This window comes from Nelumbo lutea, chromosome 1 (assembly GCF_056320005.1).
Source record: "Nelumbo lutea isolate HS-2025 chromosome 1, American lotus-T2T, whole genome shotgun sequence".
In the NCBI taxonomy this organism is placed as follows: Eukaryota; Viridiplantae; Streptophyta; class Magnoliopsida; order Proteales; family Nelumbonaceae; genus Nelumbo; species Nelumbo lutea.
In genome coordinates this window covers 169,788,442-169,860,530 of record NC_142684.1, presented here as the reverse complement: position 1 = coordinate 169,860,530, position 72,089 = coordinate 169,788,442, and the positions used below count along the sequence as shown (strand labels likewise).

Here is a 72,089-nt window from a genome sequence, read left to right as displayed (position 1 = left end):
TTCATCAACCTACCAGAGACCTTGGGCATGAGTAGGACTTGCTTCAGAGGCTTGTTGGTGAGGGCGATGATGAAAGAATGGTAGGATTCATCTAATGGACGCCAGGAAAGGTGCGGAATGGGTGGGCGAATTTCAAAAAATTTCCTACCTTCTTCCAACTGGGAATTATATTCCCTAAATTTAGAATATATTATTCAAGGATTCTACTTGAACCATAATTAAACCAGATATGAACCAAAAGGAAACAAGAAGGATTATACTTGATCCAGAGAAATAATATCTCCCAAAGTTGGTGTTCATGCCCAAAGAAGAAACCAAGATCCGCTCCTGCTGAAGATGACACAGCTGTGGATGGAACGGAACCAGCAGGGTGCGTCCTATACACTGGATTCTTCACAAGAACCCTCTGGAAACCATGAACACCGAATCCTTTTGTCTTTCTTGCAAGACTGTTGTCAAGAACTTATTTCTTGACTTCCTATTGCTGCAAAGATCCAATCTTCCAACAGGGAGTGGCGGCAGCTGAAGGAGGAAAAGTCCAGGGACGAAGAGGGCAGAACTGTCTCTTCTCTCTGGAGTCTGTGAGATATCTGATCTCAAAATTGCAGGATGTGTTTCTTGCTTACTCAAACCCCTAGTTCAAAATATGATATTTCTTCTAGGGTTTTCTCCTCTTTCTTCTTGATTAAGAAACCTCCCAATATTTTGGGAGTTATCCCAATCCAAATCATTATTTGGATAGGGGTTAATCTTAATCCTATCTGCAGATTAAGTTAGTTAACTCCTGATCTTATCAGGAGGTTACCAGATTCAAATTTAATTTGAATTTGGTCTCTTAGAGTGGATAAGGTTAAAGACCCAATCCTTTTACTAACATTAATCTCGGATTCGCCCCATGAAAATGTGATCATATCAGCCTAGTTCAAAATGGGCTTTTGGCCCATTAAGTGTTCAGTGTTTAACCGGTTTCCAATCTGTTGCCCAGTTGGGCTTCTTTGTATGGCGTGGGACCCAAGCATTGATCTACACACCAGCAACATGGGTTCGGCCCAGCCTTTGTTACAAGGTCCAGTCGAATTCACTAAAAGACTCAGTGACCCCCTTGAGCCCATCACATGGACCCTATGGGCCCAACAGTTACATTAAGTGGTCCCTGGGCCAAGCCATCTTATAAAAACCCAAGGACTATGGGCAGGTGCAAGATTAGCCCATCAGGTATTATCCTAAATGGTCTTACACTTAACCTCTCAGCCCTTAATGATCAAGCATTGCCCGACAAGAGAAGACCTCTCCCTCGACTATAAGGAATAGTGCCACACTCTCTACTCACATGGATCCTGTGAATTAAAACCTTTTGCAAATCTTTTGAAACCATACATATATATATATATATATATATATATATATATATATATATATATATATATATATATTTATATTAATTTTGCAAAACAAAATTCCGACAATTGAAATCAATTGCCGGCAGTTTGGTTTCCACCAGAGAGAGTGCATTCCCGATCATTACCATTTTCCGACAAAGGGGCTGATCCTGTCACTATGATCACTCACTTAGATGAATTCTCAGACTGCCCCAACATGTCCAGGTTTTGACCCCCACTAAGGATCTCACTGATTGACACATCAAAGGTAGCCCGATCTGACACCTAGTGATGTGTCACAATCGATTCTAGGGGTCAGGTGTAACTTTCTAGTTTTTCCCATCTGTCTCCAAGGTCTAGGGCAATACTGGAAATCTAGTCTGGTTCAAGGGTTCAAGCAATCCCATACTGCATGTGCCTTGGGTCTTACCTTGATGGCCGAAACAAGCCATCCCAACACTTGGTGGCACATCAGTATCAGCCTTGGCAGGATAAATCTCCCCAGACTTATCCAATGGCTGTGAACATTTAAAAGTAACACAAGTTTCTATAAGTGTCCAGTTTTAGGGTCTTACACAGAATTATACCAAAGAACATGAATCAAACATGCACTTTAATTTATTTCCACTAAATAACAAAAGTACATCAAATCCGATTGAAGCTAAGGGCATACAAGACTGTCTAACAGATGACAATATGAGCTTGAAAATACGGGCAAAGCTTTCGAGCCAACTTTTCAATCTCTGGATATCTCATCTCTGCTCCCTGCAACACCTTGATAACATAGTAGATAGGTCGTTGGACTCTATCTACCTCTCTTATTAGTACCGAGCTGACCACCTCGTCACTTGCAGAGAGGTACAACTCCAAAACATCACCTCCTCGGGTCGAGTTAAGACCAGGATACTAGCGAGGTACTTCTTGAGATCGTCGAACGTGAGCTGGCAATTTTTGGTCCATTCAAAGCCTTTACTTTTAATTGCCTTAAAGAAAGGCTGGCAACGATCTGTTGATTTGGACATGAAGCGGCTCAGAGCGTCTATGCGGCCATTCAGCCTCTGAACCTCCTTCAATTTTGGGGTGGTCTCATATCTAGGATGGCCTTAATTTTTTCTGGGTTGACCTCAATGCCATGCCGGTTGATGATGTACCCTAGGAATTTTCCTGAGGTGACACCGAAGACATACTTGTTTATAACTAGTTTCATGTTAAACTTATGTAGAATTTCAAAAACAGAATGCAAGTTTAAATCATTTGAAAACTGAGTCATGACGACCATGTCATCTACATAGCATTCTATTTTCTTGCCGATCAATGGCTCAAACAATTTATTCACAAGTCTTTGGAACATTGCCCCTGTATTTTTTAGTCTGAAGGGCATGACCTTGTAGTTGTACAGACCGAGCTCAGTTATGAAGGTTGTCTTTTCTTCATTAGTAGGGTCCATCCTGATCTAGTTTTAGCCCAAATAGGTGTCTAAGAAACCCAGAAACTCATGCCCTGAGGTTGCATCCATCAGATGGTCGATCCTGGGGAGTGGGAAGAAGCCCTTTGGGCAAGCTCGGTTCAGGTCAGTATAATCGACGCACACGCCACTTACCGTTAGCCTATTTTACCAAAATGGGGTTGGCCACCTAGCTCGAGTAATGGACTTCCCTAATAAAGTTGGTTGTGAGAAGCTTCTTGACCTCCTCATCAACTGCTCTCTAGCGCTCTAGGGCTAAGTTGCGTTTCTTCTGTCTAACGAGCCTAACTACAGGATCAGTATTCAGCTTGTGAGTGATGATGCTAGGGTCTATGTCGGGCATCTCTACCATGGACCATGCAAAAACATCTAAACTTTCTAGTAAAAAACTTACTAGTTGGGATCACAAAGGCTCCTCGATTGAAGCGCCGATCTGGAGTGTCCGAGTTGGGTCCTCTACCGAAGTCAGGATGGAGATGGTCTCTTTTATGGGTGCAGCTCGCTCCTCGCACTGCTCCGCAGGTCGCTCCAGCTCGAGGTTGTCTGCCACTTTGGCTTTCCCTTTGTGGGTGGCGACGTAGCACTTGCAAGACTCAAGCAGAATGCCTCGCGCCACCTCAACTCCAAAGTCCATAGGGAACTTCATTGCCAGATAGTAGGTGGAGACCACCGCACGTAGGGCATGAGTGATGGGCTAACCTATTATGGCGTTGTACGAGGAGGGAGTCACGACCACCAAGAAGTCATGGTTGAGCCTCACTATGCTAGGCTAGGTGCCGACCTCCACAGGTATAGTGATGGTGGTGGCTACAAAAGGGGAAAGCCAGAGAAGAAGATGGCGAACTGCTTTTTCTTCTCCAGGGTTTCTGAGATCCTATCTCAAAACTACAGGTGTTCTATGAAAATCCCTAGGGTTCAAATTCTTGTAATTTGAAATTAGGGTAGTTCTCTAGTTGCTTAATGATTAAGAAAAATCTCCTAATCATATCAGAAGTTGCCCTTATCCAAATCTGTATTTGGATTGGGACTTTTCTTAATCTTATCTGTAGATTAGATAAGCTTTTGGGCTCATCTTAATCTCAAATCCACCCCCTGTTAATGACTGATCAAATCAACCTAGTTTGAAATGGGCTTTAGGCCCAATAAGAATCAAGTGCTCAAAAGTCTTTCAAATTGTTGCCTAGTTGGGCTTCTTTGTATGGCATGGTACCCAAGTATTGATTTATACACCAACCACATGGGTTCGGCCCAGCCTCTGTTACAAGGCTTGGCCGAATTCACTAGAGAGCCCAATGAACCCCTTGAGCCCATCACATGGACCCTATGGACCCAATATTTACACTAAGTGGTCTCTGGGCCAAGCTATCTTAGAAAAACCTAGGGACTGTCGACATGTTCAAGATTATCCCATCAGGTATTATCCCAAATGGCCATACACTTAACCTCTCAGCTCATAATGATCAAGCACTGCCCGACAAGAGAGGACCTCTCCCTCGGTTGCAAGGAACAGTGCTGCACTCTCTACTTACATGGATCCCGGGAATTAAAACCATTTGCAAATATTTTGAAACCATACTTAGGTATATATCATATATATAAATTTTGCAAAACAAAATTCCAACGATTGAAATCAACTACTGGCTGTTTGGTTTCCATTAGAGAGAGTGCATCCCCGATCATTACCTTTGTTAGACAAAGGGGCTGATCATGTCACTATGATCACCCACTCAGATGAATTTTCAGACTGTCCCAACATACCCAAGTTTTGACCCCCGCTAAGGATTTCACTGGTTGGCATATCAAAGACAGCCTGATCCGATACCTAGTGTAGAACCATAATCGAGTCTAGGGGTCAGGTGTAACTTTTCAGTTTTGCCCATCAATCTCCAAGGTCCAAGGCAATACTAGAAATCTGGTCCGGTTCAAGGGTTGAAGTAATCCTACACTATATGTGCCTTGGGTCTCACCCTTCGGCTGAGACAAGCCACCCCAATAGTTGGCAGCACACCAATGTCAGCCTTGGTAGGATAAATCTCCCCAGACTTATCCAAAGGCTATGAACATTTAAAACCAACACAAGTCTCATTAAGTGTCCAATTTTAGGGTCTTACACAGAAGTACACCACACAACATGAATCAAACATGTACTTCATTTATTTACATTAAATATCCAAAGTACATTAGAATTGATTGAAGGTAAGGGCGTACAAAAACTGTCAAACAGCTCTCACTTGCACTTAGGTCCAATCTGGTACAAGCCGGAGTCCCATACTTTCCACGTGTTTCTCAAACACCTTCTGTGTGAGTGGCTTAGTTAATGGGTCTGCCACATTATCCACTGATGCTACCTTTTGAATCAAGATGTCCCCTTTGCCAACGATCTCCCGCAGTACATGGTACTTCCTCTCGATGTGCTTTGACTTCGAGCAGGCCCGAGGCTCCTTAGCTCGAGCGATGGCTCCATTGTTGTCACACAACAATGGGATGGGTGATGTACTGGATGGAACCACTCCTAATTCGTGAACGAACTTCTTCATCCACATGACTTCCTTGGCAGTTTCACTTACGGAAATGTACTCTGTTTTGATTGTGGAGTTTGTCGTGGACCCCTGTTTGCTGCTTTTCCTGCAAATAACACATGATCCTATCTTGAAAACATGCCCAGATGTAGACTTTCTATCATCTCGAATCGACTGAAAATCGACATCAGTATACCCCAGAATTTGCAGTGAACTACCATCGAATACTAGACAAAACTCTTTTGTCCTTTGAAGGTATTTAAGTATGTTCTTCACAGCTGTCCAATGCTCCTGCCCTAGGTTGGCCTGGAACTTGCTCACGACACTCACTGCTTGAGCAATGTCAGGGCGAGTGCATAGCATGGCATACATGATGCTCCCTACGGCTGAGGCATAGGGAATGTCTTTCATGCCCTTAATCTCCTCAGAAGTCTTGGGAGACATCTTTTTGGAGAGAGTGACTCCATGCCTGAAAGGAACGTTTCCTTTTTTGGAGTTCTCCATGCTGTACCTTTTGACAATTTTGTCAATGTAAACAGCCTAGGATAATCCAATTATCCGCTTTGACCTATCTCTATAGAGTCGAAGACCCAATATATAGGATGCTTCTTCAAGATCTTTCATGCAGAATTGCTGCGAAAGCCATACTTGATCGAAGTCAACATTCCTACATCATTCCCAATGAGTAGGATATCGTCCGCATACAACACCAAGAAGGTAACATTATCCCCACTGGACTTCTTGTAAACACAGGACTCATCCGGATTCTGCTCAAAGTCAAACATTTGATGGCAGAGTCAAAATGGATGTTCCAACTCCTAGAAGCCTCCTTAAGTCCATATATGGATCTATTAAGTTTACATACCATGTGTTCTTGACCAGCATCGATGAAGTCTTGCGGTTGCTGCATGTAGATATCTTCACTAAGATCTCCATTCAGGAACACAGTTTTGACATCCATTTTCCAAATCTCGTAGTCATGGTATGCTGCTATAGCTAGCAGGATCCTAATGGATTTAAGCATGGCTACGGGCGAAAAGGTTTCCTCATAGTTTTATGCCTTCTTTCTAAGTATACCTTTTTGCCACCAAACGAGCTTTGTAGGTCTCAATCTTGCCATCGGGGTCCATCTTCCTCTTATAGATCCATTTGCAACCAATTGCTTTTACCCCGGAGGGCGTATCTAATAGAGTCCAGGCTCCGTTGGCCTCCATCGAGTCCATCTTAGCTCTCATGGCCTCCACTCACTTTTGGGAATCTATGTCCAATATAGCTTCCACGTAAGTCACGGGATCTTCCTCACTAGTCAAGGCTTCCACCAAGTAACTATCCTGGTCATAGACTGGAGGCCTAGATACCCGGGTGGATCTTCTAGGTTGGTCACTACCTGGAACCTGTGGGACATCTCCCACTGATCCTGAGCTCTCCTCATCAAGAACTATTTCTTGACGATGAGTGTCCAAGATATAATCCATCTCTAAGAACAGGGCATTTCGACTGCAGAATACTTTCTGCTCACTTGGGTCATAGAAAAGATAACCTATTGAATCCTTTGGGTAGTCTACAAATAGGCAACGGCTGGTCTTGGATTCCAACTTGTCCGCACTCGTTCTTTTAACGTGCGCAGGACAACCCCAAATCTTCAAGTGTCTGACACTTGGTTTCTTTTTGGTCCTTAGTTCGTATGGTGTTTTTGGAACCGATTTGGTTGAACCTAATTCAGCATGTAAATTGCGGTCTCTAACGCATATCACCAAAAGGATGTGGACAATTCTGAACGTATGAGAAGTGACCGGATGATGAACTTACAATTTATCTATAATTTTTGAGGACTTTAGCATGGATTTTTATGCCGGTTTTATTAAATTTTGCCTTAATTTAGCTTAATGCTAAGAATAAGTTCAGGGATAATCAATCCAAGAAAAGGAAGAAAAAAAGCAAGAAAAGAATGTTCAAAAAGACCAATTTCAGTCCAGCCCGGTCATGGAAGCAAGAGAGAGCACTTCGGCCCAAAAAGAGCAAGTGAATTCCTTGAGAAAACCCAAGAAAATAAAGCCTAGCTATGAGGAGAATTCGGCCCAGCAAGGAAGGCCCATTTTTAGCCCAAATAACAGCCTAGAGTGTAGCCCACATGAGCTCAAAAGCAAGCTAAGTTGTAGCCCAAATAGCAGCCCAAAGGGAGCTAGGGGCGGCAACTTCTAGGAGTTTCTTGAAGAGAAGGAGGGAGCACTCTAGAAGGTTCATGAGGGGTGTAATACACCCCATTCTAGAGGCTTCAAGAAGGGGCAAGAGCCCCCTTGAAAAACTATATAAGGAGGCCTCTAGGAGGGGAGAAAGTTGTTCAATTGCTTGAGAGGAAGGCTCTCCCACTCTTAGAGGTTCGGCCACCTTGAGAGAAGAGAAGAGAAGAAGGCTAGGCGCAAGGAAGAAGAAGAAGAAGGGCTGAAGGAAGTTCAAGACAAGCAAGCTAGAAGAAGAAGGTGAGTTCGAATTGAGAGTTTGTGATTCAAAGATCTTCTGTAATAAATCATTTGTAGTTTCATTCTCTTTTGATTTGAATTCAGTTTCTTAGTTATATGTTCTTTCTTCTTTCTCCTTGTTTCCATTTTTCCTTGATGTATTTCATCTTGTAAAATTTTAGTTCAGCAATCTAATTCTTTTTGATTCATTCAAATGGTCATGCATTGTATTTGAAGTTTCTTGAATAAGGGTGTGATTGTAGATTAATTCGGCCAACTAACCTTCAAAACTCAGATCTGAATTCTCAGATCTGAGATTGCAAGATCTGAATTGCTTGAAAGAGAATTCAGATCTGCAATTTTCAGATTGGGCGAATTAATCTACAGCTTGGAATTCCTAGAGTGCTTGAGAGAGACTCTAGGAATTCAGATCTACTATTCAAGAACTGAATTGAGTGCAAGGTTAGAGATAACTTGCACAATTCAGTTGGTGATCAATTCAGATTTGAATTGATGCCTTAGAAGTGTTTGAAGAAATGCATGCATGAGGATTAGATTCTTGCTAGAGATAGAAGAACCGTCACTCATGCATAGGATGAACATGCACTTGAGAGAGGCTGTTCATGACCTTGGGGTTTCACCAAACCAAGGCTCAATCATGATTCATTCGAATGATCCAAATTGATAGATTGCTGAATTCTGAGATTGACATTTACTGCTTACTCTTCTAACCTGAATTGAAGGCAATTGGACCAATGATTTAGATAGATTTTAATTTAGGATTTCTTAGCTTTCATTAGAGTTTTGATTTATTTGTTGATCAGATAAGAAATGTTCAATTTGGTATTGGTAATTGTTTCCTAAATCCTCGTGGGAACGATACTTCACTCACTACTTTATTACTTGAACGGCTAGTGCACTTGCTAGTGTCACAATGAGCCACACATCACCGGATCATGTCTAGCAATGTCCTATTCCTCCTCTTTGAAACACCGTTAAGCTGTGGTGTCATAGGAGGAGCCAACTGTGAGATAATCCCATTGGCCTTCAAGTAATCCCTGAATTCGTCAGAGAGATACTCACCACCTCAATCTGATCGAAGGGCTTTAATTTTTCTCCCTAACTATTTCTCGACCTCTTGTCAGAACTCTTTGAACCTTTCAAAGGATTCAGATTTATGTCTCATTAGGTACACATAACCATATCGTGAGAAATCATCGGTAAATGTGATGAAATACACGTGTTGGTTGCAGGTCCTATTATTCAGGGTACCACATACATCACTATGTATATGGTCAAGTGTGCCTGTACATCTTTCTGGCTTACCGTTAAATGGCCGCTTTGTCATCTTGCCTCTAAGGAAAGGCTCACAAGTGGGAAGGTTTTCTACAGTTAGAAAACCCAAAGGACCATCCTTTACTAATCTTGTGATTTGGTCAATACCAATGTGGCCAAGTCGGTAATGCCACCGGCATGTGGGACTGGCTATGTTACGAGTCCTTTTCTTGTGGATTTCGACTGACGTAGTTTCGGTTAGGTTAGTTTCTAGATAAGGAATAGAGACCATTCTCCAGTTCCCCGCATGCGATGAATTTGTTGTTCATTTTGATAGTAATCATATTACTAAAAGAGATAGTATATCCATCCACACACAGTTTAGAAATAGAAATCAAATTTCTTCTTAGATTTTGTACATAAAGACAACCTTTCAGTACAAGAATCCCTTCTCTAAAATTTATTATGGTTCCTATTGCCATAGCTGCAACACTTGTAGAAGTCCCCAAGTAAAGTGTCACCTCTCCTTCACTCAGCCTTCTGCTTACTTTGAACCCTGCAGTGAATTACACGCATGAGTTGAAGCCCTGAAGTCAACATAGTAGGACACAGAAGTTACTAATAAATCAGTTTCCATGACACAAGTTTCGAAAGTACCTTTCTTAGATTCCAGGTAGGTAGGACAATTCCTCTTCTGGTGGCTGGCCTGCTTACAGAAGTGACAGACATCGGATGCCTTGTCTTTCTTTTGTTTCTTAGACTTGGTGGCCTTCTTCTAGGGTTTTCTCTTTGCCTTCCTCTTCTTTCCAGACTTGCCAGCTTCAACAAGCATGGCTATCGGCTCATCATTCCTTATTAATTCCTCAGCTCTTTGCAACATATTGCTGAGCTTTTGGACGCTGACATTCAGCTTGTTCATATTGTAATTCATAATGAACGGGTTGATACACGGAGGCAGAGAGTTGAGAATAGCATTGATCTGTGTGATCAGATCTATCCCGAAACCAAGGGTCTCCAGCTCGTTTATGTAGCCCATCATCCGAAGACAATGGTCATGCACTTGCTGCCCCTTAGTTATCTGCATTGTTATGAACTATTTCAGAACCTTCTGTCGAGTAGAACGGTTCTATTCTTCGTATATAGTCTTCAGACTATCAAATATGTCTTTAGCGAGTTCGATCTGATTGAACTGCCTCTATATCGGATTGTCCAAAGAGGCTATGATATAGCAGCGGGCCAGCTGAGTTTTTATCCTCCCATTCTTGGTATTCTCTCCTTCGGGCCTCAAAAGCCCTATCCCCCGGATGATCCGAAGCAGGACTTTTAGCCACCTTATCCAGTTTTTCTGAAGCCAAGACCAGTATAAGGTTTCTATACCAGTCGGCATAATTGGGTCCCTTAAGCTTGTTATCGTCAACCAACTTAGAAAATTGTTCGTTTGCCATCTTCTGGTAAAACAACAAAATGTTAGTCCACAACCTTAGTTTGATTCATATTACCTACATAGATATGGCTTTTAATCTATGTTCCATTTTCATTTGTTCATCTCTAAAATTTCTCTCCTATCTTAGTGACGAAGATGGAGAAATGTCTCTGGAAATGTGGGAAATCACATAGGGTGCGTGGAGCCAACTGTTTCAGTTGCATAACCCCACCACCTTTCTGCAATGGATCATATCTACTCATCATATGAGTTTCCCTTTGGCCTTTTTCAGACAAGGTTCAAAGCCGTTTTCAGGTAAACCTTTTTGTCCAATGAGTGCTCACCCATCATTTTCAGGCTATGCCAAGGTACCATGAGAGAGTTCCCATTTTCTGGTGAAGCTCCTCCCACATCGGTCTATAACGCCTCTATCATCTTATGAAACACTCTGACAGACCCAACAGCAAATGGATAGCCCAATTTTATGGTGCGTTTCCTCATCACTGAAGGACCCATCATTGCGCTAATGATGGAAGGCCTTTAGAGAGTCCATCATATGGATCTCCCTATCACATGCACTCATATTTGCTGGAGGGAACAAAATATGCCCTAGTTCTAATTTAGGTCAAACCAAAGTAGCTCCCACTGGCTTTCATAGACTCAGATTTCTGGTGGGTCTAAATCGGCTAGGGTTTCCGCATGCTCCCCTTTTCAAGGTTGTGGGGTCCACCATGCAAGGAGGGGTCATCCAATGACCTTAGGGGACACCATGGCAATGATGTGCATTTAGCCATGGTGTGCGCAAGAGCCACTAACGAATCATCACGAGCCAAGTGCTTATGGCCCATGGTCGCAACACATCAAATATCCACACATCACATGATATGGAAGAATTGATCCAATCAATCACTAGTTGTAAAGCCCATTAATCAGCCCAACAAAAACACAATATTAATAATTAATATCATCTAGGTATATGGGTTGAATATCAGTTAGCAGTTCGGCCCATATAGCTTTTTTCACAAAAATGGGCTTTTGTAGTTTTAACTCTTCAAAACTGGGCTTTATAGGTTGGGCCGAATTAATCCCTACAATTGAACATCAGATTTGGGTCTGAAAGTGTGAGAAAACTGGACTGAAAATAGTCCCCTTTCGAACCCTAGATTCGGTCCAAACAGATTTGGTCCAATCTGGTTCGAAATGGTCCGAAACTAATTTTCAATTCAAGAATTAATTTAGAAAAGATTTGAAATTAATATTTCTGATTTTAGACAATCATAAATCAGACATGGACTGTTCGCACCACCTGCAAAATAGAGGTTAGTCACTAGGGTTGCAGTTTCATAAACTGCAAAACGCAGAATGTGATCCCTCCATCTGCAAATCTCCAGCGTCGTTGTCTTCTTCAATCAAGAAAATAAAATAAAATGGAAATCCTATTTCTATTAATAATTACATCCTTGATTGAATCCTATACATTCAGTCTAGAAAAATAAAAAAAAAATTATTTTACAGGCCGAATTGAATAGAAATTACAAAAATTAGAATGCGCAGACAATCTGTGCCAAATCTGCACTTCGATCTCTAGGTACGAACAATCCATTAAATCAAGAAATAAATAAAGAACAATTCTAAATAAATTTCAGATTTAAACAAAATTAATTACAGATCAATCGCCCTCAACAAGAAATAGTTTCTTGAAATAAAACAACAATCTGCGCAATACCCGGATAGAACAACTTCTACCGAATTGCGCAGGTTCAGATCTGATTTCTTGGTTCAAGTTTCGAACCTGGCTCTGATACCACTGAAAGGGATGGTAGAATCTATCTTATGGACACCAAAACTATTGTGGAATGGGTGGGCGAGTTTCAAAATTTTCTACCTACCTTCCAATTGGGAATCGCATTCCTTGATTTTAGAATCAAGATTCAAGTAATCCTACACTGCATGTGCCTTGGGTCTCACCCTGGCGGTTGAGACAAGCCACCCCAACAGTTGGCAGCACACCAGTGTCAGCCTTGGTAAGATAAATCTCCCTAGACTTATCCAATAGCTGTGAACATTTAAAACCAACACAAGTCTCATTAAGTGTCCAGCTTTAGGGTCTTACACAGAAGTATACAACACAACATGAATCAAACATGTACTTCATTTATTTACATTAAATATCAAAATTTCATTAGAATTGATTGAAGCCAAGGGCATACAAAAACTATCCAACATAGTGGACCCCGCGCATGTCATCCCCCGTGAAGAAAATTGGGTCTTCTGCCTTTGGCCTCTTTGGGGGGTTCTGGTCTTCCCTTTCGACCTCGTGAGCTGATGTCTGAGTTGCAGCCGAGGTGCAACCCGCGACAATTGATCCTCCGATGATCACATGGATAGTCCCCCGAACTGGTCTCTCTTCTGGGGGCTGCCTCTGTAGCTGCTCTGCTTGCCTGTTGGATTCGGGAGCATCTCTACTTTGCTCCCCCTACCAACCTGCTTTATTATAATTATCCTGTACAAAGTTTCTTAAGTGCCTGCGATGGATGAGCTCCTCTATCTCGTCGCGGAGGTTTTTACTACTCTCGGTACTATGACTGTGATCTTTATGGAAGATACATTACACATTTTTATTGCTTACTTTAGGGTCCCCTTTCAACCGGGGTGGCCACTTCACGGATGGGGTGTCCTTGATCGCCTTAAGGATCTTGGCCCGCTTCGCGTTCAAGTGCGTGTAGTCTGTCCTCTCTACTGGTGGAGCTCGGAAGGGCTAACCTGGCCTTGCCCCCCGAGCTAGGTCTTTCTTCTTCTTATTGTCCCCCTGGGTTAGGGGCTCGATTTCTCTTTTTCTTTTTTCAGGGATCTGCTCACCCTTTTGGTTGATTTCCTCCTCTGTCCCTATAAACTGGTTCGCTTGAGGAACTCGGTTATCGTCTTGGGACGATTAGCAACCACGTGGCACTTGAAGTCTTTGTGCGTGATGCCTCTCTTGGCCACGGTGAGCCAAACTATGGGGTCCAGGTTGGGTATTTGTAAACAAGCATCGTTGAACCACTTGATGTAACTTTGGATAGATTCTCCTTCCCTCTGGACTATTCCAAGGAGGCTCTCCTGGGTCCTCGGGCACCATTTTCTGGTGACGAAATGAGAAGTGAAGACTTGCACGAACTGTGCCCAACTTGTTATTGATCTGGGTGCTAATTTCTGGTACCATGTATGGGCCACTCCTTTGAAAGTGGTGGAGAAAGCCACACACGTGCAGGACTCACTGGCCCTTGCTAGGTGCATCTGTGATTGGAATACATCAACATGATCATTCGGGTCGAACGACCTGTCATATTTGTCCAAGGGAGGCAGTTTGAAGTCCTTGGGCATTGGGACGACCAAGAGTTCTAGAGATAGAGGGGATGGTACAAAGAGGAGCAAAATGGCTTTTATTTCACCCAAGCTTACCTCTTCCTTGCCCTTGAGCTCGGGCAGGCTGTGTGTTGCAATTCGGTGAGCTCGGTGACGTCTCTGCTGCTTTTTTGCGGGCTCCGCATTTGTGCTGCTAGCCTTGGTATTGTTAGGCACAGTTTTCGCAGGGAGGGGGACAAACTGTTGGTGATGGCTGCGGACAGAGGGGTCTTGCCTGGAGTCTGCGGTCAATACCTCAAACCGGTTCTCCACAAGCGAGGCCACAAACTCAAAAAGCTGAGGTAATGCAGGCCTGGTAGGCTAGGACCCTTCCGACCTGATTGCGAGCGGCGAGGCAGGGGTGACTAGTCTTTCCTTCCTTCTGTGGGACGAGACTTGACTCTTAAGAGGATTTTGGGTCTGAGAGGTCTCACCCCAGCAAGAAGGACGCTCGTTCTGACGGTGAGACGGACTTGTTGCGCGGCCGGATGTCGAGAAGGAAGGGGCTACTGGATCTGAGGCAGCGAGGGGAACTGCTGCTGATAGTGATGCTGAGAGACTTGGTACAACACTTGTTGCTGATATAGTTGGAACTGCTGGACATGTTGCATCTTAGCTTGCATGGTTCACATGCATTGCACCAGGTCTTCAAGCTAGTTTTGGGCTGTCACGAGGGGAACATGGGAGGGTTCGGTGAAGGAATCGTGAAAGGGAGTGGAGCATTCACGGGTGCCATTGTCTGAGGCACATTCAGAATGGGAACTCCATCCGTGGAGAGTGGGATGGTGAACTGTCCAATACATACCATTGGGACCTAGAGTTGCTCTCCGGCGGTGTTCATTTCTGCATTGCGTGCTGCATTGCTGGAAGAAGTCATAAGAACTAAAGTCTGCAAAGTTTTGGTGGAAGGCTTTTTGAAGCATTCCCATAGATAGAGCCAAATGATGTAGCGCGATCTGGTCACTCCTAGCCAAATGACTCTCTACTACAGCCGTTATTCATCAGACTGATTTGATTGGCACAAGTATCTGTCACAGGGTATGGTCCTGTCACTTGAGAAATGTTATGTAGAGCTGGCATGTACGCTGCCTGACGTGAGATGTGGGCGCAGTCCTCTAGACTGGCAGGTGCTGCGTCGCTGGACAAGAGACGTGGGAGCAAACTGAAAAGCACGATCTTGTCGGATAAGACATTACCCGAAGGCTACGGGTTACTCAATAGCGATCTCCTTTGTAGTGAGCTCCCTTGTAATGAACTCCTTCGTAGCGAGCTCCAATAGCGAGCTGTCTTGCAGCAAGCTGTTCTGTAGCAGGCTGTAGCGAGATGTTCTGTCGGGGTTTCAATGAGCTCATTACACCGAGTTGTTACTCGGCTGTCATTCCGAGCTGTCACTTACATCGAGTCATATCCACGTGTCCCTTAGTTAGGAGGTCGGGTCAAATCACCCTCCATTAGTAACCAACCTCCTTTCTTGGAAGTCTGGAAGCTGATAGCAAAAGCAACCCAATCCACAATCACCTACCCATTGTAGTCTTATTTGACGCTAGGTATATAATATAGGGAAAAGTTAAATTTTATTACCCTGAACTTTTGGGGTACTTTCAAGTTTGTACCTGAATTTTAAAATGTGTCAATACAGTATCTAAATTTTCAAAAAGTGTTAAGTTGTTCCCTATAAAAACTATCATTCAAAAGAAGACACTATTGTTGTTCCCTATCAAAATTATCATTCAAAAGAAGACAATATTCATTGCCTTCTACCTTAAGAAACCGGTTGAGGTGTTTGAGATTCTAGACTAGTTATTTCGAAACTAAACCAGTTGAAGTCATTGTTTTCTACCTTTAGATCTGAAACACATTCTTATCTAGTTATTTCTTTGCTTTCAGTTATTGTTTCCCTCTATTATTTCATGTTTTTTCTCTCTTTTTCTTTGAAAATAACTGGTTTAGTCTCAAGGTAGAAGACAATGATCAGTGTCTTCTTTTGAAGGGTAGTTTTGATATTTTCAATAGATAATTGATGACCGGTTAACGGTAGGGACCAATTTGACACCTTTTGAAAGTTTAGGTACTGCAATGACACATTTGAAAGTTCATATACTAACTTGACACTACCCCCAAAGTTCAGGATACTAAAATGGAGTTTTCTCTAGCTTGCATTCTTTATTTTAAGGACTTGTATCCTTTTGCTCCTATGAACACTGAGTTTTTAATAGCAAAAAAGAGAAAAATCCTTGAAATAAGGAACGCCAAATGCAGCCTTAATATTGCTTACCGTAGAATTGCCAATGGATAGTCAGTTCTGGTTCTATGATTTACTATTTGTGTCTTCATTAATAATTTGATTGAGACTGATCTTTATTGTTTAGAATCTGTTAAGATTCAAACTAATTATGTAATTAATGATATATAAAAAGTCTCATGGTTTTCTTATAAATTTTGTTATATTTTATGTCTAAAAGTAAATTTGATAAGCACTCTCTTTCTCTCTCTCTCTCTCTCAACCTCTCTCTCTCTCTCTCTCTCTATCTATCTATCTATGCAAGACTATCCACGTTACCATGCCAATCCTTGCTCCAAACCTATTGGATCATAATTCGATCTAAGATCTGATCCTATTTAGTCGAATTTGGATCACCCTTGGTTGGATCTTCATATTAGATCTTATGATCCAATAAAAAATTGGATCAGATTCGGATCAAATCCCTATTTGATCCAAGAAGATGCGATCCAATATGCTATATATTTATAAATATAAATATATAATGCATATATATCTTAATTATTTATTTATAAATATATTATTTATATTGTTTTTTATAAATTTGTTATATTATTTATTTTTTATAAAAAGCATGTATATATGATGAAAATAATTAAAAAATACTTTTAATAATTTATTAATTTTTAAAGAAAACAAGTCGTATCAAATCAGATTTGAAGATCCAACAGGATTCAAATTTAGGTCGAGTCTTATTTGATCTGATCATATCTTTGAATCAGATCAGATCCGACATGAACAGTGTCAGATTAGATTCGAATATACCTTGATTTGAATTCGATCCAATACGTTTGCATCCATACCCAAACCCCCTTTCTAATTTCCTTTTTTTGAATTTTATATTTTTTAATTTCATATAATTTCCCATTAAACCTATAAGAAAATAACATAGGCTTAACTATTTATAACAACCACAAAAGAAAGAGGGATTTTCTTTTCTAATGTTTAGCCAAGTGGCATCACTTCCCCCACTTTCTCTCAAATTGTCTCTAACTCTTATTTATCTCTTGAATTATCTCTAACTCCTATTTATATCTTCAATTATCTATAATTTAGTAGATAAGTTCTCTCCTAAACTATCTCTAATTTCTATTCACTTTTTATCCACATCTATCTAAATAAAGTTTCAATTAAGAATTTTCACAATTATTTAAATATTATAAAAAAATTATATAACTTTAAAATATTTATTCAAAACATAAAATAAATTATAATAGTTTTGATAATATTCTTATTATTAATAATTCTATATTTTTACAAATTTCATCATGAAATTATGTAGTAACAATATAAATCATAATTTTACAAATTATTCAATTTAAATTTGAATCAAATAATAAAAATTTAATATTAAAAAATAAAATAAAAGAAAATATTTCAATATTTCAATAAATAAATATCTTAAGTAAATATTTAAAAATAGCTAAACAATTATATAACAAAATATTTAATATTATGTAATAACATTAAAAAAATAAAAGATAATTTTTAATAATTATTGGAGATTAAACTACTATTGTTTAACTTTTTCAGTTTAATATATTATACTTATTGTATTTTGTTATAGTTTATTGATTAATGTTTATTAGAAATTAAAATATTATTTGAGATTACACTATTTATTGATTAATTTAATATATTTTTTAGTATTTATTGTATTTTAATTATCAGTATATTTTCAACAGTTGTGCATTTTTGCTATAAATTTTCAATTATTATTGGAGATTAAACTATTGTTATTTATTAGAGATTAGATTATTAATTTAGCTAAAATTATGAGTGTTCATGGGTTGGTTCGATTTGGTTGTAGGCTGTTTGGCCAACCAAATTAACATGGTAAGGTTGGGGAGTTGGTCACTCAAAATCAACTATCTGTTAGTGAAAACCGGCTAACTTGGGTTGTATCATTTTGGGTCAAATTTCGTTTTGGTCGGTTGGTTCAAAAGATTTAAGTTTAAAAAATTACAATGGCATTATAAAAAAATAAAAATTAAATTTATGATATAAAATATTTTAAACTAAGAAATATCATAATTTCCCACTTTCCTATATTAAAAGATATATATTAAAAATATAATATATATTTATATATATATGGTCAGGTTGTTTGATTTTGGTCAATTTACAAATGGGCAAAGTGGAACTGGTCCAACCTCGTTAGGTTGGGGAATTGTTGAACCAAAGCTGATTGGAAATACTAGAAAACCGATCAACTCAAGTCGAGTTGGTTGGGTTGGTTAGTTTCATCAGTTTGATGAACAACACTAGCTGAAATTAATTATTTTTATTTTTTTTATTGTATAAATATTATTTAAAGTAGTATATAAAATATAAGGTAAAATCTATGATGTGGGAAAGATATGGTATTAGAAGAGTTTTGACCAATCAAAATCAACTCGTGAATTTTGGTAAATAACACTTGATTGGCTACCATGTTTATGATACTAGTTGATTGGTCAAAAAATTTTCAGATACCATATCTGTATCATATTATAGTCAAACCCAAAATATAATTATTAATTATTTAAAAGGTTAAAAATATAAAACAATTGTATACTCTTATGTGTTTCTATTGTTTAGCTTTCGCTTAACAAATCCTGTGCACTGCATGGGTGCCCACTAGTATATATATATATATATATATATATATCAAGAGAGAGAGAGAGAGAGAAGAGAGCTTTCTCCTAGCCCATATACTGCCTCTTGTTCACCCGAAATTCAAAGGTACTTTGAACCTTAGATTTTGAACTTGTCTCCTCCATTTTAAAGTGGAAGTTGTTGCAACAAGAAACATTCCCTAGCTCAAGAACCCATTTAAACTTCATTTTATCCCATACTATTTTTCGAAAATCTTTTGACAAGGTATATACGAAAGGTAATCATTTTTTAGTTTTTTTGGGTTGCTTGAGGTTCTGAAATGTTGGAGAACCATCGTTTTCAATTTCTTCTTGACTAAGAATAGAGGCAGTGAGGCGTGGGTCTTAGGGAAATCAGTACCTAAGACCTAATAACATCACCTCAAAATTGGTCTTAGGAGAAGTTGAAAGCATGTTCCTCCAGATTTAAGAAATTCATGCAACCATTTTTATTTTTCTCCGAAAGAAATTAAGCCTGAACAACTCCCGTATTGGGCTGCTATAGCAGTTTGGATAGAGGGGTTCCTAATACCTTCCCTTTCCCAATCCTTGGGATCTAAAATCTCTCAGTTGTGTGTCTTTTCCATGGAGGACAAAGTCACTATCAAAGACTTAAATCAAGTTTTTCAAACCTGAAAATGAAGACTCATTTCCTCTAAAAAATGGGTGGTGACTCCATCTTTTGAACCGATTATGAGCTTCCCGGAACTCACACATATCTTCTTAAGCTATCTTTTCTATTTGTCAATGAGCCAATAACATGGTCCTCTCTTGGATTTTGAATGCCATTCACAAGATCTAGCACCCAACATATTCTATGCAAACACAATGGTGGTTGTTTAGAAGTTACCTCAAGGAATGCTATTCCTTCATTAATGTGCCACGTATTTATCACTTGCAGCACTCTATTATGATGTTCTATCAGAATAACCTATCGGTTGCCTCCTACCCTCAAGGGATATTGGGATGAATTGCTCACTTATTCCCCACTTCCCTCTTGTTCACATGCCATAGCCACGGAGATCACCACTTAACACCAGAACCAACAACTCATAGAATTGCTCACTTATTCCCCACTTCCCTCTTGTTCACATGCCATAGCCACGGAGATCACCACTTAACACCAGAACCAACAACTCATGCAATTTCATGTGGATCTACATGAGACTTATTTGAGTGTCAAATTCCAGATCTTGATCTTAGATCCCTTGCCCACCATAGGAAAAGCATAATCACTAGTGTTACAGGATGAATCCCATTGTCTTATTCAAACATAAACTACCATCTCTCTCGACAAATGCCGCCATAGCATCCAAGTTAGCTAACCCATTGGATCAAGAAATGTTGGAGTTCACATCAACCCCCCACAACGTCCGACAGGACATCCTAGTCATGTATTGGGAACATCTCTCAATGATAAGTACAAAAAATAATGAGACATCATCAGGAGATGTTCCCAATACATAATTGGAATGTGCTATGGGATGTTGTGGGGTGCCCCCTTGTGGGGGGCTGATGTGAACTCCAAATGGTGCTGCAGGCAATAGAGCACCTAACTCCAAACACAATTGCTCATATTGCAATATCATCAACCATACAAGAGAAGTTCGTTACAAATTGAATGTGTACCCTCCACATCTCATGACTAGGTGATAAACATAAGGGAAGCAGTGAACAGTGACAACCTAAGGAAGATTTACTAGAATCATACCAAAATATCATCACTCCACCACCACTTACTATGGATCAGCACAACCAACTTATCAATATTTTTCATGAGGTAAAAAGTGGCTTGTCTATTGCAAATTTGGCAAGTATGGTTTCTCGCCACATAGCCTTCGTGTATGCATCCCATTGGGTGTAAATGGGTCCTTGCCATAGCTATAACTAAGGATTGATTCATATTTCAACTGGGACATCAACAACACTTTCTTGCATGATGATTTAGATGAGGAGGCCTATATGCAAATTCCTCTAGGTTTTGCCAGACAGGGGGGAGTAGCATGTCTTCCATCTTTGCATTTCAATTTATGGCCTTAAACAAGCTTTAAGAAAACTAGTTCACTAAATTTGTTAATGCCTTAATCCATTATGATTTCACTTAGTTCAAAGCTGATTGCACAGTTCTAAATATAATTCAGATTTATAAATATTTAATTTCAGATCAATTGCAAAAAATCTGTGAACAAATTTCTCAGAAAACACTAATCTACGCAAATTGGGTAGAACACCTTCTGTGCATTTGCGTAGTTTCTGATCTGGTTAATTTTGGTTCAATATTTGAACCTGGCTCTGGTACCATTGAAGGGATGAGAGATCCATCATATGGGTGGCTGAACCCTGCAGGAAGGTTGGGCGAAATTTCAAAAATTTATCTTTTTCCCATGTGAGAATCACATTCCCTATTTTAGAAAACTGCTTTTCAAGGATCAATCTTGATCCCAAACCAGACCAGATCTGAAACCAAAAGGGAGTGGAGGGATATACCTGATACGAAGTGGTAATAACCTCTAGTGATGGTGTTCACACACAAGGAAAGATCCAAAGACTGCTTCCACCGAAAATGACATAGTATAGGATGAAGCATAATCAACAGTATGGTTTTTCAGCAAGAATTTGATGGAGGGCTAGTGAGCACCATTTGAAATTACCTTTTTTGCCAAAAGGTAATATCAGGAACTCTTCTTGATCGCTCCCACAGGTGGAGATCGAACTGGTATGGCGGCAAGAGCAGGAGAGAAGGAGACAATACAGTCAAAATCTTCTTGATCGCTCCCTCTTTATGTACCCATTATAAAAATATTTTATTTACATAAATATATATATATATATATATATATATATATATATATATATAAATACAATTCAAAATTCACATGGAATCAAAGAAATACAACACTACTCCAGGTTTGATCATGGCGTCAATTGTTACCCGACATGATAGCATCACCAAAACCTCTTCCTTTGTCGATGATATCAATAGCCCATTTTCCTTCATCACTTGGATGGTGTTTGGTATCGATGTAGCTTTTAGAGCAACAATGTCAATTCAGCATCATAGTTGTGTTTCATAAAAATACCAAAAAAAGCTATTTGGTTGAGCCATTTTTCAGATAAACAACTTTCTTTAAAATCATGAGAGTTGTTTATAAAAAAAAGCCAAATATGGAATTTTTTATTTTCAAGACCGTTTTTACTATTTGGTTTTATATGGTGCTTAATGGCGTTAAGGTGTAAAAAATCGTACAAAACGTTTAAAGCAAATTTTGTCTTATTTTCAAGACAAAATTGTACAAAATGTTCATTTTATGAATGCCATCTATACCAAACAACTGCTTATGCACTAACCTTGTCACATCCCTCTTGACTAGCTAGAACTACATGACTAAGTCACGAGCATGGCTCTTTCAGCCAAAAAATGAGCTAGGATTCATCGATGGCATAATCGCAAACCCATATTGTTAGCACCCAATTTTTGCTTGGTCCCTTCACCCTACCTCTTTGTACCCACCTCTTAGACCCAAAAACTAAAAAACACAACTAGATCAACTTGAGACTTGCAAAAACCTGAAATGCCCTCATTTGACACAATCCATAGGACAAATAACAACCTTGAGATCAACATCAACGTCGATCAAACACCACCCCTGGACATGGAAAACTATAACTTAGTTACACATCAATTTTTATGACTAAACTCTAAAGATTCATTATTCATTACGCCAACTCCCTACCTAACGGCCCGAATCTATTTGATATTCAAACTCCAACTTCTCAAAATCAAATCCAACATGCCTATAACCTCAATATCACTAGGAAGCAATCAACTAGTGAATACTACCACAAATCTATGATGATTAACCGCAAAAACGAAAAGATCCCATTCTAATGGCCCAGAATGATTAACAAGATTGACCATATCTTTCTCAGATCAGAACCATTCACTTGACTCCTCACCCTAATCCTTGCTTACATACCAAATTGTAGCTCAAAATTCACTTGTTTGACCCACCATCAAGCTTAGGTCTTATTTCAGTAAATTTCATTAATTAAAGCCTACCATTCGTCATCCCAACTTCACATGACCAATCAAACCTCATCACTATGTTCAGAGACCCAAAAAACCTCCCCATGTCAAATTTCACTACCAAACACCTCCATTTGACCATTAAAAAAGTAAGGTTCCATTTCGGGCCCTCTCGTTGATTATAAAACCATAAGCTAATACATTGATCTGAACTAAATCAATCAATCTATACCTTTGATCAAAATCCATCACTTCCATTAGATTCAGGACATTCATAAGTTCCCATCCACCAAATTGCATCCCAAAATTTCCCTGTTTAACCCTTTATCAAACAAAGATTCTTTATTAACAAATCTTGCTTGTCTGAACATGTTGCCATAGATCTCAATTATCCCAAGCCCATTTGATCAATCAGACATCGTAACTATCTCAATTATCCTAATTCACCCATTTGACCGTTAAACAAGAAAGATACTATTTCGATGCATCATATTAAATTGCCACATCATCTGTCCCAACCTGAAGCCTCAAAAGGGTGATGGATAATTTCAGACTCATTAGAACACCTAGACCAATGAATTTGAGACTAATAGGCTTAAGAAGCTCAAAATAACAAATAAACCTTACTTAAAGCTAAAAAAAAGAGAACCACATTTAAAAGTTGATCAAATTTATATTTTCTGCCACTGATAGCCCCGAATACGAGACTGCCATGATAGGCATGCCCTAAGCTCTCATTGGACGCACAAAACCCATGAAAACCACCCCCAAATCAAAGAAAATGTTTCACCAAATAAGAAAGCTTGAAGAATCTTTGACTATTTATGTAAAAAACCTCTGTTCAATCCTAGGCATTGTGGCTGAGCGAATTTAGACCTGTCCTTCCTCCCTTTTTCTATAAATTCTAATCGAATTTGAAACCATGTAGGGGGAAACTGAAGATTAAAAGAGAAATGAAGGGGGATTGAAGAGAAAAAACCTGAGGGAGGTCTCTAGAGAGAGAAAGAGAGAGAGAGAAGGGAGCTTTTTCCTAGCCTATATACTGCCTCTTGTTCATCCGAAATTCAGAGTTACTTTGAACCTTAGATTCCGAACTCGTCTCCTCTATTTTCAAGTGGAAGTTGTTGTAACAAGAAGCATTCCCTAACTCAAGAACCCATTTGAACTTCATTTTATCTCATACTAGCTGTCGAAAAACTTTTGACAAGGTACATACGAAAGGTAAGTCATTTTTTAGTTTTTTTTTTCTGGGTTGCCTGAGGTTCTGAAATGTTGGAGAACCATTGTTTTCAATTTCTTCTTTATTGACAATAGAGGTAGAGAGGCGTGGGTCTTAGGGAAATCAATACCTAAGACCTAATAACATCACCTTAAAATCGGTCTTAGGAGAAGTTGAAAGCATGTTCCTCCAGATTTAAAAAATTTTTGCAACCATTTTTATTTTTCTCCGAAAGAAATTGAGCCTGGACAACTCCCGTATTAGGCTACTATAGCAGCTTGGATAGAGGGGTTCCTAATACATTCCCTTTCCCAATCCTTGGGATCCAAAATCTCTCGGTTGTGTCTTTTCCATGGAGGACAGAGTCACTATTAAAGACTGAAATCAAGCTTTTCAAACTTGAAAATGAGGACTCATTTCCTCTAAAATATGGGTGATGACTCCATCTTTTGAACCGATTATGAACTTCCTAGAGCTCACACATATCTTCTTAAACTATCTTTCCTACTTGTCAATGACCAATAACATGGTCCTTTCTTGGATTTTGAATGCCATTCACAAGGATCTAGAACCCAACATATTGTATGCAAACACAATGATGGTTGTTTAGAAGTACCTCAAGGAATGCTATTCCTTCAGTAATGTGCCACGTATTTATGATGTTGTAGCAGAATAACCTATTGGTTGCCTCCTACCCTCAAGGGATATTGGGATGAGTTGCTCACTTATTCCCCACTTCCCTCTTGTTCACGTGCCGTAGCCACGGAGATCACCACTTAACACCAGAACCAACAACTCATATGCAATTTCTTGTGGATCTACATGTGACTTATTTGAGTGTCATATTCCAGATCTTGATCTTAGATCCTTTTCCCACCATAGGAAAAGCATAGTCACTAGTGTTACAGGGTGAAGCCCATTGTCTTATTCAAACATAAACTACCATTTCCCTCGACAAATGCAGCCTTAGTATCCAAGTTAGCTTCTACAACAAAAGTGGAACCCATTGGATCAACAAATGTTGGAGTTCACATCAACCCCCACAACGTCCCACAAGACATCCTAGTCATGTATTGGGAACATCTCCCAATGATAAGTACAAAAAATAATGAGACATCATCAGGAGATGTTCCCATTACAGGATTGGGATGTGCTGTGGGATGTTGTGGGGCACCCCCTTGTGGGGGGCTGATGTGAACTCCAAATGGTGCTACAGGCAATAGAGCACCTAACTCCAAACACAAATGTTCATATTGCAATATCATCAACTCATGAACCATACAAGAGAAGTTTGTTACAAATTGAATGTGTACCCTCCACATCTCATGACTGGGTGACAAACATAAGGGAAGCAGTGAACAGTGACAACCTAAGGAACACTTACTAGAATCCTACCAAAATATTATCAATCCACCACCACTTACTATGGATCAGCACAACCAATTTATCAATATTTTTCATGAGGTAAAAAGTGGCTTGTCTATTGCAAATTTGGCAAGTATGGTTTCTCGCCACATAGCCTTCGTGTATGCATCCCATTGGGTGTAAATGGGTGTATAAACCAGTGTCTCCTTGCCATAGCTATAACTAAGGATTGGTTTGTATTTCAACTAGACATCAACAACAGTTTCTTGCATGATGATTTAGATGAGGAGGTCTATATGCAAATTCCTGGGAGCAGCGTGTCTTCCATCTTTGCAATTCAATTTATGGCCTTAAACAAGCTTTAAGTTCACTAATTTTGTTACTGCTTTAATCCATTATGGTTTCACTTAGTTCAAAGTTGATTGCATATTATTCACCAAATGCTTTGGCTCTTCCTTCACTATCGACTTCGTCTATGTGGAGGACATTGTAGTTGTTGGAAATGATCCAGCTCACATTACTAGCTTCAAATCCACCTTGCATTCATGGTTTCATCTCAAAGAATTGGGGCCATTGAAATTCTTTCTTCTTATGCCAATGAAAAACGTTTTATATTTTCTCTTAGATGCCTCTCTCATTGAATGCAAGCTTGCTTCCTTCCTTCCTTATGGAACAATGCAACCAATTAGACAGGACCAAGGACCCTTCATGACCGAGCCCTCCATGTATCACCGCCTCATGGGTCATTCGAATACTTAATCATCACCAGGCCGACAAAGTCTATGTTGTCAGTCATCTTAGTCAATTTCTCAATGCACCTCGTAAAGCCCATTGGCAAGTAGCCTTGCGCATCCTACACTATGTGAAAGCCACTACAGGCGCCACAACATCCTTCTCTATGCTCATAGACTCACATTCCACTCACCTTGAATACTTATAGCGAGAGTTATTTAGAGGTGTTAAGTGGGCCGTGCAAGGCCGACATGGCACAGTTTGTGGGTGGTCCGTGCAAAGTGCGGGTTATGCTGTGCTAGCCTGCAGGCTGTCACGGGTCGTGCATTGGACGAAAGCTATTTATTTAAAAAAAATTGACAAAAAACTTAAAATTTTAATTTTATATGAATTTTGTGTATAAAATTGCTTATATATACAATAATTAAATAAATTAGTATAATAAAATTAAAAAAAATATTTATTTTATTAATATATAATATACTATATTTTATTATATAATATTATATAAAATGTATATAAATATATATTATATATATGGGTCATGCCGGCCTATGGACCTAAAACCCCAGGCCAAGCACGACTCGCATGATTGTGCTGGGCCTGACACAACCCGCAGACTATCGTGCTAGGTCGGTCCAAATTTGTGCTGCGCTATGTCGGGCAGGGTGCGCATGGCCCGATTTACACCTCTAGAGTTATTGGGTTAATTGCTTTCTTCATTGCCAATTATTGTGTTTTTCTTGACAATAGTCTGATCTCTTGGAAGTAAAAAATAAAAAATAGAATATTGTCTCTCACTCTTCTATTGAAATTGAATATCGTTCCATGGGTAGTTTAGTGGTGGCCTACCTACTTTAGGACTTGGGTTCAAACATCTGATGCGCATCTCTTTTGTGATAACAAGGTCACACTCTGTATTGCCAACAATCTGGTCTTCCACGAGTGAACTAAACTTATAAAAATTGATTGCCATTTTGCCTACGAGAAGGTTCACTTTGGCCTCATCAAGCCTTCTTACATTTCCATTGACATTCAAATTGCAGATGTCTTTACCAAGGTAATTGGAATCACCAGGAAGTTGGTGCATACCATTTATTCGCATTCCCCAACTTTAGAGGGAGTATTAACATATATCATAAGGCTCATGCATATGATGTATATCCACATAACTGCCACTCTGAGTAGACTGTTCATGGGCCAGGTAGCCCAATGGGTTGGCTCGTCCCAACCTGCTATTAAGTCGGGCTTGGTCATAATTTTAGGGCCACGAGTTTGGGCTCGGGCCTAAAGCACTGGGATCGAATTATTTTTGGGCCAGGCTCGGGCTTTCTAAAAAAACCTGGGCTGAGCCTGAGCCTAACTTGATACAATACATTAAATAATAAAAAATATATTTTATTTAATAAAAAAAATATATATATATATAATATTTTCTTTGATTTTCTCTTATTTTCCAAGTAATAGTGAGATGTTTGTTATTTTTGAGTTTTGAGAGTTTTTAATATAAATAAAACACTTTTTTATTGAATAAAAAAGAAAAAAAATTATGTTTTCAAATTTCTAACTAGGCTCGGGCTCGGGCCTGGGCTTCAGGTTTTATATGATGGCTGGGCTCGTGTTCAAGACTTAGGCCCGATGGTTGGGTTGGGCTCGGGCTCAGGCATGAGTGTATTTTGTCGATACATATACAAAACCCAGCCCGAACTTGGCCTGGCCCAGCCCATGAACATGTCTAACCCCGAGCCATATAAAACTCTCTCTCTCTCTCTCTCTCTCTCTCTCTCCCACGCTGTTATATACTTAGTGTAATCGTAAATATTTTAGGGCAAATTGCTGAAACCTCCCTAAAGTTTATGACCATTGATGAAGCATCCCTTGAAGTTTGGTAATTGCGATCACCTCCCCTGAACTTTTAACATAGTTGCAAATAAATCCCTTTTCATAGAATCTTCTAAAAGCATGAAAATGTCCAAAATACCTATATAGTTATTTTTGACTAAAATGTTGGTTTTCCAATTTTTTTCTTCATATGAATGGCTAGTCCAAAAGCCCCTCCAATCTATTTTTCTAAAATTGTTTTATTTTTCTAAATTTATCTTCATATCAATCGTTCAAAGTTAAAACTACAAATTTAAATTCTCACTTTTTTTTGTTGTTTATAAATTTTATATTATTGTTTCTGAGAAAACCAGCTTCAATAAAAATTGTATGGACATTTTAGACATTTTTGTACATCTTGTTAGAGAATTCTAAAGAGGTATAATTACATTAGATAGTTCAGGGGAGGTGATTGCCAAGCGCTTTCAGCTGAGATCAGCAACTTCTGGGGAGGTTTCAGCTAAGGTCGAATTTCACACTTTTTTCAATATTGGGTGTGGTTGTTGCGGCAATGCCCATGGGACTAGGCGCAATACACCATAGGGTGCACCGGGTAAACCTGTCTTTCCCCGGTTTGAACCCAATTCTTTCACCAAATTTTGAATGGCTTCGAGCCGACGAGCCCAAAGCCCGGCTGATGATAAAAGGTAGATGAGGCAGGTTTACTTCTGCATACAAATCGGATTTGATGATCAAAGACCGTACTCACAACTCTTTTGTAGGGTTGTCCTTTCTAGTCGTGTATTGGAAATATCTCTTTAAAAAATATATAAATATAAAAGATATTGCACGGCTGTAAATGGCTATGAAGAACGTTCTGTAAATAGTCTAAAAGACCAAATCCGATCTCTCGATCATAGGAGAGATGAATTGCATTCTGCCTCTTATGTTAGTCTTTGTAAACCAATCTAGATCGTTAAAATTTAAAAGCAGGGAGATCCAAATTGAAGATCAATACAAATGAAATTGGTAATGATAATTTCATTCATTGTAACTTTAATTAACTGCATAATGAAATTGAATACAAATGCCACATCTAAAGCTTCTTCTGTTACGTAATCTCACAATCATTCATACACTTCTTCTATGGTTTCTTTTTTCTACAAAGCATCAAGCAGCAAGCCAGCCTCATCAATAAATCAGCGGCAGGCCAAAGCCAAAGCCCAAAAAAAAAAGAATAAAAAGAAAAAGCCCAAAACTCAAGATCTAAATAAGGGCCCCACCCTTCACATATTCGGTGAAGACCAGTGCCACCAGGCCCAACATGGCGAACCTCCCGTTCCAGAGCTCTGCGTCGGACGTCATCAAACCCTTCGATTTCGACTGCACGTCGACTCCCTTGAACAACGGGATCAACGACGCAAGAGACAACACGGCCGTGGTCCCCAAGAACCATGTAAGCCCTCCGTTCGCCAATTGTGCCGCCACGTCGTCACCATTGGCCAGCTCCACTGCCATCGCAGCTACAAACCCGATCATCGCAAGCCTGCCGTTGATCCTCTCGGGTGCGGGCCCACTGAACGCCAGCACGTCTGTAAATTTGGTGCTGACCTGTAGTATGTATTAGCACAAACACGAAACAACCAGATCAAGATTAAAGCATGCGTCAGTCGGACGATGAAGCTAACTTCCAAACTCACGCGCATGGGCAATCATAGAAACTCACCTTCGGTGAAGCAGAAGGGAAGGTGGGCTGGGATGGTGACGGGGGAGCATTCACCGGCGATGACTTCTGCTCTTTCCGGCTTTCCTGCTACACCGACAAATAAACCAAAGATGTTAGGTGTTAGTGCTGGTGAACTAAAAGAAACGAAACCAGGGCCAAAGATTTAGCATATCTCTCAGCGACAAACGAGATGCCGGACTTATTACCTCAGCCATGCAGCGAACTTGCAGAGTGCACCCATTCTTTTGTTGGCGTGGGAAGTATGTAGAGGGGAAGACCATGCTTGATGGCCTGCATCTGTGACCGAGGCGCCCCACGGCCACGGGGTTCACCAAGATGGATTGCATGGATACTGAGCTCGCCATCTGAACGATGATCTCTTTGAGGAGGTTTGAATGAAAGCTAAATCGTCAGCACAAGAGTGAGAAACCGAGCGTTACGACTATCAGCTACGGCTAGCTTTCAAGTTTCAACCTGCTCGAGTAACAACCATGCACTTCGTCTTGCGAGAATATGGGAGAGGAAATGTTTATATAGAATCCGGGAGCAGCACGAATGGTGGAAGATAGAGTTCCACGTCACCGATCTGGGCCTTCCCATTTATTTGATGTATCGTGGATGGCTTTGGCTTCGCATGAAGTAAGTAGGTGACGTGGGTTCCACATATACCAGGAACCTCTATAGAAGATTCTGGAGAGTGGAGGGTCTCGAGGCCAAGAAAGTTCGAGGTTTTACGATTGTGCTTGCGTTGCGTTGGACCGTTGGGTAGATCGACCTTTTCCGGTAACATGTCATAAGTTCATAGAACGCCACGTAGTTGTAAAGATTTGTGATGGAGAGCTAAGTCGTAGAGCTTAGCCCAACTGCTAATTTCTCAGCCCAAGAAAACCATGTGTATTTTTAAGATCCAAGCTGGCACATACCTAGATGTTAGATGTGTAAATTGGGCCGTGTCAAGATACGGTACGATCGTGTGAACCGTGGGGTTATAAGTTCATGGGCAAGGATGGCACGGCATGGCCCACGGGCCAGTAATGGGCCGAGCACAACCCGCCCGACAAACTAGCCATCAGAGGATCCCAACGGTTAGAGATGTAGCGTAATCTGGCGATTCTCACGTGTCTGATGATTCGGACGCCGATTTGAATGCTTGCTTTGTCAGTAGCTGAGCTATACTAGGCCGAGCTAAGGTTGGTTGAGCTGAATGGTTCCACAAAAGTGGTAGAGTTAGAGTACCCGGGTTGTTTTTACTCAGGGTGGGCACTCTGATACTTAAGTCAGGGAATTGTGCTTGAGAGTTATTTAAGAGATAAAGAGAATGCGAGAGTTTGGGCGCGCCTACATTCTCAAGTGAAAATGAGTGCTTTATATAGACATTAGTGACCTGAGACCTATTGCAACGGAACTTAGGTTCTCACAAAGCCGTTTCCTTGAAGTGGGGAGAGTAATGGTGTCTATTACGTAATTTGCACAAGGGCTGAGGTCCGTCAAATTAACTCTGATGCATGCGATGCAGTAGGCCTGCCTAATGGTCGACTCATTAGTACTCTAGAGATCTAGGACTGGTAATGGATCTATGTGACAAGTCAACAAGCTCGCCTTGTAGGTTGCTGAAGGTACTTCTCGTAGCTCAGTCGGTCTCTGAAGTAGGTCGCTATTTGCTGAGACCTATTAGCCCACCTTGGCCGTGGTTTTCGAGGTCGGCTTGGGCGAGGTGTTACAGGCCAACCTGCCGAGGTGATCTACTTACTTAGCACTGAGGTGTCACTTAAAAGCCACATGTCGTGATGTAATTCAGAGGACCAAATTACCCCTCATCAATTGCCTCCCTCACTCCTAAGCCATCGTCAGCTCGGTGAAGGGAGTAGATCTCAATACAGTAATTGGTTTGATTGGTTCATAAGTCGCTCGACTCTCTCACCTGACCCGATTCGCGATAAGGCGAGACGACAGTAGAACTCAAATTTCAAATGGGTGCTCAATGGATGCACAAGATTTAATATTCAATTAGCCCGTGCACGGCAACGTCTTCTCGACCACTGATTTGCTGGTAGCGCACCTCAGCCGTTGATTTTTCTTCCTAGTGGACTATAAATATGGGGTCCCCACTAAGGTCCCAGTTGCTAAGTTTCCCATGGGAGAGGGGGAGGAGTTCACCCCATGACGAGGAGGGTTTTCAGGCCAAGACTTCATCGTCTTAATCGAAGGCTGAGGTGGGTGCCAAGAGGAGGAGTCTCCCTTTGGTCCTACTGAGCTATCTGGAGAGTGAATGATCGAGCTGTATACCCTTTACCAAATCCCCAATGAGTTTGAATGTATCCAACCTGACCCCAACCATCTTCCCTGGAGTCACGGCCGAGACGAGGTCAGTGTCTTCGAAGAGGCGTTGGTCGCTGGTCTTCATTTTCCTTTACATCCTTTCATCCCTCAGTACTTTCTCATTATGGTGTCTCTTTAGGTTAGCTTCATCCCAATGCTAACCGAACTTTAGTAGGTTTGATTTCTTTAAGCCATCACCTCAACTATCCGTTGGATTTAGATATCTTTGTCGACCTGTGTATTATGAAGAAGGTCTCCAATGTGCCCTATTGCTTTTATCTTCCTTTTTACAAAGGTCACAACTTTTTAGATGGCTTTCCCTCGAAAGTCCAAGATAGGATGAATAGATATTTCTTCCTCCTTCATAGTACCAGTTGGAACATGGACACCATATGGCAGAGAGACTGCCGAAAATTCGATGTAGAGTTCGACGACGAGTTGTGATGTGAGTTCCAATGCCTTATGCACCGGAACTTTAACGTAGAAAATTTTTTGGCCGAGAATATGCTTATCCGGGCTGACTTGAGCCATATAGGTAGGTCAACCAACTTGCCTTTTGTACTTTGCTTTTCCTATTTATCCTTTAGCTTGGTTAATCTTTTTCCCGTTTTTTCAAATGTGGCGAGTATGGAATCACTTTTGGTGGAACCCAAGAAGAAGGCCTCAAGGAAAATATGAGGGTTGGTCGCTCATCGATGGAGGGCACCTCGGCCAGTGCCGAGGTGAGGTCATCGTCGTTTGCTCCACTTGTCATTGACCTAGAGGAGGGTGGCGACCCTATGAGTACCGACCAAGACTCTATGGGCCCTACTGCCTTTCAACCTCAGGTCAGCCAAGAGGAACGTGCTGCCATCCCTTGTACCTCCGGCATACCCCACTTTTTCCCGAACATTGATGTTTCTATACTCAACCGCCTTAACAACCTGTAAGTGGCCCTCCAGATGGGAAGAGGCATGCTGCTTTCGAAAGACGTGCGTTATTACTAGGGCTTGGACCCAACTGATGTTGGAGCTCAGATGACTCATTGTATCCTTTAGGTTTATCTTCCAGCCTTTTGAAGCTTTTATGTTTTTGTTATGTAGTTCTTGTGCTGATTATGATTTTCTTCTTTTGGTAGCCGAACACCATGGGGAATGTACTGCTGGATCAGGTCGCCTCAGGTTAGAGAGAGAGGCCTGAGTTGCAGTCTAGCGTCGATGCTCTGTAGTTTTAGATGCAAGGAATCCAGCTTAATGCCAAGGAAGACTATCGGCGATTTATCCAGTTGAGTGGGAAGATATAGTGCGAGTTTGATGAGGCCCGGGAGACCATTTCTGCCCCGGAGTGCCAACTAGAAGAGAGGCAGGCAAAGTATACAGAAGATATCTGCCGAGCAGAACTGGTAGCCAATGAACTTTCCATGACTCCCTTGAATATGCCTAGGAAAAAGTGGAGAACGTAGTCCCCGTAATGAGAAGGGGATTTAAGCTTTGTCGCCTCTACTTAAAGACTCTACATCTTGATTTTGACTTCAGCACTTTCTCTGTCAACGGCATGTCGAATGAGCTTGTTCTGCAGGTCGATAGGGAACCCTTGACTCCTGATGAAGATGAAGAGGTAGTTAGTGCAAAAGAAGGCGAGGAGATTGACGATGTCAATGATGAGCTGTGAGGCGGTGATGAAGGAAAGGTTAGCCTTGATGTTGGTTGTTTCCTTCTGTTGTTTCCAAGAGCATGTGTGCTCCTATAAGTTGATGTTTCTTGGGCCTGTGCATCCATATTATCAAACTTTTGTTATTGGATGATTTTCCTCTTTCTTTTCTCTCTTCTTTCTCTTCTTTTCTTTTAGTACTTCGACTACATACTTAATGCAATTCGCTTTGTTACTATACATGTATGATTTCTCTACTGATGAAAATTTTATATCTTAGACTTTGGCCGAGCTGCTAGTAAGTTGTCCAGCGTGCCTTAGTGTTAAAAAGCGATTTAGCATCACTTAGGCTTCTTTTAGCCAAGCTGCCGGGAGGTCAGCCTAGGTGCCTTAGTACTAAAAGCGATTTGGCATCCCTTATGTTTCTTTTATCCAAGCTGCTGGGAGGTCGGCCTGGGTGCCTTAGTGTTAAAAGCGATTTGGCATTCCAAATCTGCATACGATACTCCTTGGAAAGACGTTCTGAGCAGTAATGGTTACTAGCAGCTTGGTCTCTACCCACTTCATGAAATAGTCAACTGCTAGAACAAGGAATCTTCTCTACCCGGTTACAGGTGGGAAGGGGCCTAGTATGTCAATTCCCTATTGTGCAAACGGCCATGCACAAGTAAAATATTTCAGGTCGACGTATAGGACGTTGGCGTGTCGCTGACATTTATCGTGCTTGTGCACTAGTTGAATTGTGCTCATTTTCACTATAGGTCAGTAGTACCCTTGTCACAAGGCCTTTTGGGTGAGTGCCTTGCCCCCTAAGTGTCCTCCACAGAGTCTTTTATGAATTTTTCACAATACTTGGTCTACTTCAGCTCGGCGCAAGCAACGTAGGTAGGAGAGCATGAATGATCTTCTACATAGTTGCTTGCCCATGATTATGTATCAAGTTGCTTGTTGCTCTACCCTTTGTGTTGCGTTATGTTCCTTCGGAAGGGTCCCATGGCGTAGATAGTCAACGAGTGGATCCATCCAGCTCAATTCTGCTGTCATCATTGGGACGACCTCTTCTGTCACCTTTTTTATAGTCAGTGCGGTAGGTCTTCTACGTAAACTATCCCTATAGAGTCAATTGCACCAGCCAACATAGAGAGTGCATCGACAATAGTGCTTTTTTATCTCGGGATCTGTTGGATGTGCCAAGAGTGGAAGCTGGGCAGGAATTCCCTTACTTTGGCCAAGTAGGTCGACATGATGGGCTCCTGATCCTTATACTGTCAATTCACTAGGTTGACTACAAGTTGTAAGTCGCCGCACACTACAAGATGTATAGCCCCGACTTGTGACAGCCCGGTTATTAGTGCCTCATACTCGGCTTCATTGTTTTAAGCTCAGAATAAGAACCGGAGGACGTATTCCAACTTTATTTCACTAGGTCCATAAAGGATCAACCCAACCCCACACTAGTCGAGGCCTCCGAAGTGGTTGTTAACTTGACAACTTCAGAGGTCGGCGAGTTGAAGGTACACTTGGCAACAAGGCGATGCCTAGGCGATTTTTATAAGTCACCTTGCCCAACGCCCTAGTGTTTTTGTATTAAGCGCTCACCCATATATATGTTATATTATTTTTTTTGAATGTGCATATATCATTTTATTGGTTTGTTTTATCTTATTAGAATACACCCTATCGTATGTTATCATTTTTTTGTTAAAGTAATTCTCTTTTACATTAAAACTATGAAAGTTTCATTGGATTTGAGACTTTAAGTTTTGAACCGAGAGTTGAGAAGAGAAAATGATTACTGAGAAGTTTCCATTCTTCAGTCCAAGTAGCCCAAGACCTCTAGGTACGTTTTTTTCCTTGTTATTCTTCTTCTTCTTCTTGAAATATTTTTGGGATGAAACAAGGGCTCCGCCTCCTCCTCCTTCCTAAAATCAGGTACTCCTTCTTTCTTACTTTTAACAGTCTTCTTCTATTTTTTTAAGCCTGAAACAAGGTCTCCACCCCCTTAAACATAACCCACATCGTCCTCTTGGACAACTTATGTTGGGAACAAAACAAGGGCTCCGCCCCCTTATTTTTCACTATTTTCTTATCTATAATCCCCCATTTTTGTTGGCCTGGATGCTAGCTATGGCATTTTATGTTTTATTCGAATGCTTTTATTGCTAAAGTAGCTTAAGAGGGGTACAATATATTTTATACTTTCAAATTCCATCGCCTAGGCGTTGCCTAGATGCCCACCTAGTCGGCTGGGAAACTGAGCATCTTGTGGTCACCTAGGCGCCTTGGTAACTATGCTCGGCAATGAAATTTGCCAGGACTTGTGCCTTAGTTACTAGTCGCTACTCGTATCGGATATCATATTCACCGAGTTTGATCGCCCACTTCGTAAGTTTTCCTAAGACCTTAGGCTTCTGAATGATTTCCCTAAGAGGACGATCGGTCAAGATCACGATGGTGAGTGTGGAAATAGGGCCTTAACTTTCGAACTACTAACACTAAAGCAAAGACCAATCAATGTCCGGGTATCTAGTCTCGACAGCATGCAGTACTTTATTTATATAATAAACTGGTCATTGTACTTTTTCTACTTCTCTAATTAGGACTGAGCTGACTACCTCGACACTCACAGAGAGGTAGAGCTTGAGCTCATCCTCAGTCTTAGGTTCGGTCAATAAATGTGGCGAACTTAAATACATTTTTAGCTCGTTGAAGGTGAGTTGAGCGAGCAAAGCGAGCTCACCTCCGATTCGACAAGACCCTCCCTTTCAACTAATGTTATGCATCTTTACTCTTTTTAATATAAAAGAATTTTATTAAAAATAAAGAAAAAATGAGATCCCCCCTTCCTCTTTATCCTCCTCCTAGTCCCCCTCCTCTTAAGGAGGTTTATGCCTCCTTGTGTTTAGGGGGGCTTACGCCTCCTACGTCCTAAACTACGCCTCACACCTCTAGGTAGTAGAATGCCTTGCATCACGTCTTCACGTTTTAAAACATTGGTTACAACTTATAACAAGAAAAACCACTAAAGTGAAGCTTTAGTTACTTGAGCCAAGTTTTTTATACTGCAGCAATTTCTTACCTAATTTCACATTTTGTTTGAAGAAAGGTAAATAAGAAGCTTCATCAACATCATGAATTAAAACGTGGTTTGCAGTTATGTGATAATTTTAACTGTATAAAGCCAATCTTTTAGAAACCTGAGGTGTTGAACCTTCAAACCTACCTTAACTTAACACAACCTTCATCCAATACACTTAACCCAAACCCTAAACTAACCTATTTGAACACAAACTCCTTTATTGATGCCCATTTTCAAACTAGGACTTTTGTTTCTCATCACACTTCATACTTTCTCAATTCCATTGATTGCAGTATCACCATCACTTCTTTTGTTATGCCTTACTTTATTATCAAGACCTTAACCCTAGTAAAACCTAATTTTAAATCACACATTTACTAAATTCATACAATGTCCAACCCCATTTGGATAAGTTGGATTAAAGTTGATCCCAACCTATAGAGAAAACACATAGCACAATTTCCAGAAAAAAAAAATCTTGTCCTGCCCCTTTCCATTAACCAATCAGAAAAGAATGTTAGCCTAGTGCTCAAAATATAAAGAATCACCTTACTTGAATTATACAAAACGAGCAAAGACATTTACCTTTCCTACCAGGACTTCATTGGCATTGGCTCCATAAACATCAGCTGTGTCAAAAAATGTGATTCCTTTACTAAAAGCATCCTTGATTATTGAAATACCAATCTCCTCAGAGACAGGAGCATTGTAGATTCCAGTTAGGCCCATACAGCCAAACCCCAAATTTGAGATCTATAAAAGAAAAATTAATTAGAAAAAAAACATTTATTAAATACTTTGCATAGTGAGCAGGATAATTTCAAATCCCTCCCCCACAATACAAACGGAGCACAACAATCATTCCCCAAGAAATATTTGTATTAGAAAGTAAAATGCCCATGGTGGCAACTCTAAGGCCCGTTCATTTACCGGTAAATAAGTTTGGGAAAATTGATCAATGGGTATCTTTTTCCCATTGACCAACTTTACAATGTTCTTTTAGCATTTACTAATGGGCCCTACGGTAAAGTAAACTCCACTTACCTAAGTAAAACTTACCCATCTCTTAGGTAGGTAAGTAACTTTCCCACCTAGGGGGAATTTTATAAAGCATAATGGGACAACTTTTCCCATTTTTATATTAGCTTTCTATGGATAAAAATGTCATTTTGTTACTTACCTAAAAATCCTGAAAATCAATAGAACATGGGCAAGTGCACTTACCTCGCTTAACAAATCCTCTGCACCGCACGGGTCCCCACTAGCATCTCTCTCTCTCTCTCCCCTTCCCACCACTCCTATTAAGCAAACTCATCACTCTCTATCTCCATTTTCTAATTAGCTCAATATATTTTACCTAAAATCTCTCTCTCTACAACTCATGTTTCGCACTCTCTCTACCCAAATAACCGCTCTCCTTAATTATCTCAACTCATCTCTCTCTCTCTCTCTCTCTCTCTCTCTCTCTCTTCATTCTTATCCTATTGACACATCTCCTTAATAAAAACATTACTGAAATCTCTCTCCTTAATAAAAACATTACTAAAATCTCTATTTATCCTCACTCTCCTAAAACCCCTCCACACTCCTAATTTATTATTCTTAAGACAAGTCCGGATTTCCTGCACTTCCCGACTTGCACATTTTCCTACACATCCTATCATAGTGTGCCAGGTCAGCCTCATACTATTAAATTCTTACACATGCGAACTGATTAACAAATGCTGTGAGAACTTCCATTTCTTTTCTTTTTATTTTTTAAATACTAAAAACATTAAAACAGAAAAAAAAAAAGAAAAAACCTTTTCTCCTTCACTAATGGTTATACTAATGGTTATGAGGATGATTTCTCTAATCTCTCTTTCTACAATGGAGGAGAAACAAAGTAAAATCTGTTTCTAATATGCAACAAAAGGCAAACAACAAAATTTGTTGTTTATTTACATCATTACATGTTTCCTTTCTTCATTTACCTCTACAACAGGAGAAGCAATGAGATCACCGATATATTTCTGTGCATAATACTTTGAAGGGTGTCTCCTCTAGTGGAAACAAAATCTAGCCTGAACTTTCTAAACAACCACAACAGAGAGCCTCTCATCATGTGATTTTACTTTACGCTTGGTTTGGGTTTCGTCAGGGCTTCTATATTCGGCCAAGACTCTCTCTCTCTCTCTCTCTCTCTCACTCACTCACTCACTCACTATTCGATCCATTTAACTAAAGTGATGTGGTTTATTGGATCGTATGATTTTGTTTTCATTAATCCAACCCAGATATGACCCGTTTACATTAAATGGTATATTACCCATTGTTTTAATAATTTTATTTTACTAAAATAAATTAATTATTTTCGTGAATAATTAAAAATTCCCAAACAACATTACTATTTAATAATTAATAATTTTCATTTTAGTAATATTTTTGGGATCAATTACTAATATTGTCAACAATTTACTAATAGTTTACCAAAATTAATTAACTCTTTTCAGAATTAATTGAAAAATACCAAAATTCACTTAAAATTTATTATTTATATCCATGATTTATTAAAAGTTTCCAAAATTTAATACCAAAATATATTACTATTTTTTTGAAACTAATATTATTAATATATTATTAAATTCATGATTAATTAATTGGTGATATATTACCAACAAATTAATTATTTTTTTAATATTAAAAATTAAAAATTAGTAATTAATAATTGTTTCACGAATAATTAAATTGATTATGAAATTAACTATTATTACTGTTAATAATAGTAATATTTTTATAAAGTAAGAATTATAAAATTTATTAATTCATAATTAAGAATTATTAACTATAATTAGAAATTTATGGGAAAATTCCTAATTAATGCCATGAACTTTAGGGGTTGTGCCAAGTCAGTCCCCGAATTTCAAAGTGTGTCTATGCAATAACTCAAACTTTCAGAATGTGTCTAATAGGTCCCTTTTATTAACAGTCCGTCAGTTATTTGCATCATGTGATAACATGTGCCACTTGAAATTTTTAAAATATCAAAACTAACCTTGAAAGAAGACATTGTTCATTGTCTTCTACCTTGAGACCAAAGAGCTACACCATTGCTACGATGGTGCCGAAAACTAGCCAAGTTCCAGGAATGGCTAAAACCACAATTGCTATGGTTTCTTGTATATTCTTTAATTTTTTTTTTAATTTTATGTAGCTGATGAAAATTTCCTGTATAATCTAAAATCGATCTTGGATTGTTGCTGCAACCTTTCTATCTAAGCTAGGATGCAGGGTGGAATGACAATGTAGTTTATTGGAATCAAGATTTAAATGGAAGGAGTTTTGTTTAAATTGGTTTATGTGGAAGTGGAAGATAAAGAAAATTAGATGACAAATGATGGGTAGTTCTGGCATTTCCAAAATTAACTAATGGACTATTAATGGCAAGGACCTATTAAACACATTTTGAAAGTTCAAGTATTGCATAGATACATTTTGAAGTTTGGGGACTAACTTGACATGACCCCTAAAGTTCAGGTTACTAATAAGGAATTTTCCCTAAAATTTATTAATATTTTTTAACTATTAATTACAAAACTTAAAAATAATTATTTATTTTTTTGAATAATTAAAAAATACCATAAAATCTTAATATTCTTAATAATTAATATTACTATTAGTAACTATAAATTAAAATTAGTGCTATTAATTACTAACGGGACCTTACGATGCATGAGATTTGTTAAAAGAATTTGAGGCAAAAGGAGCTAGGGGTGTACCTTGGGTTGGGTGGACCTAACTCGAGCCCGATCCAGTTCAACTCAAGCTTCTACACAAGTTGGGCTTGAGTTTTTGAACTTCAAGCTGGGTTTAGGCCAAAAAACTTAAGCTAACCTAAAATCAGGTTGGGTTTGGGTTAAGGCCTCGGGTAGTTTAATCTTGACCTAACCCAATTGGAGACTGTTCCAACATTTTATGATTTATACCTAGAAATTAGGCTATAAAGCTCAATACACCCAAGATCAACTCGAGCCCAAGATGTCAGGTTAAGCTTAGGTTGGGCCTAAGTTAGTAAACTCGGACCTGGGTTAGAAAATAAATTATCAATAATTATTGTCATTCTATTTTTGTTATATATTAGTAAATTATCAGTAATTATTGATAATTTCTAGTAATTTTTCTCTTACCAACCTAGGCCTAACCCGAGCTTTAACCCAACATCTTGAGATGGGCTTGGGATTGGACATGTCAAGCTTTGTTCTAGGTAGAATATATTGATAATATGTAGACATGTATATCAAAAAATGTTGGGCAGCCTCAAATTGGTCAAATTGGGCTCGAGCTACCCAAGGCCCCAACCTAAGTCCAACCAGAGTTTTTTTGGCTTAAGCCCAACTTGAAGTTGAAAACTCAAGCCCAACCTATGCAAAATCTTTGGCTGAGTTGGGTTGGGCTCAAGATAGTTCTACTCAAGCTACGCCCCTATCTCCTTTTGCCTCAAGTTCTTTTAATAAAGTCTGTGCACCGTATGGGTCCCCACTAGTAAAATAATATAAAGATAGTTTGGGGTTTTTTAAATGGTTTAATGTAATATTCCATGAAATTAACTTACAAAATGCCAACAACAGGGCAAAGTTTTGTAAACTAGAAGTTCATGGGATTCTTTGCCACAAAACAAAGTTTGGGGCTAAGTGCCACTGTCCCTTAAGCTTAGTTTGGGAAGAATATAAACACATGTATATACAAGGTTTATAAATACAGTTAGGTTTTTCACTTTACATATTTATATTTACACTAGCTAATTCCGTGCAGTTGGAATAAGGAATGGATGATGATGATGATGATGATGATATTTTTTATTTACACTCCTTCCAAATTGAGACTTAAGCACAAGACTTAAACCTATGACTTTTTGCTAAACTAACACTATAGGTGTAAATGGATTGAATTCAAGTCAAATAAGGTAATATCTGAATTAGAATATGATTAGAAATTTTGATATTTGAATTCGATTCGATACTCGATGGATATTGAAAATTAATATTCGAATTCTATTAAATATTCGGATATTCAATTCAATTAAAATTCAACCAATTAATTATTTTAGGTAATTAATAAATATATAAATATATAAATTGTTTACATAATTTATTTATTGTATATATAAATTATAAAAAACATTCAAATATTATATATATATATATATATATATATATATATATATATATATATATATATATATATTGTATAAAAGTTAAATAATCAGTCGAATTCAGATATTTATCGAATCGAGTTAGGTCGTATCCAAGTTCGAATCCGATTAGCTAATCGGTATGAATAGGATATCCAAATTCAACCAATTACAATATTCGAATTATCTGCATTCGGTTTGATTATGTAGAATCTCAATTTTGAAATCAGATTTTTGAATACCGTTGACACCCCTAACTAACACTATTCAAACTTTCTTTTTATTAACATATATCGTGAGGCTCATGCATATGGTGTATATCCATGTAATCACTACCATGAGGCTCATGCATATCCCATGCAAACCAACTAAGTTTGGTTACTTGCTTGTTTAGAACCTTCTCTCTCTCTCTCATCTCCCTCTTTATGTACCCATTATAAAAATATTGTATTAACATATATATAAATATATATATATATATATATATATATATATATATATATATATATATATATATATAATACATTTCATAATTCACATGGTATCAAAGAAAGATAACACTACTCCAGGTTTGATCATGGCGTCAATTGTTACCCCACATGATAGCATCACCAAAACCTCTTCCTTAGTCGATGATATCAAGAGCCCATATTTCCTTCATCACTTGGATGGTGTTTTGTATCGACATAGCTTTTTAGAGCTACAATGTCAATTCAGCATCATAGTTGTGTTTAATAAAAAAACAAAAAAAAGTTATATGGTTGAGCCATTTATCAAACAAACGGCTTTCTTGAAAATCATGAGAGTTGTTTATAAAAAAAAAGCCAAATATGACATTTTTTATTTTCAAGACTGTTTTTTACTGTTTGGTTTATATGGTGCTTAATGGCGTTAAGGTGTAAAAAATCGTACAAAATGTTTAAAGCAGATTTTGTCTCATTTTCAAGACAAAATTGTACAAAATGTTCATTTTATAAATGCCATCTATACCAAACAACCGCTTATGTACTAACCTTGTCACATCCCTCTTGACCATATATTTCTCAGATAAGAACCATTCACTTGACTCCTCACCCTAATCCATGCTTACCTACCAAATTGTAGCTCAAAATTCACCTGTTTGATCCACCATCAAGCTTAGATCCTATTTCAACAACTCATTAATTAAATTCTACCATTCATCATGCCAACTTCACATGACCAATCAAACATCACCACTATGTTTAGAGACTCAGAAATCCCCACCATGTCAAATTTCACTACCAAACACCTCCATTGGACCATTGAAAAAATCAGATTCCATTTCGGGCCCTCTCGTTGATTAGAAAACCATAAGCTAAGACATCGATTTGATCTAAATCAATCAATCTATACCTCTGATCATGGATCCATCACTTCCATTAGATTCAAGATGTTCATAAGTTCCAACCCACCAAATTTCATACCAAAATTTCCCTATTTAACCCTTTTATAAAAAAAATTATTTTAACAAATCTTGCTTGTCTGAACATGTCATTCATAAATCTCAATTATCCCAAACCCATTTGATCAATCAAGCATCATAACTATGTTCAGAGACCCAAAAAACCCTATCACATCAAATTTTACATAATTCACCCATTTGACCATTAAACTAGAAAGATACTATTCTGACGCATTATATTAAATTGCCACATCATCTGTTCCAACCTGAATCCTCAAAAGGGTGATAGATAATTTCAGACCCATTAGAACACCTAGACCAATGAATTTGAGACTAATAGGCTTAAAAAACTCAAAATACCAAATAAACCCCACTTAAAGCTAAAAAAAAAGAGAACCACATTTAAAAGTTGATCAAATTTACATTTTCTTCCACTGACAACCCAAATACGAGACTGCCATGATAAGCATGTATTAAGCTCCCACTGGAAGCACAAAACCCATGAAAGTCACCCCCGAATCAAAGAAAATGTTTCACCAAATAGGAAAGCTTGACTGTACATCTTTTTCTTTGAAGAATTTTTGACTATTTATGTGAAAAACCTCTATTTAATCCTAAGCATTGTAGCTGAGCGAATTCAAACTTATCCTTCCTCCCTTTCTCTATAAATACTAATCTAATTCAAAACCAAGTGGGGGGAGACCAGAGAGAAAAAGAGAAAGGAAGGGGGATTGAAGAGAGAAAACTTGAGGGAGGTCCCTAGAGAGAAAAAGAGAGAGAAAAGAGAGCTTTGTCCTATCCCATATACTGCTTATTGTTCACCTGAAATTCAGAGGTACTTTGAACCTTAGATTTCAAACTCATTTCCTCCATTTTCAAGTGGAAGTTGTTGCAACAAGAAGCATTCCCTAGCTCAATAACCCATTTGAACTTCATTTTATCTCATACTAACTGTCGAAAAACTTTTGACAATGTATATATGAAAGGTAAGTCATTTTTTAGTTTTTTTTCTAGGTTGCCTGAGGTTTTAAAATGTTGGAGAACCATCATTTTCAATTTCTTTTTGATTGAGAATAGAATCAAACAGACGTGGATTTTAGGGAAACCAGTACCTAAGACTTGATAATATCACATCAAAATCAGTCTTAGGAGAAGTTGAAACCATGCTTTTCCAGATTTAAGAAATTCCTAGAACCATTTTTATTTTTCACCAACAGTTTGAATAGAGTGGTTCCTAATACATTCCCTTTCCCAATCCTTTGAAATCCAAAATCTCTCATTGAAGACACAATAACTAAAGACTTAAATCAAGCTAACCTGAAAATGAGAACTCATTTCCTCTCGGGTGTGGGCCCACTGAACGCCAGCACGTCTGTAAATTTGGTGCTGACCTGCAGTTATGTATTAGCACCAAACACGAAACAAGCAAATCAAGATTAAAGCATGCGTCAGTCAGACGATGAAGCTAACTTCCAAACTCACGCGCATGGGCAATCATAGAAACTCACCTTTGGTGAAGCAGAAGGGGTGGTGACGGGGGAGCACTCACCGGCGATGACTTCTGCTCTTTCTGGCTTTCCTGGTACACCGACAAATAAACCAAAGATGTTAGGTGTTGGTGTTGGTGAACTAAAAGAAACGAAACCAGGGCCAAAGATTTAGCATATCTCTCAGCGACAAACGAGATGCCGGACTTATTACCTCAGCCATGCAGCGAACTTGCAGAGTGCAGCCATTCTTTTGTTGGCGTGGGAAGTATGTAGAAGGGAAGACCATGCTTGATGGCCTGCCTCTGTGACCGAGGCGCCCCACGGCCACGGGGTTCACCAAGATGGATTGCATGGATACTTAGCTCGCCATCTGAACGATGATCTCTTTGAGGAGATTTGAATGAAAGCTAAATCATCAGCACAAGAGCGAGAAACCGAGCATTACGACTATCAGCTACAGCTAGCCTTCAAGTTTCAACTTGCTCGAGTAACCAACCATGTACTTCATCTTATGGAAGAGGAAATGTTTATATAGAATCCGGGAGCAGCACGAATGGTGGAAGATAGAGTTCCACGTCACCGATCTGGGCCTTCCCATTTATTTGATGTAACGTGGATGGCTTTGGCTTCGCATGAAGTAAGTAGGTGATGTGGTCTCCACATATACCCGGAACCTCGAAGATTCTAGAGAGTGGGGGTATAGAGGCCAAGAAAGTTCGAGGTTTTACGATTGTGCTTGCATTGCGTTGGACCGTTGGGAAGGTCGACCATTTCCGGTCACATGTCATAAGTTCATAGAACGCCACATAATTGTAAAGATCTCTGATGGAGAGCTAAGTCGTAGAGCTTAGCCCAACTGCTAATTTCTCAGCCCAAGAAAGCCATGTGTTTTTTTATGATCTAAGCTAGCACGTACCTAGATGTCTAGATGTTAGATGTGTAAATTGGGCCGTGTAAGGTATGACACGATCGAGTGAACCGTAGTGTTTCAAGTTCATGGGCTAGGATGGCACGGCATGGCCCATGGGTCTATAATGGGCCAAGCACAACCCACCTGATGAACTAGCATGTAATGGGCCTAATTAAGTCTCTTAATTAACCATCAATCCCTTGATTCAAAAGTGGAAAATTAGGGTTGACAATTAGCCTCCATCAAACCACAGATTCAGTCCTACCAGTTTGAACCAATCTGATTCGAATGAGTCTAGGGTTTGATTTTTAATTAAAGAAATAATTCAAGAAAATGATATGAAATTAATTACTGATTAAAAAACAAGAAAGAATCAGTCATAGGGTTGTTCGCACACCTGCATCCTATAAAACAAATGTCAGAACCTAGTTTGCATTTTCACAAACTACAAATCTCAGATAGTGATTTATGTATCTACGAAATCTCCTTCTGCACTGCCATCTTCGATCAAGAAAATAAAATAAATAGAAAACCCTAGTTTTTCTATTAATATTACATTTGATCGAATCCTATACATTTAGTTTAGAAAAAATATATATATATATATTTACAGACCAGAATGTAAAAAGAAAAACTACAAATCGCAGGTTCACTGCGCCAATCAAGATTTCGATATCCAATTGTACGAACAACCCATAAATAAAGAAAATAATAAAGAACAGTTCTAAATATAATCCAAATTTATAAAAATTAATTTCAGATCATTCACCATTCAACTCGGACCTCATTTCCCAAAAAAACCCTAATCTGTGCAAATCGGGTAGAACGCCTTCTGCCCACTTGTGCAGGTTCAGATCTGATTTAAATTAGTTCAAGATTTGAACCATGACTCTGATACCACTGAAGGGATGAGAGATCCATCATATGGATGGACAAACCTTGTAGGAAGGTAGGGCGAAATTTCAAACATTTCTCTCTCTCCCATCTGGGAATCATATTCCTTATTTTAGAAAAATTGCATTTTCAATGATCAATCTTAAACCAAGAACCAAACCAGATCTAAACCAAAACTGTAGGAGAGGGATATACCTGATACGAAGATGCAATATCTCCCAACGAAGGTGTTCATGCCCAAAGAAAGACTCCAAAGACTGTTCCCACCGATATCAAGACACCTCTTGATCGCTCCTACAAAGGAAAGAGATCGAACTAGTAGTATGACGGCAACTGGAGGAAACGAAGGGAGAAGATGCCACAGTCACACTATTGCTGTCTTCTCTTCTAGGTGCTCTGAGATCTGATCTCTGAGAGGCTTGGGATGTTGAGGATGATCTGAATGGTTTGCCCCCTCCCCTTTTATAGGCTTAAAGAGAGCTCATAATCTCATTAGGAGTTTCCTAATCCAAATCTGTATTTGGATTACGATTTCTCTTTAAGAGATAAGGATAAGTCCTTATCTTATCTGCAGATTAGATCAGCTTTCTCCTAATCTCATTAGGAGGTTTCTAGATCTGAATTCAGATCTGGACTCTCTGAGTGGATAGGGTAAAACCCTATCCTATCTACTGATTTAATCCTAGATCCGTCCCCTTATTTAACTAGTCAAACTAGGCCAGTTCGAAATGGGCTTTAGGCCCAATAAGTCTAAGTGTTCAAATTGCTTCCAACCTGCTACCCAGTTGGGCTTCTTTGTATGGCGTGGGACCCAAACATTGATCTACACATCAGCCACATGGGTTCAGTCAGCCTCTATTACAAGGCCTAGCTGAATTCACTAAAAAGACACTGAACGCAAGATTAGAACACTTACACTAAGTGGTTCCTGGGCCAAACCACCTTATAAAAACTCAGGGACTGTGGCTAGACGCAAGATTAGCCCATCAGGTATTACCCTCAATGGTTTTATACTTAACCTCTCTGTCCATAATGATCAAACACTGCCCGACAAAAGAGGACTGTGGCTATACTCTCTGCTCACATGGATCCTGGGAATTAAAACCTTTTGCAAAACATTTTGAAACCATATATATATATTTATATCCGTATATAAAATATATTTTGCAAAACAAATTTCAACGATTGAAATCATTTGTCGACAGTCTTGGTTTCCATCAGAGAGAGAGTGTTTCTCAGACACTTTCTATGTGAGTGGCTTAGTCAATGGGTCTACTACATTCTCCGCTGGCGCTACCTTTTGAATCAGGACGTCCCTCTACCAACAATCTCCAGCAGTACGTGGTACTTCCTCTCGATGTGCTATGACTTTGAGTGCGCTCGAGGCTCCTTAGCCTGAGCGATAGTTCCATTGTTGTCATACAACAACGGGATGGGTGATGTGTTGGACAGAACTACTCCCGATTTGTGAATTAACTTTTTCATCCACACGGCTTCCTTGGCAGCTTCACTTGTGGCTATGTATTTGGCTTTGGTTGTGGAATCTACCGTGGACCCTTATTTGCTCCTTTTCCAGTAAACAGCACACGATCCTATCGTGAAAACATACCTAGATGTAGACTTTCTATCATCTGGACCTGACTAGAAATCGGCATCAATATACCCTAGATCTGTAGTGAGCTACCATCGAATACCAGAAAAAATTATTTTGTCCTTCGAAGGTACTTAAGTATATTTTTCACAGCGGTCTAGTGCTCCTGCCCCGGGTTGGCCTGTAATCTGCTTACCACACTCACTGCCTGAGCAATGTTAGGATGAGTGCACAACATGGCATACATGGTTCTCCCTATGACTGAGGCAAAGGGAACGTTCTTCATGCCCTCAATCTCCTCAGAAGTCTTGGGAGACATCTTCCATGAGAGAGTGACTCCGTGCCTGAAAGGAACATTTCCCTTCTTGGAGTTCTCCATGCTGTATCTCTTGACAATTTTGTCGATGTAAGCAGATTGTGATAATCCTAGTATTCGCTTTGATCTATCTCTATAGAGTCAAAGATCTAGTATATAGGAGGCTTCTCCAAGATCTTTCATGGAGAATTGTTGTGGAAGCCATACTTTCATCGTAGTTAACATTCCTACATCATTCCCAATGAATAGAATGTCGTCTACATACAGAACAAAAAACGTAACCTTATCCCCACTGGACTTCCTATAAACACAGGGCTCATTTGGATTCTGCTCAAAGTCAAACTTTTTGACAGTAAAGTCAAATCGGATGTTCCAACTCCTAGAAGTTTGCTTAAGTCCATATATGGATCTATTTAATTTACGTACCATGTATTCCTGACCTACAGCTGTGAAACCTTGCGGTTGCTGCACATAGATATCTTCAGTAAGATCTTCATTCAGGAACGCAATTTTGACATCCATTTGCCAAATCTCGTAGTCATGGTATGTTGTTATAGGTAGCAAGATCCAAATGGATTTAAGAATGGCCACGGGTGAAAATGTTTCCTTAAAATCGATGCCCTCTTTCTGAGTATACATTTTCGTCACCAGACGAGCTTTGTAGGGGCCCTTCTTCCTCTTATATATCCATTTGCAACCAATTGCTTTTACCCCGGGGGGCGGATCTACTAGAGTCCAGACTCCATTGGCCTCCATTGAGTCCATCTCAGCTCTCATGGCATCTACCCACTTCAAAGAATCCATGTCCAACATAAATTCCGCATAAGTCATGGGATCCTCTTCACTAGTTATAGCTTCCACCAGGTAACTATCCTAATCATAGCCAAAACGGACCGGTGGCTTGGATACCCGGGTAGATCTTCTAGGTTGGTCAATACCTGGAACCTATGAGACCCCTCCCACTGCTCCTGAGCTCTTATCATCAAGAACTATTTCCTGACAATGGGTGTCCAAGATGTAATTATTTTCCATGAACTGTGCATTTTGACTATAGAACACCTTCTACTCACTTGGGTCATAGAATAGGTAACCCATAGAGCCTTTGGGGTAGCCTACGAATAGGCAACGACTGATCTTGGATTCCAATTTGTCTGCACTGGTTCTTTTAACGTGCGCTGGACAACCCCAAATCTTCAAGTGTTTGACACTTGGTTTCTTTTCGGTCCAAAATTGATATGGAGTATTCGGAACCGATTTGGTTGGAACCCGATTTAGCACATATATCGCAGTCTCTAATGCATATTCCCAAAAGGATGTGGGTAACTCTGAGTGTACGAAAGTGACTGGACCATATCCAATAAGGTCCTATTCCTCCTCTCTGAAACACCGTTAAGCTGTGGTGAAGCAGGAGGAGCTAACTGTGATACTATCCTGTTGACCTTCAAGTAGTCCCTAAATTCGTCAGAGAGATACTCGCCACTTCGATTCGATCGAATGATCTTAATTTCTCTTCCTAACTGTTTCTCGACCTTTTGTCTGAACTCTTTGAACTTTTCAAAGGATTCTGACTTGTGTCTCATTAGGTACACGTAACCATACCGAGAATAATCATCGGTAAATATAATGAAATACACTTGTTGGTTACGAGTCCTAACACTCAGGGGACCACATACATCAGTATGTATTAGGTCAAGCGTGCCTATACATCTTTTAGGCTTACCGCTAAATGGTCGTTTTGTCATCTTACCCTGAAGGCAAGGTCACAAGTGGGAAGATCTTCTACAGTTAGAAAATCCAAAGGACCATCATTTACCAACCTTGTGATACGATCAATGCTGATATGGCCAAGTTAGTAAAGCCATAGGCATGTGGGATTAACTATATCTCAGATTCTTTTCTTGGGGATATCAGCCGACGTAGTTTCGGTTATGTTAGTTTCTAGATAAGGATGTAGAACATAGAGACCATTCTCCAGTTCCCCATATGCGATGAATTTATTGTTTATTTTGATAGTAATTGTATTACTAAAGAAGACAGAATATCCATCCGCACACAGTTTTGAGACAGAAATCAAAATTCTTCTTAAATTCTGTACAAAAAGACAATCTTTAAGTACAATAGATCTTTCTCTAAAAATAAATTCTACGGTTCCTATGGTCGTAGCTGCAACACTTGTAGAAGTCCCCAAGTAAAACGTTACTTCTCCTTCACTCGACCTTCTGCTTATCTTGAACCCCTGCAATGAGTTACACACATGAGTTGAAGCCTTGAAGTCAATACACCAGGACGCAGAAGCTACTAACAAATTGGTTTCTATGACATAAGATTCAAAATTACCTTTCTTGGATTCCAGGTATTGAGGACAGTTCCTCTTCCACTGGCCGGTCTGTTTGCAGAAGTGACATGCATCAGATGCCCTGTCCTTCTTCTGCTTTTTGGACTTGGTGGCTTTCTTTTGGGGTTTCTTCTTTGCCTTCATCTTTTTTTTTTTTTTGCCTGTCTTGCTAGCTCCAACAAGCATGGCAATAGGCTCATCCTTTTTAATCAGTTTCTCGGTCCTCTGCAACATATTGTTGAGTTCCTGAACGCTGACATTTAGCTTATTCATGTTGTAATTCATGATGAACGGATTAAAGGAAGGAGGCAAAGAATTCATGATGGCATCTATTTGGGTTGCGCGATCCAGCCTGGATCCAAGATCCTCAAAGCTCATTGATGTAGCCCATCATCCGAAGACAATGGTCATGAACTTGTTGCCCCTTGGACATCTGTGTGGTCATGAACTGCTTTAAGACCTTTTGCCGAGTGGAACGGTTATGCTCTTCGTACATTGTCTTTTAGATTATCCAATATGTCATTGGCAAGTTCGATCTGATCAAATTGCCTCTGTATTGGATTGTCTAAGGAGGCACTGATATCGCACCAGGCCAAGGATTTTTTCTCCTCCCAATCTTGATAGTCCCTCCTACGGGCCTCAAAAGTCCTATCACCTGGACGTTCTGGGGCAGGGTTTTTATTCACCTTGTCTAAATTCTCAAAAGTCAGGACCAACATAAGGTTACGGTACCAGTCAACATAGTTTGGGCCCTTAACCTTGTTGTCGTCAAGAAACTTTGCAAATTATTCGTTTGCCATTTTCTGATAAAAGAGCAAACATCAGTCCACAACCTAATTTGATTCATGTTATCTACATAGATATGGCTTTTAATCTATGTTCCATTCCCATTTATTCATCTATGAGATTTTCCTCCTATCTCAATGACGGAAACTGCAAATTGTCTCTAGAAATGTGGGAAATCACATAGGTTCATGGAGCCAACTGTTTCAGCTACATAACCCCACCACTTTTCTGTGAAGGATCATATCCACTCATCATATGAGCTTTCCCTTTGGCCTCTGTCAGACAAGGTTCAAAGCCATTTTAGCTTAAAACTTTCTCTCCAATGAGTGCTCACCCATCATATTCGTGAACGCCAAGGTTCCGTGAGAGTCTCCCATTTTCTGGTGAGGTCCTCCCACATCGGTCTATGACGCCCCTATCATCTTATGAAACACTCCGACAGATCCAACAGCAAATGGATAGCCTAATTTTATGGTGCATTTCCTCATTACTGAAGGACCCATCTTCATGCTAATGATGGAAGGCCTTTAGAGAGTTCATCATATGAATTTCCCTATCACATGCACTCATGTTTCAGGAGGGAACAAAAGTTACGCCCTAATTTAATTTGGGTCAAACCAGAGTGGCTCCCACTACCTTTCATAAAGCCAGATTTCTGGTGGGCCCTAAACAGCTAGGGTTCCACACGTATCATTTTTAGGGGTGTGGAACCCACCACTGAGGGAGATCATCCAATGATCTTTAGGGACACCATGGCAATGATGTGCATTCAGCCATGGTGTGTGCAAGAGCCACTGTTGTATCTGCATGAGCCAAGTACTTATGGCCCATGTACGTAGCACATCACACATTCATACATCTCATGCAAGGATAGAATTGATCCAATTAATTAATATCTGTAAAGTCCATTTTAATCCACAATATTACCAATTAATATTATCTAGGTATATGGGCCGATTAGGGTTAGGCAGTTCGACCCATATAGCTTTCCTACAGATTGTGGGCTTTTGCAGTTTTAACACCTTAAAACTGGGCCTTACAGGTGTGGGCCGAATTAAGTCTCTTAATTAACCATCAATCCCTTGACCCAAAAGTGGGAAGTTAGGGTTGACAATTAGCCTCCATCGAACCATAGATTTGGTCCAACCAGTTTGAACAAATTTGGTTCGACAGATAGCGATTTATGTATCTGCGAAATCTCCTTTTACACCGCCATCATCGATCAAGAATATAAAATAAATAGAAAACCCTAGTTTTTCTATTAATATTACATCTGATCGAATCCTATACATTCAGTCTTGAAAATAAAAAAAAAATTATTTACAAACCAGAATGTAAAAAGAAAAAGTGCAAATCGCAGGTTCACTGCGCCAATCAAGATTTCGATCTTCATTTGTACGAACAGCCCATAAATCAAGAAAATAATAAAGAATAGTTCTAAATATAATCTAGATTCATAAAAATTAATTTTAGATCATTCGCCCTTTAACTGGGATCTGATTTCCCAAAAAAACCCTAATCTGCGCAAATCGGGTAGAATGCCTTCTACCCATTTGTGCAGGTTCAGATCTAATTTAATTTGGTTCAAGATTTGAACCATGGCCCTGATACCACTGAAGGGATGAGAGATCCATCATATGGATGGCCAAACCCTACAGGAAGGTAGGGCGAAATTTCAAAAATTTCTCTCTCTCCCATCTGGGAATCACATTCCCTGTTTTAGAAAAACTGCATTTTAAAGGATCAATCTTGAACCAAGAACTGAACCAGATCTGGACCAAAACTATAGGAGAGGGATATACCTGATACGAAGATGGAATATTTCCCAACGAAGGTGTTCACGCCCAAAGAAAGACTCCAAAGACTGCTCCCACTGAAGATGACACAGTGAATGGTGGAGCAGAATTAGCAAGATCCGTCCAATGAACCAAATTCTTCAGCAAGAATTCAATGGAGGCAGTGAGCACGACTTCTGATCAGCCATTCTCCAAAGACTGATATCAAGACACCTCTTGATCGCTCCTACAAAGGAAGAAGATCGAACTGGCAGCATGGCGGCAACTAGAGGAAACATAGGGAGAAGATGGCCCTGTCACACTGTTGTTGTCTTCTCTCTGGGTGCTGTGAAATCTGATCTCTGAGAGGCTTGGGATGCTGAGGATGATCTGAATGGTTCACCCCCTCCTCCTTTTATAGGCTTAAAGAGAGATCCTAATATCATTAGGTGTTTCCTAATCCAAATCTGTATTTGGATTAGGAGTTCTCTTTAAGAGATAAGGATAAATCCTTATCTTTTTTGCAGATTAGATCAGCTCTCTCCTAATCTCATTAGGAGGTTTCCAAATCTGAATTCAGATCTGGACTCTCTGAGTGGATAGGGTAAGACCTTATCCTATCTACTGATTTAATCCCAAATCCGCCCCTTATTTAACTAGTCAAACTTGGCCAGTTCGAAATGGGCTTGAGGCCCAATAAGTCTAAGTGCTCAAATTGCTTCCAACCTGTTGCCTAGTTGGGCTTCTTTGTATGGCGTGGGATTCAAACATTGATCTACACATCAGTCATATGGGTTCAACCTAGCCTCTATTACAAGGCATAACCGAATTCACTAAAAAGATAGTGAACCCCCTAAAGCCCATCACATGGACTTTTAATGGGCCCAACACTTACACTAAGTGGTCTTTGGGCCTAGCCACTTTATAAAAACCCAGGGACTGTGGGTAGACACAAGATTAGCCCATCAGGTATTACCCTCAATGGTCTTACACTTAACCTCCCAGCCCATAATGATCAAACACTTCCCGACAAAAGAGGACCTCTCCTTCGGCTGCAAGGAACAGTGCTGCACTCTCTGCTCACATGGATCCCGGGAATTAAAACCTTTTGCAAAACATTTTGAAACCATAATATATATATATATATATATATATATATATATATATATATATATATATATATATCCGTATATAAAATATATTTTGCAAAACAAATTTCAACAATTGAAATCGGCTGCCGGCAGTCTTGGTTTCCATCAGAGAGAGTGTATCCCCGATCATTACCTTTTTTTGACAAAGGGGTTGATTCTGTCACTTTGATTACCCACTCAGATGAATTCTCGGACTGTCCCAACATACCCAGGTTTTGACCCCCGCTAAGGATCTCACGGATTGGCATATCAAAAACAACCCAATCCGACACCTAGTGCAGTATCATAATCGAGTCTAGGGGTCCGGTGTAACTTTCTAGTTTTGCCCACTAATCTCCAAGGTGCAGGGAAATACTGGAAATCTGGTCCGGTTCAGGGTTTTAAGTAAATCTACACTGCATGTACCTCGAGTTTTGCCCACATCAGTGTCAACCTCAGTAGGATAAATCTCCCTAGACTTATCCAGCGACTGTGAACATTCTAAACTAACACGAGTCTCATAAGTGTCCAGTTTAAGGGTATTGCACATAAACAAACCACTATAACATGAATCAAATATGTACTTTATTTATTTACAATAAATGTCATAATGTACATCAATCTGATTGGAGCTAAGGGCACACACTGTCTAACAGCTCCCACTTGCACTTAGGTCCAATCTGGTATAAGTCGGAGTCTCAGACTTTCCACGTGTTTCTCAAACACTTTCTGTGTGAGTGGCTTACTCAATGGGTCTGGTACATTCTACCTTCTGAATCAAGACGTCCCCTCTACCAACAATCTCCAACAGTACGTGGTACTTCCTCTCGATGTGCTTTGACTTTGAGTGGGTTAATGGCTTCTTAGCCTGAGCGATAGCTCCATTGTTGTTACACAACAACGGGATGGGTGATGCACTGGACAGAACTACTCCCAATTCGTGAATGAACTTTTTCATCCATATGGCTTCCTTGGCAATTTCACTTGCGGCTATGTATTCGGCTTCGGTTGTGGAATCTACCGTGGACCCCTATTTGCTGCTTTTCCAGCAAATAGCACACGATCCTATCGTGAAAACATACCCAGATGTAGTGAGCTACTATCGTATGCCAGACAAAATTCTTTTGTCCTTCGAAGGTACTTAAGTATATTTTTCACAGTAGTCCAATGCTCCTACCCTGGGTTGGCCTGGAATCTGTTTACCACACTCACTGCCTGAGCAATGTCAGGATGAGTGCACAATATGGCATACATGATGCTCCCTATGACTGAGGCATAGGGAACGTCCTTCATGCCCTCAATCTCCTCAGAAGTCTTGGGAGACATCTTCTATGAGAGAGTGACTCCGTGCCTGAAAGGAACATTTCCCTTCTTGGAGTTCTCCATGCTATATCTCTTGACAACTTCGATCTATCTCTATAGAATCGAAGATCCAGTATATAGGAGGCTTCTCCGAGATCTTTCATAGAGAATTGTTGTGAAAGCCATACTTTCACCATAGTCAACATTCCTACACCATTCCCAATGAGTAGAATGTCGTCTACATACAGAACTAGAAGTCAAAGCACATCGTGATCCCAAGGGTACTGACCTAGTGGAAGACTGAAGACCAAGTTATCAAGAAAACGACAGTGAGACGCTAAGTACAACAACCTATCTGAAGACAGTTTGGAAGGCCCGAAGTCATCAGGCTTCCGACCTCGAGAAGAAGTCGGGGCCCCTAACCTGGAGGACGGACCCTCTTCCTGGGCTTCGGTCTCCCCGAACCGAGATGGCCCTACTTCGGGGTTAGAGGTTCTCTTTGTAGACCGGTGAGGGGAGGCACCCTGCCGTGGGTTGATTTCCCCTGCAAGAACAATGGCGCCCTCCACCTCGCTAACACTATCTACAAGTCTATCTATGCTAGAACTCGACATAATTGGAAAACAGGGAAAAAGCTAAAGAAGGGAGACTCACCGAAAACAAGGAACAAAGTGGGAAGCAGAAAGAAAACCGAGTTGGAAGACTCTGACGCGACCTTGGGAGAGCTCAATCATAGAATTTGTGGCAAAGAATGAGTTGCGAACCCTCCTATTTATAGCCGCTATGTCCGAGAACTAACGATCGAGATTGAAGCGATTCTACGGCTCCTAGGAAATCTGGTTGTGCGACTCCCGAGGGTAAATTCGGTTTAGCGTGTTTTTTGACATCTGCGGAGTTTATAATTCGTGTGATGTTCGCGCGTAAACCAGATGCGGCTTGCGTTTTCCTGGTTGAGCTGGGTGGCCGAACAAGTCTGACCCGTGAGTCATCTGACTAGCTGCCCGATCTTCGAACCAAATCCACTTGGCTCATCATGAACTCCCTGCACCAGGTTAGGGCCCCTGGCTCGGGGAGTGGGGGGCAATTCATGTAGGGTGATTTGGTCCGACCTAATAATAGAGGGACACGTGGACACGACCTAACTGACAGAACGACAACTCATCCCGACATACCCAAGTCTGCGATGGACCGAGCTCGGATACCCGAACCACCTCATGGCAGGCCCACCTCGGAAGCGAATCCACCTCGAGACAAGTTCACTTCGGGAAATGATTGCATCAAGGTCGCTTCGGTTACCAGGCACCTCAGCGTTTGTAATAGGTCGGACCCACTGGGCATTAGTTCGGGTGATATTGACTGACATCCACATGATAACCCCGAACATCTCGTCACCGGATTCCACATTTCACGGGATCACACCTCGTAACAACTGGCCTTATCTCCTCTGACCAATTCGGACGACAACGATATGCTTTATCGGCTGGCGATGTCATCTCCTATTAATTTGGTAACGGGCTTCATCATGACAAGAATCCTGAAACCATTCCGAAAAACCCACGAGGACTCCAGTATATAAAGACCCCAACCCTTTGGGGGCAAAGGTATGCGTAATCACTACTCACTAGCTCTCTAGCTTTCTTAGTTACCTCCAACTTGCAAGTTACTAACTTAAGCATCGGAGCGACCTCGTTGGATAAGCACCCCCAGGTTCTCTGATTCTCTCTGTGTAGATCCACCACGTCCGTTGTCTACTGGAAGCCGAGTCATATCCAGCTTGGAGCAGCCAGATTGCGTCGCATCAAAAGGGGATCGAAGAAAAGCCTAATTCATTAGTTTAACAAAGATGACAACATGATTCATAGTGCGACTACTGCCGGAAAAAAGCAAATAACGGTAATGGAATTTTTTTCTTTGTTATGGATAATAACGATAATGGAGAGGTTGGGTGATGCTCATGATGTATACGGGGCACTTGTGATTAGCCTTTCAAAATCTTAGTTTCCACTTGAACAGGGTAAGGTAGTAGATGGTGAATACCGAACAACAACAATTTCTAGTGGCTCAATTCGCCACATTTAAGCTCAATTTGTAAGGAATATAAATACGAGGGTAAAATATAAAAACCTCTTTTAAAGTTTTTGATAATTATAAAAACCTCCCTTATAGTTTAGCTTTAGCAAAAACCTTCCTCCTATTTTTTAAAAAATCAACAAAAAGTTTCATCCCGTTAACGATCAAGACAGAAAACGTTAAACTGATGATAATGTTTTTTCAAAATACAGACGTCACTACATAGTGACCATGGGTCTGGGGTACTATTTCCATACCTTAGTGGCCGTAGATATCAGCTCAAAGATTTCCAATTTCTTCTCACAAAATTGGTCCACACACAGCCATGCATTGGGAGAAAATATACAAGTACGAGGACCATGGGTCTGGGGTACTATTTCCATACCTTAGTGGCCGTAGATATCAGCTCAAAGATTTCCAATTTCTTCTCACAAAATTGGTCCTCACACAGCCATGCATTGGGAGAAAATATACAAGTACGAGGTGTTCCCGATGTGTAGCAGAAGGGCTGTAAGATGGATATAGAGATGTTCTCGATCAATATGCGGCTGCAATGGCTGTGAGGACCAATTTTATAAGAAACAAATCCAAACAATAAGTTGGAAAACTGGCAGGCCAGTTCCACTCTAGATAGGCAACTCTTCAATCTTCATATGTTTATGTCAGATTTTCCCTTGTTAACCGCAGTGTGGTATTGCCGTAACCTGCATTGCAGGAAGAGGAGAAACAAAAGAGTTGAATACTAGGTTCTGATGAGATACGATCGGAATTCCCAATGTTCGGTAAGCTCTTCTCTATCGTTCACCCCAAGACGGAGGATCTCTATTCAGAGAACTTGGATCAAAGACGCCTAACTATGGCTGGAAACCACCCGAGGACCGAGTTCTATGGAGAGTTTTTGAGCCTGGCGAAGGCGGTTTGGCTGTTGCACTTGCTGGCTTTCGCACTCAAGCCGGTGCCGGAGGAACAGAGTTTCACCTCAGTACATGGAGAGTGTCGGTCGTCAACAGTCTGTTTTTTCTTCAGCTGGCAAAAGCTCTTCAGATTGGGCAAAGAGTATTTTAGTAAAAATAGGTATACAATAACTCATATAGGGGTAAAATAGGTATTTTAAAAAAATTATCATCAGTTTAACATTTTCCAACTTGATCATTGACGGAAGGAAGCATTTTGTCGATTTTTTTGAAAATAGAAAAAAGGGTTTTGTTAGGGAGGTTTTTATGATTATTAGAAACTTCAGATGAGGTTTTTGTATTTTACCCTAAATACAAATACGTAGAGTGTAAAGCCTTACATTTTATATTATTTTTTGTATACATTTATACTGTACATATTTGTCTGAATACTTCCCAACGTAAGAAATCAAGAATACAATCTTATCAAGTAATTAAATCTGGCTTTGTCATGTTGATTCTCATAAATCATGTGTTGCGTTGACTGATGCAAACGTAAGTGTATATATTATTGGCTAAGTTGGAAGAAGTGCAAATAGAAATATGTACAATGCAAATACAATACAAAATACAAAGCTTTCCGCTGTACATACTTGTATCTGTACTCTTCCTAAACTGAGACCAAAGGAAATTGCTATTATCGCTATGCTTTTTCACATCAGGTGCTCTTTCACTTGTTTTATTTTGTAAGTTGGCTCTAAATAATCCCTGATGAACTGAATGATTTATTGTTTTGTCTTTTTGGGCTGTGTATGGTCTGAAAGGAAAAGGTAAGGATTGGGCGTAACTGAGCGGATTAGCTGAATTTGATAGGTGTTTTATTAGCCGTGGGATCAATCATTTTGCTCAACACTATTGAATGATTGTGGGGAGATTACATCAGCACCCCACAGGGCGTGCCCCACATGCACATCTCAGCATGCATTGGAAACATCTCCCATACTTGTCATTGAGAGATGTTCCCAATACATGGTTGGGAGAGGTCCTCTCTTATCGGGCAATGTATGATCATTATGGGCTGAAATGTTAAGTGTAAGACCATTGAGGATAATACCTGATGGGCTAATCTTGCATCTGCCCACAGTCCTTGGGTGTTACAAGGTGGCTTGGCCCAAGGACGACTTAGGGTAAGTGTTGGGCCTATAGAGCCCATTTGATGGGTTTCAGGGGGTGCACTGCCCATAATAGTGTATTCGGCCAGGCCTTGTAACAAAGGCTGGGCCGAACCCATGTGGATGATGTGTAGATCAATGCTTGGGTCCCACGTCATACAAGGAAGCCCAATTGGGTAGTAGATAGGAAGGTTAAGTGAGCACATAAGCTTAATGGGCCTAAAGCCCATTTCGAACTGGACTATTTGATTAGTTAAATATGGGGCGAATTCTGAGATGGATTAGCAGATAGGATAGGGTCTTAATCCTATTCACTCTGAGAGTCCAGATTTGAATGTGATTTAGATCTAGAAACCTCCTAATGAGATTAGGAAAAAGCTAATCTAATCTGCAGATAAGATAAGGGTTAATCCTTATCACCTAAAGAGATGTTTTGATCCAAATAAGATTTGGATCAGCAACTCCTAATTGGATTAGGAGCTGATTCTTTGGGGTTACAATTAAGGAGGGGGCAACAGCTGAAATAGTAGAGATTATGATTCACTACAGAATTCTTTCTTGCCGCCTCCTTGTTCTTGCCGCCCTGATTGCCAGTTCGATCTCCAGTTGTGGGAGAAGTCAAGATTCGATCTTGACATCAATTCTTTGAGAAAGAATAGATAGGAAGTTGTGCTCACGTGCCATCTTGTTGTTTCTTGTGAAGGACATAATTCTTGGAGAAGAATACTGTTGATTCTGCTCCATCCTGCACTGTGCCATTTTCAGTGGGAGCAATCTTTGGATCCTTCATTGGGCGTGAACACCTTCGTTGGGAGATATTACTTCTCCGTATCATGTATAATCTTCTCCTATTACTTTTGGTTCAGATCTGGTTCAGTTTATGGTTCAAGATTGATCATTGAAAATATGATTTTCTAAATAGGGAATGCAATTCCTAGTTGATAGGGAGAGAAGAATTTTTGAAATTCGCCCCTTTATTCTGCAAGATTTGGGCATCCATACGATGGATCTCTCATCCCATCATGTTTATTGATATAAATAGAATCGATATAAGGGGAATCACAATTAAAATACATCTCTAATGAAGTTTGCAGCCGTGCTAGGATGAAATGAAGTTTGCAGTTGTGCTAGGATGAAAACCAATAAATGTTACTGAGACAGCTAGAAAGCAGGAAAGACAGTAATATTTATCTGTTTGCTGCATACAAAGTTACAAGAACAAAGATACCAAAACAAGGAAGCAGGAATCAAGTCTATTATCTGTTGTAATTGTTAGACAGTTTTGTATGCCCTTAGCTTCAATCAAAATTGATGTACTTTATGAGTTTATTGTAAATGAATAAAAATGCATATTTGATTCATATTCCCTTGGTATGTTTCTGTGTAATACCCTTAAACTGGACACTTATTGAGACTCGTGTTAGTTTAGAATGTTCACAGCCATTGGGTCGGTCTGGGGAGACCTATCCTGACAAGGCTGACACTGTGGTGCCACCAAGTCGGTTGGGGTGGCTTATCTCAACTACCGGGGTGAGACCCTAGGGACATACAATGTGGGATTAATTGAATCTTTGAACTGGACCAGATTTCCAGTATTGCCCTGGACCTTGGAGATTGATGGGCAAAATTGGAAAGTTACACCCGACCCCTAGACTCGATTATGATATTGCACTAGGTGTCGGATCGGGCTGTCTTTGATGTACCAATCAGTGAGATCCTTAGCGGGGGTCAAAACCTGGGTATGTTGGGACAATCCGAGAATTCATCTGAGTGGGTGATCATAGTGACAGGATCAGCCCCTTTGTCGGACAAAGGTAATGATCGGGGATGCACTCTCACTGTTGGAAACCAATACTGCCGGCAGCCGATTTCAACCGTTGATATTTGTTTTGCAAAATATATTTTATATGAGATATAAAAGTATATATATTATGGTTTCTAAAATGTTTGCAAAAAGGTTTTAATTCCCGGGATCCATATAAGTGGAGAGTGCAACACTGTTCCTTGTAGTCGAGGGAGAGGTCCTCTCTTGTCGGGCAGTGTATGATCATTAAGGGCTGAGAGGTTAAGTGTAAGACCATTGAGGATAATACCTGATGGGCTAATCTTGCATCTGCCCACAGTCCCTGGGTGTTACAAGGTGGCTTGGCCCAAGGACCACTTAGGGTAAGTGTTGGGCCCACAGAGCCCATTCGATGGGTTTCAGGGGGTGCACTGTCTTTAACAGTGTATTCGACCAGGCCTTGTAACAAAGGCTGGGCCGAACCCATGTGGCTGATGTGTAGATCAATGCTTGGGTCCCACGCCATACAAGAAAGCCCAACTGGGCAACAGTTAGGAAGGTTAAGTGAGCACATAAGCTTAATGGGCCTAAAGCCCATTTCGAACTGGGCTATTTATTTAGTTAATTAAAGGGGTGAATTCTGAGATAGATTAGCAGATAGGATAGGGTCTTAATCCTATCCACTCAGAGAGTCCAGATTTGAATGTAATTCGGATCTAGAAACCTCCTAATAGGATTAGGAGAAAGCTAATCTAATCTGCAGATAAGATAAGGGTTTATCCTTATCACTAGAAGAGAAGGCTGATCCAAATATGATTTAGATAAGCAACTCCTAATGGGATTAGGAGCTGATCTTTTAAGTTAACAAAAGGAAGGAGGGGGCGGCAGCCTTTAACATACATACATCAGATCCTCTTTAGTGCTGAAATCAAGAAGAGAGAATTCTGCACCCTGCGAATACTCTCTTGCCACTTCCCTGTTCTTGCCGCCCTGTTTGCCAGTTCGATCTCCATTTGTGGGAGAAGTCAATATTGGATCTTGACATCAGTTCTTTGAGAAATGATTGAAAAGGAAGCTGTGCTCACATACCATTCTACTGATTCTTGCGAAGGACATAATTTTTGGGGAAGAACATTGTTGATTCTGCTCCATCCTGCACTACGCTATATTTAGTGGGAGCAGTCTTTGGATCCTTCCTTGGGCGTGAACACCTTCGTTGGGAGATATTACTTCTCCGTATCAGGTATAATTCTCTCCTATTCCTTTTGGTTCAGATCTGGTTCAGTTTAACGTTCAAGAATGATCATTGAAAATATGATTTTCTAAATAGGGAATGTGATTCCCAGTTGAAGGGAGAGAAAATTTTTTTAAATTCGCCCCCTTATTCCGCAATCTTTGGGCGTCCATGGGATGGATCTCTCATCCCTTCAGTAATGTCATCTTAGATAACAGAAGATTGTACATCATAGAAAAACAAGTTACTGATCAGTCCCCTGGGATATTACTGATCTTGTATTTAGTGTATTGGCTAAGACAGCAGGCAGTGATTTGTAGCTGACTTCACAAGTCTAATCATCTAAGCTTTGTCCCAACCATTTGAGGTTGGCTGCATGATAACATGAATACTCCTTTATCTGGGCTTGGGACCATAAGTGTGAAACAAACTCATACTTGCAGAGTTTGACTTCTCCAGTCTCAAAACCACAAAAAGAAAACGTTCTATAATCGGTTCCAATTTTATAAATTTATTATATATTTGAGAGCATCAAATATAGAGTTACAAACATTCTAAACCAAAGGGTCATAATAGATCTCTAATCCCACTTTCCGAAGGAGGATTATCATTTCTTTTTAAGAAGATGATTCTAAATGGTAATGATAGTAACTTTTCTAATTTATAGAAAGGGGATGTTAGTAATAATATATACTGGCATGAAGAAATTTTACTCACTAGGGATATGGGCAACATCATCCCCTTGGTGGAGAATCCATGCTAGTGCTAATTGAGCAGGAGTGCATCCATGCTTCACAGCCAAGTTTTCAAGCCGAGTGAAAAAGATTTTGTTCTTTTCGAAGTTCTCCCCCTTGAACCTAGGATGTGAGGGCTAATAACAGAACCATGTTCATCAGTTCACTGGAATTATCCATAAAGAAAGGGTTAAAATCTAAAATCATTCCCATCCTATAAAGTGTTCCTATTATAGAATTTTGTGCAAATAAGAAGAAATAAAAAGATGGCCAAAATGCATGATCAAAACCATCTTCATACCAAGAAACTATTTGCAGGTAAACTTTCCACTACTGCCTTCCCAGCAAAGAAGCCCCGTCCAAGAGGGCTGTATGGCACTATTCCAATGCCAAGTTCCCTGCAGAATAAAATGTAGCAAAGGGTATTACTTGCATATATTAGAATAAGATGGTAGAAACAAAATCAGATTGGCAAGATAGTGAAGGAAAATATACAGCAGACAATAATTGAAGTCTATGATATTTCACTTCCACAAGATAACAAACCATTCAGCATTCTAAATCAAGAGGAGAAAAACTAAGGAATTTAAACAATTGAACTCTTTAGAGATGTTTCTACAAATGACTTGTCATGGAAATGGACTGAAGTGGCACAAACAGATACACACAAAGAAGCAATGAGAATGAAATGGAAACCTCCAGGACCAAATGAGCTGAAACTAAATTTTGATGAGAGCTCTTCTAGCAATCCATTCCGGGAAGAGCAGGTATGGGGGGGAGGGGTTAGAAACCATCAAGGACGAATAGTGGCCTTATTCTTGGGGCCAATTGGTTTTGGAACTCGGTTAAGGCTGAAATAATAGTCCTATTACAAGGACTAAAACTAGCAATACAGCTGGGTGGAGAGCTCAAAGTAGTGGAAGACTCCTTATTGGTCATTTCTTGGGAGAAACAAATCAACTCAGCCCCTTGGAAATATAGATTTTCCTTTAGAAAAATTGACTTTCTAGCATAAAGTTATAACTCAGTTTTGGCTGGATAAAAAGAACAGCAAATGGGTTGGCAGATGTCCTAGCAAAATAGGGAGCTGACAGATCCACATTATTTTGGGCAATATTGTAATCTGTGTAAGTAAAAAAAAGGGGGGATGCTAAACCAAAATAGGGTGGGCAAGCTGCTTTTCTGATGAGTTTTTGGGCTACTGTGTAGCTAAAACTTTGTACATTTCTCAAGCATTAATTAATGAGCTCATTTTGCTGATCAAAAAAAGAAAACAACTAAGGAATTTAAACTTGAAATCACCTTACATCAAAGCATATATATACATGGGACAAGAACATAACAAATACTCCTTGAAATTAAATCGTTTGCCCAAAAGCTTGCTTTGCTCAATATGAAGGTTTCTTAAGAAATTGAATTGGGATTTTACGTATACCTGCAAAATGGGATAATCTCTTCCTGAATTTCACGAGTCCAGAGGGATCACTCCATTTGTACAGCAGTTATGGGATGAACTGCATATGCCCTCCTTATTGTGTCTGGACTGGCTTCAGACAACCCAATGTATTTTATCTTCCCCTCTTCCACCAACTTTTTAAGTTCCCCCATCTACCTCCTCAAAAAAATATAATTTCAACTCCAGTTATCCAGAAAAGCATATTATCATTAACCAAGATTGGTTTAAAGAAGGTCTAAACTTTAGATAAGAAAAGAATGGAAACCATAAGTTCCAAGATCAACCTTCCAAAACCAAAGGAAGAAGACAAGAAAGAACTTACAGTTTCCCAAATTGGTACTGATGTGTCTATCCGGTGTATATAATAAAGGTCAATATATTCCACATCCAGACGCTTCAGGCTAGCCTCACAACATGAACGGACATATTCAGGAGTACCCTTAACTACAAGATGAGTTGGCTCCATTCTGAAAATACCAAACTTAGTTGCCAGCTGGATGTTCTCTCGAGGCAACTGCTTCAGTGTCTGCAAAACTTTAGATATCTTTAATCACAATTGCAAGAATATCTCCCATAACCAACCACAACAAGTTACAACCAGTGTTTTAAAAGGCGTGGGAGGCATATGCCTGGAGGCGAGCCTCCAGGTGAGGTGCTCCCAAAACGCCCTGAGGCGACGCCTCTTGCGCTTGTTTCATGAGGTGTGCTAGAGGCGTACGCCTCATGTGCCTCCTGCACATCTGATATAAAAAAATAGAAAAAAAAAGGAAAAAGAAAAAAAAGGAAAGGAAAGGAAAGGAAAAGAAAGGGAAGGGAAAGAAAGAGAAAGATAAGAAAAAATTGAGTTAGGGGGGTCTTGCTCCGCTTCAGTGAGCGAGCGAAGCGAGCTCACCACCGCTTCGACAAGACCCCCCGTTTCAACTAATGTTATGCATCTTTATTCTTTTTAATATAAAATATTTTTATTAAAAAAAAAATGAGATCCAACCTTCCTCTTCATCCTCCTCCTAATCCCCCTCCTCTTAAGGAGGCTTATCCCTCCTTGTGTTTCGGAGGCTTACACCTCTTGCTTTCTAAACTACGCCTCACACCTCTAGGAAGTGGAACGACTTGTGTCATGTCTTCACATTTTAAAACATTGGTTCCAACTTACAACAAGAAAAACCACTAAAGTGAAGCTTTAGTTAATTGAGTCAAGTTATTTATACTGCAGCAATTTCTTGCCTAATTTCACATTTTGTTTGAAGAAAGGTAAAGTAAGAAGCTTCATCAACATCATGAATTAAAATGTGGTTTGCAGTTATGTGATAATTTTAACTGTATAAAGCCAATCTTTTAGAAACCTGAGGTGTTGAACCTTCAAACCTAACCTTAACTTAACACAACCTTCATCCAATACACTTAACCCTAACACTAACCTAACCTATTTGAATACAGACTCCTTTATTGATACTCATTTTCAAACTAGGACTTTTGTTTCTCATCACACTTCATACTTACTCAATTCCATTGATTGCGGCATCACCATCACTTCTTTTGTTATGCCTTACTTTATTATCAACACCTTAACCCTAGTAAAACCTAATTTTAAATCACACATTTACTAAATTCATACAATGTCCCACCCCAGCCCAACCCATTTGGATCAGTTGGATTAAAGTTGATCCCAACCTATAGAGAAAACACATAGCACAATTACCAGAACAAAAATCTTGTCCTGCCCCTTTCCATTAACCAATCAGAAAAGAACGTTAGCCTAGTGCTCAAACTATAAAGAATCACCTTACTTGAATTATACAAAACCAGCAAAGACATTTACCTTTCCTACTAGGACTTCATTGGCATTGGCTCCATGAACATCAGCTGTGTCAAAAAGTGTGATTCCTTTAGTAAAAGTATCCTTGATTATTGAAATACCAATCTCCTCAGAGACGGGAGCATTGTAGATTCCAGTTAGGCCCGTACAGCCAAGCCCCAACTTTGAGACCTATAAAAGAAAAATTAATTAGAAAAAAAAACATTTATTAAATACTTTGCACAATGAGCAGGATAATTTCAAATCCCTCCCCCACAATACAAATGGAACACAACAATCATTCCCCAAGAAATATTTGTATTAGAAAGTAAAATGCCCATGGTGGCAACTCTAAGGCCCCGTTTGTTTACCAGTAAATAAGTTTGGGAAAATTGATCAATGGGTATCTTTTTCCCATTGACCAACTTTACAATGTTCTTTTTGCATTTACTAATGGGCCCTACGGTAAAATAAACTCCACTTCCCTAGGTAAAATTAACCCATCTGTCAGGTAGGTAAGTAACTTTCCTACCTAGGGGGAATTTTATAAAGCATAATGGGACAACTTTGCCCATATTTTTATATTAGCTTTCTATGGATAAAAATGTCATTTTGTTACTTACCTGGGAATCCTGGAAATCAAAAGAGCATGGGCAAGTGCACTTACCTAGGAAACATTTACCTTGGGTAAGTGCACTTACCCAGGTAAGTTACAAAGATGCAAACAAACGAGGCCTAATTTAATTCTTCCACGTATTAAGTTTTCTCACACAAAACCTAGATTAGATTGGTTTTTCAATTTTCACCTTTAATTGTACCAATCCCCATGACCTCTATCATTTTAATCCTTTTGTGTTTCCACTTATGCTCCGTTCGCTTTTCGGTAAGTCACTTACCCAGGTAGGTAAGTGCATTTACCCATGTTCTTTTATTTCCCATGTAAATAAGACAATGACAATCTTAGCCATAAAAATTTCATTATTAAAAGGGGCATTTTTGTCTCATCCAACTATTGGCAACTTTCCCCTAGATGGGAAAGTTAATTTACCCACCTAGGAGATGGGTATCACTTACAAGAAAATAAACTTTCATTGGTCCCCACATAAATCTGAAAAATGAACATGGGTTTCTTGGTCAATGGGAATCAAAATCTCATTGACCAACTTTCCCCCCTCTCAAAATCCAAAAAAAGAACACCCCTTAGTTATAAATGAGGAAAAAATGAAATTTCATAAATAGAAAAATTATTGCTGATAAGACAGACTATAAAAGAAAAGAGTAGCCACAATGATAAGCAAAGCCCTTCCTATCCCAGATTTTACAAATTATCTTTAGTCAAATTCATCTACCTAGGAATTCATTTTATTTGAGCTATCGTATTAACCAAAATCTCATTTAAAAGGTGAGCTAGGCCCTAGAGTATGCTTCCCACTGTTTTGACACAATCTTACTGCATTAACCATGTTTCTGCCAATTATCAATGAAGATAATCAAGATTGTCTAGCAACCTGAACCCCCATTAGGACCCTCGCTTCTGCTTCTATTAAGTCTATGTTCCCCACGGATCCACTAGAAGCCCAAAAAGTTTGACCATTCAGCTTAAGGAAGAACCTACCAACCATAGCGGGTGCTTAGTTCCCCTTAGAACTGCCATCAAATTGAAGTTTCATCACCCCATTCAGTGGAAATGAGTAAATGCTCATAGGATCTCAAGAAAAAAGAACTTACCAACCGTAGATGGCACTCAGTTCCCCTTAGAACTGCCATCAAACTGAAGTTTCATCACCCCATTCAGTGGGAAAAATAGCTGCTCATAGGATCTCAAGGAAAACAATGGAGGATCTAGATAAGTTTCTTCTCAGACCAGCAGCTGAGATGCCTTTAATTCATCTGGAGTCAGCACCCATAAGCTAAGGAACAAGAGCATTCATACTTTCACAGGCTAAGAGTAGGCCTGGACATTGTAAAAAATACACCTATTTTATTCTCTTCGTACCTCCAAATGAATGGATCTATTCATTGTTTAGAAGTATTTGAAATGAATAAAGTGATTTACTCAATACCGTTATGGTTCAATCATCAATTCTAATAATTTAATGATTCATACGAAATTTGACTAATTCATAGCATGAAATTTGGCCATATAGCTATTTGTTCTATCACCCCTTAATTCTTGCATGTAAGAGCTTTTGTTTCCGTTTCTGTTTTTTACCTTTTTGCCCAAATAATTGTTTTCACTTACAGCACAGCACATGGAAGAGTTGTCTAAGTTATCAAATCCCTTACTCTAAGAGGCACAACCCAATAATAGCTATAGCCCAGTTAAACAGTTTGTGCCTCAAAATCCAAAATTTAGTGCCCAATAGGGAGGGCTTTCACGTAGCAGCTTCTGGCTTTACAAGGTGAGCTCCACTCAGACAGCCCATAAGCAATGTTTGATCAGAAACATGGAGAGACAAAAAATAGTATCTTACAGCCGAAAATATGGCTTTCGACTTAAGCTTCTTTTAGTGGCTTCTCTAAAGCAGCTCAGAGAAAACAGCTTAATCAAAGATTCAGTGCTTCCAAACGGGCCATTAGACCCTTTAGTTGTCAAATGGCATGTAGAAAACACATACTTACACCCTGATCAAACCTCATTTTAGTGGGAGAAAGAGAACAAGAAAAACCAAGAATCTTTATAGACTTGAAAGTGTCACCATATTCAAATTTCAAGATGTTTCCGCTCTTCAGGTAATATTTGGAGGAAGTCATTGCTTATAAAACAAAAGCTCAGTTAACTTTACAATGGAGAGAAAAAGGTAAAATGTTTCTATAAAATTTCAAGACAACAGAAACATACAAGTGAATTTCTAGGATGTCATTAATCCATAAATGATTATACAAGAATTCCAATGAAGCTCAGGAAAATTGTCTAAAAGTCATACAAACCATGGAGGCATCTTTAAAAGTCTGCAAAGGAAACAATCTTCAATGCCAATAAAGTCGGAAATCAGGTTGGCTTAGAAAAACTGCAGAGACAGCTGCCTCATCCAAGATGGCAAAATATTGCGCTTCATCACCAATTTTTCAACTTTACATTCTTAAAATGACTCAGCTATAGTTTCTCACTTAAATAGGTAAGGTTTCATAAAGATTGAAATTTGTCTCGCACCTAGAAAATGGTATTTCTTCACTTAGCCCCATTGGAACTTCCGTAAGGGAAACATGTAACTCATGATAATAGCTCTATAGCCTAAAGATAATTGAATGCCATCAATCTCAAAGTCCAAAGCATTGATGAATTACAGCATTGGTGAATTACAGGATTTACCAGCATTGGTGATTTACAGAGCAGATAACATAACAATAAGAATAATCCAACTGGCATTTATTTCTTCTCTATTAATAATTGAAAAAAAAAGAAAACATTTCAAGTTTAACCAAATCAGTCGGAGGATAAATAAACAGTGAGAGCACATTGCCCTCTCTATCAAACTACACCCTCTGCAGGAAATGAATATGACAAAAAGAAGAAACTTAATTTTTCTTGGAGATTCTCAAATGGGTAATCGAGGAATTAAATAGGGCTTTACCTCAAGTCCTAGATTTCCCAGTTTCACTCTGGGAATTTCGACCTTGTGCTCTCCCGCCATCTTTCTGATCTTAATCTATCTGCGACTCGGAGCTGAAGGTGAGTTGGGTGAATTCGGCCGATCACGTAAAAGAAATAGCTGAACAGAGTGAACAAGCGGGGGACTGCTAAAACAGCGAAGCGAAAAAGAAAAACGCGACAGAGATTTTATTGGTAGTTGTCCATTTTCATTTTTCCACGTGGCACCACCAACCACCTATCTCATTTAGTTGACTTTCACTCGCTGCTATTATAAAAGAGAGTACGGTCCGATTCACGGTGGATGTTGAATCCACTTCATCGATCTACAAAAAAATCCGGAAACAAGAGGCGTGGTCTTATCATCCACCCTGAATTGTGCCGTTTTCTACCTAACCAGGAAGATAGTAACTGATGTAGCGCGATTTGGTCACTCCTAGTTGAAAGGGGTCTCGCTCCTAACTGCAACGGATAGCACCTGAGAAGCAAAAGATGGAGGATTCCTAGGGAGTTCGCCCGACGGGAACACTCCGATGCTTAAGTTAGAACTCTGAGAGAGAAGCTTAGAGAGTAATGACGAGCTAAGAGTGGGGATGCGCACTACTCGATTACCAAAAATTCAATTACCTTTTTCTTGGGGGTCGGAGCCCTTATATATTAATGCGTTACAAATTCGGTGTAATCGCATCTGGCTCTCTGCTACAGCCATTATTCATTAGACTGATTTGATTGGTGCAGGTATCTATCACAGGGTACGGTCCTGTCACCTGAGAGACATTATGCAAAGCTGGCGTGTACGCCGCTTGACGTGAGACGTGGGCGCAATCCTCTGGACTGGCAGGTGCTGTGCCGCCGGACAAGAGATGTGGGAGCAGACTGAAAAGCACGGTCTTGTTGGATAAGACGTTAACCGAAGACTCCGGGTTACTCAATAGCGAGCTCCTTTGTAGCGAGCTCCCTTGTAACGAACTCCTTCGTAGCTAGCTCCAATAGCGAGCTGTCTTGCAGCAAGCCATTCTATAGTGGGCTGTAGCGAGCTGTCTTGTGGTGAGCTGTTCTTTCAGGGTTTCAGCGAGCTCATTACGCAGAGTTGTTACCAGGCTATCATGCCAAGCTGTCGCTTACGTCGAGTCATATCCACGTGTCCCTTAGTTTGGAGGTTGGGTCAAATCACCCTCCATCAATTGCCCCCCCTCCCCGGGCTAAGAGTCTCACTCTGGCACGGGGAGTTCATGAAGTGATGGGTGGATTTGACCCATATTCAAAACTAGGTTGAGTGATTGCATGATGTGTACGCGCGGATGTCAGGTGACTTTTGGATTTCTGGGCGCAAAAAAACATGCCAAACTGCATTCAATTTGGGAAGATGTGCAACCGTCTTTACTTCAGTTTCGGAGGACGTGCGGCCGACGTTATTGTAGGCCATCGAATCTGCTTTGATCAAGACTGTTGGTTTTTCTGGCACAACGGCTATAAATAGGAGGGCCCCAGGCCTCATTT

The 72,089-nt window shown here is 39.8% G+C and overlaps 2 protein-coding genes, 1 long non-coding RNA gene and 1 pseudogene across 6 annotated transcripts; all 4 read right to left on the bottom strand.

Annotated features, from left to right (window-relative positions):
* Positions 1-29,011: 29,011 nt before the first annotated feature.
* On the bottom strand, positions 29,012-30,216 carry LOC148879115 (early light-induced protein 1, chloroplastic-like). 2 transcript variants are annotated; one of them, XM_088960513.1, is made up of 3 exons: positions 29,918-30,216; positions 29,712-29,798; positions 29,012-29,596 (listed from the first exon to the last, which is right to left on the bottom strand). In XM_088960513.1, the coding sequence occupies exons 1-3, from the start codon at positions 30,074-30,076 to the stop codon at positions 29,252-29,254; spliced, it is 591 nt and encodes a 196-aa protein (XP_088816639.1). In that variant the 5' UTR covers positions 30,077-30,216; the 3' UTR covers positions 29,012-29,251. The 2 variants fall into 2 exon arrangements, with proteins under 2 accessions (XP_088816639.1, XP_088816640.1); XM_088960514.1 differs by having other exon boundaries at positions 29,712-29,795.
* A 2,873-nt stretch (positions 30,217-33,089) lies between these two features.
* Positions 33,090-45,339, bottom strand: LOC148879114 (uncharacterized). Of its 2 annotated transcripts, XR_016104120.1 has the most exons (5): positions 45,033-45,338; positions 44,840-44,910; positions 44,649-44,722; positions 37,324-37,491; positions 33,090-33,609 (listed from the first exon to the last, which is right to left on the bottom strand). XR_016104120.1 is itself a non-coding variant. In XM_088960512.1 (4 exons), the coding sequence occupies exons 1-4, from the start codon at positions 45,171-45,173 to the stop codon at positions 37,430-37,432; spliced, it is 348 nt and encodes a 115-aa protein (XP_088816638.1). In that variant the 5' UTR covers positions 45,174-45,339; the 3' UTR covers positions 36,377-37,429. The 2 variants fall into 2 exon arrangements, 1 of the variants encoding a protein (XP_088816638.1); XM_088960512.1 differs by lacking the exon at positions 33,090-33,609 and having other exon boundaries at positions 36,377-37,491; positions 45,033-45,339.
* A 5,249-nt stretch (positions 45,340-50,588) lies between these two features.
* Positions 50,589-51,006, bottom strand: LOC148879113 (uncharacterized). Its single transcript, XR_016104119.1, has 2 exons — positions 50,870-51,006; positions 50,589-50,768 (listed from the first exon to the last, which is right to left on the bottom strand). It is a non-coding gene; the product is annotated as an uncharacterized LOC148879113 (long non-coding RNA).
* Positions 51,007-63,918: 12,912 nt separating this feature from the next.
* On the bottom strand, positions 63,919-70,753 carry LOC148879112 (putative aldo-keto reductase 1; annotated as a pseudogene). Its single transcript, XR_016104118.1, has 5 exons — positions 70,573-70,753; positions 67,022-67,189; positions 65,525-65,728; positions 65,182-65,354; positions 63,919-64,144 (listed from the first exon to the last, which is right to left on the bottom strand). The product of XR_016104118.1 is annotated as a putative aldo-keto reductase 1 (transcript).
* Between the last annotated feature and the right edge of the window lie 1,336 nt (positions 70,754-72,089).

Bases quoted from the DNA above. Each gene is read 5' to 3' on its own strand.
- LOC148879114 (XM_088960512.1), bottom strand. From the start codon at position 45,173: ATGCAATCCATCTTGGTGAACCCCGTGGCCGTGGGGCGCCTCGGTCAC. The intron at 44,911-45,032 runs GTAATAAGTCCG...TCGGTGTACCAG, and splicing joins AAGTTCGCTGCATGGCTGAG to GAAAGCCAGAAAGAGCAGAA. The intron at 37,492-44,648 runs GTTAGCTTGATT...TTTCTTTTATAG, and splicing joins AAATGAGTTCTCATTTTCAG to ATCTCAAATTTGGGGTTTGG.
- LOC148879115 (XM_088960513.1), bottom strand. From the start codon at position 30,076: ATGGCGAGCTCAGTATCCATGCAATCCATCTTGGTGAACCCCGTGGCC. The intron at 29,799-29,917 runs GTAATAAGTCCG...TTGTCGGTGTAG, and splicing joins AAGTTCGCTGCATGGCTGAG to CAGGAAAGCCGGAAAGAGCA. The intron at 29,597-29,711 runs GTGAGTTTCTAT...TACATACTACAG, and splicing joins TCCCTTCTGCTTCACCGAAG to GTCAGCACCAAATTTACAGA.